The sequence below is a fragment of the Oncorhynchus mykiss genome, chromosome 13 (assembly GCF_013265735.2).
Source record: "Oncorhynchus mykiss isolate Arlee chromosome 13, USDA_OmykA_1.1, whole genome shotgun sequence".
In the NCBI taxonomy this organism is placed as follows: Eukaryota; Metazoa; Chordata; class Actinopteri; order Salmoniformes; family Salmonidae; genus Oncorhynchus; species Oncorhynchus mykiss.
In genome coordinates, this window is record NC_048577.1 from 64322045 (window position 1) to 64394133 (window position 72089).

The window sequence follows — 72089 nt, forward strand, 5'->3', positions numbered from 1 at the left end:
ATTGCTAAAATGTAAAAGTAAAAGTATAAATAATTTAAAATTCCTTATATTAAGCAAACCAGACGGCACAATTTCCTTTTCTTTTTTTTATTGACGGATAGTCAGGGGCACACGCCAACACTCAGACGTAATTTATAAATGATAGAGGTAAGGTAGAACAGACACAGTCACTAGTATGTAATCTACTTCCTGTATGTGTAGAGTCTGATAGAGGTAAGGTAGAACAGACACAGTCACTAGTATGTAATCTACTTCCTGTATGTGTAGAGTCTGATAGAGGTAAGGTAGAACAGACACAGTGACTAGTATGTCGTCTACTTCCTGTATGTGTAGAGTCTGATAGAGGTAAGGTAGAACAGACACAGTCACTAGTATGTAATCTACTTCCTGTATGTGTAGAGTCTGATAGAGGTAAGGCAGACCAGACACAGTCACTAGTATGTCATCTACTTCCTGCATGTGCTTGTAAAGTCTCTTGGATAGAGGTAAGGCAGACCAGACACTGTCACTAGTATGTAATCTACTTCCTGTATGTGTAGAGTCTGATAGAGGTAAGGCAGACCAGACACAGTCACTAGTATGTCATCTACTTCCTGTATATGTAGAGTCTGATAGAGGTAAGGCAGACCAGACACAGTCACTAATATCTACTTCCTGTATGTGCTTGTCGAGTCTCTTATGTAGCACACTTCAAGCAGTATGTTCTATACATCCATTAATATTGAATTATATGGTGTTCTAACAGCTTGTTATCTTCAAGACATGATCAGCCAGTGGTACAGTACAGTACAGTCTACCTTCGGTTTCTGAGGGGTGAATGAACATTCCCATGTCATCTCCAGCAGATAAAAGCCAGACTAAGATCTGCTCCAACCTGACCCAGGTGCTGGACAACTGGAAGTACGCCATCATGAACCAGGTGAAGGACCTACTGATCAACGATCACGCCTCTGTCCTGCCAGAATACGTCAGGTAGGTGACATCATCACCACGTGTCAGAAAGAGAGAGATGAAAGGGAGGTACAGTGATCAGGATACGAACATTCCATTCCAGCTAAACAGTCAACATACAGTGCATTCAGAAAGTATTCGGACGCTTTGACTTTTTCCAAATTTTGTTACGTTACAGCATTATTTTAAAATGGCTTAAAAAAACATTAATCTCATCAATCTACAGACAATACCCCATAATGACATAACGAAAACAGGTTTTTAGACATTTTTGCAAAAAAACTGAAATACCTTGTTTACACAAGTATTCAGGCCCTTTGCTATGAGACTCAAAATTGAACATACATTCTGTTTCCATTGATTATCCTTGAGATGTTTCTACAACTTGATTGGAGTCCAGCTGTGGTAACTTCAATTTATTGGACATGATTTGGAAAGGCACATACTTGTCTACAGTATATAAGGTCCCACAGTTGCATGTCAGGGCAAAAACCAAGCCATGATGTCGAAGGAATTGTCCTTCTTAAATGGAAGAAGTTTGGAACCACCAACACTCTTCCTAGAGCTGGCCGCCCGGCCAAACTGAGCAATCGGGGGAGAAGGTCCTTGGTCAGGGAGGTGACCAAGAACCCGATGGTCACTCTGACAAAGCTCCAGAGTTCCTCTGTGGAGATGGGAAAACCTTCCAGAAGGACAACCATCTCTGCAGCACTCACCCAATCAAAACCTTTATGGTAGAGTGGCCAGACGGAAGCCACTCCTCAGTAAAGGGCACATGACAGCCCGCTTGCAGTTTGCTAAAAGGCACCTAAAGGACTCGTAGACCATTAGAAACAAGATTCTCTGGTCTGATTGAACTATTTGATTGAACTATTTGGCCTGATTGTCAAGCGTCACATCTGGAGGAAACCTGGCAGCATCCCTACGGTGAAGCATGGTGGTGGCAGCATCATGCTGTAGGGATGTTTTTCCTTGGCAGGGACTGGGAAAGATGAATGGAGCAAAGGTTCAGAGAGATCCTTGATGAAAACCTGCTCCAGAGTGCTCAGGACTTCAGACTGGGGGCAAAGGTTCACCTTCCAACAGGACAACGACCCTAAGCACACAGCCAGGACAACGCAGGAGTGGCTTTGGGACAAGTCTCTGAATGTCCTTGAGTGGCCCAGCCAGAGCCTGGACTTGAACCCGATCAAACATCTCTGGAGAGACGTGAAAATAGCTGTGCAGCAACGCTCCCGATCCAAACTAACAGAGCTTGAGTCGATCTGCCGAGAAGAATGGAAGAAACTCCCGAAATACAGGTGTGCCAAGCTTGTAGCATCATACACACAAAGATTCTTGGCTGTAATCGCTGCCAAAGGAGCTTCAACAAAGTACTGAGTAAATGGTCTGAATACTTATATAAATGGTTATTTCCGTTAATTTAAAATATATATATTTTGCCCGCTATTTCTCCCCAATTTCGCCTCCGGGCTCCAGAAACATGACCTGCCAAACCGTGCTACTTAAAACCTGTTATGGCTGGGGGTTCCGCTAGAGGACATGAGGACATCACCCCATCAAACAAACACATGACAATCAGATTTCAACCCGCCAGGCGCGACACAAAATTCAGAAATAACTATATAATTTATGCCTTAGCTTTGAAGAACTTCTAATGTTGGCACTCCAATATGTCCCATAAACATCACAAATGGTCCTTTTGTTCGATTACTTCCGTCGTTATATGTCCAAAATGTCAATTTATTTGGCGCGTTTGATTCAGAAAAACACCAGTTCCAACTCGCACAGCATGAGTACAAAATATCTAATAATTTACCTGTAAACGCTGTCCAAACATTTCAAACAACTTTCCGAATCCAACTTTATGTATTTTAAATCATAAATAATTGATCAAATTTAAGACGGGGTAAACTGTGTTCAATACCGGATAAAAACAACGTGAAGCGCGTGACCTGGAGCGCTCATCAAAACATTAGAGAGCACTAGGCTGGACCATCGTTCTGTGCTTCTTCATTTCTCTAAAGAAAAACATAAACCAATTTCTATAGACTATTGACATCTAGTGGAAGAAATCTAGGTTCCCAGAGAAAACAAATTGAAAACAGAGTAACCTCAACAACAACAAAAATTCCTGGATGGTTTGTCCTCTGGGTTTCGCCTGCCAAATAAGTTAGGTTACACTCACAGACATTAGTTTAACAGTTTTAGAAACTTTAGAGTGCTCTCTATCCAAATCTACCAATTATATGCATATCCTAGCTTCTGGGCCTGAGTAGCAGGCGTGAAAATACCGCTCCCTATCCCAAACAGGTAATACCTGCCTGCTCAACCCGGAAGCCAGCCACACAATTGTGTCAGAGGAAACACTGTTTAACTGACGACTGAGGTCCGCCCTTAGGCGCCCGGCACGCCACAAGGAATCGCTAGAGCGCGATGAGCCAAGTAAAGCCGTCCCGACCAAACCATCCCCTAACCCAGACAACGCTGTGCCATTATAGTGTATTGTGTGTAGAATGAGGGGGGGAAACGACTTAATCATTTTTGAATAAGGCTGTAACCTAACAAAACGTGGAAAAAGTCAAGGGGTCTAAATACTTTTCCAATGCACTGTGTGTGTAATTTTACCTTTATTTAACTAGGAAAGTCAGTTAAGAACAACTTCTTATTTACAATGATGGACTAGGAACAGTGGGTTAACTGCCTTGTTTAGGGGCAGAACGACAAATGTTTACCTTGTCAGCTCAGGGATTAGATCTTGCAACCTTTTGGTAATGACCTCAGTACGGAAAGTTCCAGTCAGAAGATCTGTAACAGCAGCAGCCTCCTGGGCCTGTAAACACAAAGCATCTTAGAGTAGTGAGGAGTGCTGATCTGGGATCAGTTTTAGATCGTAATGAATAATATGATATGGACAGAGAGGACCTGATCCCAGATCAGCACTCTGCTTTGGATGGTGAACTGAGAGTTCTGGCTGAGACATCAAAAACGACTAGCTAGCAGCCATCCAACCAGTCCTGGAGAGACTGAGTGTTCCTACTCTGAGTCCTGCAGGCAGCCAATAACACACATGTGTACCAGCATGCTTACTGTAAGTGCTCACTCTCCAATAACAGGCCTGGACAGGCTGCAGTGCACAGTGTGTGTGTGTGTGTGTGTGTGTGTGTGTGTGTGTGTGTGTGTGTGTGTGTGTGTGTGTGTGTGTGTGTGTGTGTGTGTGTGTGTGTGTGTGTGTGTGTGTGTGTGTGTGTCCGCGCCTGGATAGGCTGTAGTGCACAATAACATAGCTTGACATTAAGCCATAAAACATCTCTCATTGATGAAGAATGTCATTGATGTTTAATGAGGCTCTAGTTTCCCATGTCTTCTGTCCTGATGTTTCCTGCAAACAGACACAATGAGATGTTTTCCATCATATTTTATTGTAATATATTCTATCCTCATAGCAGCGTGGCCCATTAGATTGTAGTAGGGATTTCACAAACGTGTAAAGCAGTGTGTAAAGCAGTGTGTAAAGCAACATGTAAAGCAGTGTGTAAAGCAGTGTGTAAGGCAACGTGTATAGCAGCATGTAAAGCAGTGTGTAAAGCAGTGTGTAAAGCAGTGTGTAAAGCAACGTGTATAGCAGCATGTGAAGCAGTGTGTAAAGCAGTGTGTAAAGCAACGTGTATAGAAGCATGTAAAGCAGTGTGTAAAGCAGTGTGTAAAGCAGTGTGTAAAGCAACGTGTATAGCAGCATGTAAAGCAGTGTGTAAAGCAGTGTGTAAAGCAGTGTGTAAAGCAACGTGTATAGCAGCATGTAAAGCAGTATGTAAAGCAGTGTGTAAAGCAGTGTGTAAATCGATGTGTAAAGCCGTGTGTAAAGCAGTGTGTAAAGCAGTGTGTAAAGCAACGTGTAAAGCAAAGTGTAAAGCAATGTGTAAAGCAGTGTGTAAAGCAGTGTGTAAAGCAACGTGTATAGCAGCATGTAAAGCAGTGTGTAAAGCAGTGTGTAAAGCAACGTGTATAGCAGCATGTAAAGCAGTGTGTAAAGCAGTGTGTAAAGCAGTGTGTAAAGCAACGTGTATAGCAGCATGTAAAGCAGTATGTAAAGCAGTGTGTAAAGCAGTGTGTAAAGCAATGTGTATAGCAGCATGTAAAGCAGTGTGTAAAGCAACGTGTATAGCAGCATGTAAAGCAGTGTGTAAAGCAGTGTGCAAAGCAGTGTGTAAAGCAACGTGTATAGCAGCATGTAAAGCAGTGTGTAAAGCAGTGTGTAAAGCAACGTGTATAGCAGCATGTAAAGCAGTGTGTAAAGCAGTGTGTAAAGCAGTGTGTAAAGCAACGTGTATAGCAGCATGTAAAGCAGTGTGTAAAGCAGTGTGTAAAGCAATGTGTATAGCAGCATGTAAAGCAGCATGTAAAGCAGCATGTAAAGCAGTGTGTAAAGCAGTGTGTAAAGCGATGTGTAAAGCCGTGTGTAAAGCAGTGTGTAAAGCAGTGTGTAAAGCAACGTGTAAAGCAACGTGTAAAGCAATGTGTAAAGCCGTGTGTAAAGCAGTGTGTAAATCAGTGTGTAAAGCAACGTGTAAAGCAACGTGTAAAGAAGTGTGTAAAGCAGTGTGTAAAGCAGTGTGTAAAGCAACGTGTATAGCAGCATGTAAAGCAGTTTGTAAAGCAGTGTGTAAAGCAACGTGTAAAGCAACATGTAAAGCAGTGTGTAAAGCAACATGTAAAGCAGTGTGTAAAGCTAAGTGTAAATCTGTGTGTAAAGCAGTGTGTAAAGCAGTGTGTAAAGTAACGTGTAAAGCAGTATGTAAAGCAGTGTGTAAAGCAACATGTAAAGCAGTGTGTAAAGCAACATGTAAAGCAGAGTGTAAAGCGGCGTGTAAAGCAACATGTAAAGCAGAGTGTAAAGCAGTGTTTAAAGCAGCGTGTAAAGCAACATGTAAAGCAGAGTGTAAAGCAGTGTGTAAAGCAACATGTAAAGCAACGTGTAAATCAGTGTGTAAAGCAACATGTAAAGCAGAGTGTAAAGCAGCGTGTAAAGCAACATGTAAAGCAGAGTGTAAATCAGCGTGTAAAGCAACATGTAAAGCAGAGTGTAAAGCAGTGTGTAAAGCAACATGTAAAGCGGAGTGTAAAGCAGCGTGTAAAGCAACATGTAAAGCAGAGTGTAAAGCAGTGTGTAAAGCAGCGTGTAAAGCGGAGTGTAAAGCAGCGTGTAAAGCGACATGTAAAGCAACGTGTAAATCAGTGTGTAAAGCAGCGTGTAAAGCAACATGTAAAGCTACATGTAAAGCAGAGTGTAAAGCAGCGTGTAAAGCAACATGTAAAGCAGATTGTAAAGCAGCGTGTAAAGCAACATGTAAAGCAGAGTGTAAAGCAGTGTGTAAAGCAACATGTAAAGCAGAGTGTAAAGCAGCGTGTAAAGCAACGTGTAAAGCTACATGTAAAGCAGAGTGTAAAGCAGCGTGTAAAGCAACATGTAAAGCAGAGTGTAAAGCAGCGTGTAAAGCAACATGTAAAGCAGAGTGTAAAGCAGTGTGTAAAGCAACATGTAAAGCAGAGTGTAAAGCAGTGTGCGAAGCAACATGTAAAGCAGAGTGTAAAGCAGCGTGTAAAGCAACATGTAAAGCAGAGTGTAAATCAGCGTGTAAAGCAACATGTAATTCACTGTCCCTGCTCCCTTACTGACCTCCGTAACCAGCACCAATGTGCTGGTAACAGTACAGCTTCCTTCACTGTCCCTGCTCCCTTACTGACCTCTGTAACCAGCACCAATGTACTGCTAACAGCAAATAAAAATCAAATCAGATTGTATTGGTCACATACAAGTGTTTAGCAGATGTTATTGCGGATGTAGAGAAATGCTTGTGCTTCAAGCTCCGACAGTGCAGAAATATCTAACAAGTAATATCTAACGAATTACACAACATAAACCCAATACACACAAATCTAAGGAATGAATTCAGACTATATACATATATGGACGAGCGATGTCAGAGCATGGACTAAGATACACTAGAATAGTCTAGAATACAGTATATACATTTGAGATGGGTAATGCAAGACATGTAAACATTATTAAAGTGACCAGTGTTCCATTTCTTAAAGTGGCCAGTGATTTCTAGTCTATATCTATAGGCAGCAGCCTCTAATGGCTGTTTAACAGTCTGATGGCCTTGAGATAGAGGCTGTTTTTCAGTCTCTCGGTCCCAGGTTTGATGCACCTGTACTGACCTCGCCTTCTGTATGATAACTGGGTGAACAGGCAGTGGCTCTGGTGTTTGATGTCCTTGATGATCTTTTTGGCCTTCCTGTGACACTGGGTGCTGTAGGTGTCCTAGAGGGCGGGTAATTTGCCCCCGTTAATGTGTTGGGCAGATCACACCACACACTGGAGAGCCTTGTGGTTGCGGGCAGTGCAGGTGCCATACTAGGTGGTGATACAGCCTGACAGGATGCTCTCAATTGTGCATCTGTAAAAGTTTGTGAGGGTTTTTCGTGTCAAGCAAAATGTTTTTAGCCTCCTGAGGCTAACAAGGCTCTGTTGCACCTTCTTCACCACATTGTCTGTGTGTGTGGTCCATTTCAGTTTGTTAGTGATGTGTACACCAAGGAACTTGAAGCTTTCCACCTTCTCAACTGTGGTCCCGTCGATGTGGATAGGGGGGTGCACTCTCTGCTGTTTCCTGGCGTCCACAATGATTTTTGACCTTAAGTGAGAGGTTGTGAGCCCTCACCTCTTCCCTGTAGGCCGTCTCGTCATCGTTGGTAATCAAGCCTACTACTGTTGTGTCATCTGAAACTTGATGATTGAGTTGGAGGCGTGCTTAGCCACCCAGTCATGGATGAACAGGGAGTACAGGAGAGGGCTAAGCACGCACCCTTGTGGGGCCCCAGTGTTGAGGATCAGCGAAGTGGAGGTGTTGTTTCCTACCATCACCATCTGGGGGCGGCCCGTCAGGATATCCAGGACCCAGTTGCACAGGGCGGGCTTCAGACCCAGGTCCTCAAACTTAATGATGAGCATGGAGGGTACTATGGTGTTGAATGCTGAGCTATAAAAGAGCGGTAGTCAATGAACAGCATTCTTACATACACTACCGGTCAAACGTTTTAGGACACCTACTAATTCAAGGGTTTTTCTTTATTTTTCTATTTTCTGCATTGTAGAATAATAGTGAAGACATCAAAACTATGAATTAACAAATATGGAATCATGTAGTATTTGAGATTCAAATAGCCACCCTTTGCCATGATGACAGCTTTGCAAACTCTTGGCATTCTCTCAACCAGCTTAATCTGGTATGCTTTTCCAACAGTCTTGAAGGAGTTTCCACATATGCTGAGCACTTGTCGGCTGCTTTTCCTTCACTCTGTGGTCCGACTCATCCCAAAGCATCTCAATTTGGTTGAGTTCGGGGGATTGTGGAGGCTGGGTCATCTGATGCAGCAATCCATCGCTCTCCTTCTTGGTCAAATAGCCCTTACACAGCCTGGAGGTGTGTTGGGTCATTGTCCTGCTGAAAAACAAATTATCGTCCCAATAAGCCCAAACCAGATGGGATGGCGTATATCTGCAGAATGCTGTGGTAGCCATGCTGGTTAAGTGTGCCTTGAATTAATTCTAAATAAATCACAGACAGTGTCACCCACCAAGCACCCCCACACCATAACACCTCCTCCTCCATGCTTCACGGTGGGAAATACACATGCGGAGATCATCTGTTCACCTACTCTGCGTTACCAGACTCACAAAGACACGGCGGGTTAGACCCAAAAATCTCACATTTGGACTCCAGACCAAAACACACATTTCCACTGGTCTACTGCTCGTGTTTCTTGGCCCAAGCAAGTCTCTTCTAATTTTTGGTAGTGGTTTCTTTGCAGCAATTCGACCATGAAGACCTGAGTCACACATTCTCCTATAAACAGTTGATGTTGAGATGTGTCTGTTACTTGGACTCTGTAAAGCATTTATTTGGGCTGCCGTTTCTGAGTCTGGTAACTCTAATGAACGTATCCTCTGCAGCAGTGGAAACTCTGGGTCTTCCATTTCTGTGGAGGTCCTCATGAGAGCCAGTTTCATCACAGCGCTTGATGGTTTTTGCGACTTTGCGTTTAGAAGTTCTTGACATTTTCCGTATTGACTGACCTTCATGTCATAAAGAAATGAATGACTGTCATTTTCTCTTTTCTTTTCTCTCATTTCAGCTGTTCTTTCCATAATATGGACTTGGTCTTTTACCAAATAGGGCTATCTTCTGTAAAGACCCCCTACCTTGTTACAACACAACTGATTGGCTCAAACAAATTAACGTTTAAGTAGGCACACCTGTTAATTGAAATGGGTTCCAGGTGACTACCTCATGAAGCGGATTGAGAGAATGCCAAGAGGGTGCAAAGCTGTCATCAAGGCAACGGGTGGCTATTTGAAGAATCTCAAATATAAAATGCATATGATTTGTTCAACACTGTTTTGGTTATTACATGATTCCATATGTATTATTTCATAGTTTATGTTGTCACTATTATTCGACAACGTAAAGAGAAACCCTTGAATGAGCAGGTGTTCTAAAACCTTTGACCGGTAGTGTAGGTATTCCTCTTGTCCGGATGGGACGGGGCAGTTTGCAGAGTGACTGAGATTGATCCTTGACTAGTCTGTCAAAGCTCCTCGTGAGGACAGAGGTGAGTGATGCAGGGCCATTTATTCATTTAGTTCAGTTACCTTTGCCTTCGTGGGCCAAGCATGGCGTCAGGAAGCCTAGTGGTTAGAGTGTTGAACTAGTAACCGAAAGGTTGGAAGATCGAATCCTTGAGCTGACAAGGTAAAAATCTGTTGTTCTGACCCTGAACAAGGCAGAAAACCCACTGTAGCTAGGCCGTCATTGAAAATAAGAGTTTGTTCTAATAACGTTTTTCTAAACCAATCAGTTCTCCACATTGATTCAACGTCATCACATAGGGTTTTTGGGTTGAAATGACGTGGAAACCACTTTGATTCAACCAGTTTTTGCCTCGTGGGTAACAATTCAGTGACACGACTTCTCTCTCATGCCCTCTCTCTCTCCAGAATTCAGCCCCTGTCTGAGGCCCTGGGGGATCTCTACAAGCAATTCAACTCTCTAAAGGATGAGCTGGGAAGGCTCAGCTCCAAGTTCGACAGGGTGGAGGGCTTCGTAGATGACCTGCAGGCTGGGAAACTCCCCCGGCCCCCTGTGTGGACCCCTCCTCAACGCCCCATACGGAGGGTCACTCCCCGGCCTCCGCTGAGGATGCCACTGAGGGCAGAGATGAGGGAACCGTTAAGAGGAGAGGTGAGGGCACCACCAAGGGCACAGATGAGGGTACAGATGAGGACTCCAGACCGAGAAAACAGCACGGGTTCAGGATCCACAGGGACTAGAGGAAGGAGGATCCCTAGGCCTTAGTCAATGATCTCTGGAGAGGGGTTGGCTCCTGTGGCATCTCTGGCTTGACCCTGCAGAATTAAATTACATGAACATTACTCTCTCTGAAGTGGCTTTAAAAATATGATTTGTTGTTGGAAATATACATCAGATACTATTATGAAAATTACAATTAATACTTTATAATTCATTGTTAAATCACTAATGAATAAAATCTTAGATGTCACATTATCAAAATAAATACAATACCTGTTGTATATTGGTCACCATCTCTGCTGTGAGTTCATTTCTCAGACGAGCAGCAGCATCAGGGACTTGAACCGGGGGTCCAAAGCGCTGCTCTTGTGTGAGAAGTCTTGGACACCAGGGTCAGCATGTCTAGGCTCCGGGTTAACTCTGATAGCAGTCTTCACATCCCTTACTGCGGGTTCATCTTCATCATGCCACCATTGATTCCAGGATCATTGTTGTCATCGGCAGGACCATGGAAACTGATGGGATGCTCTCAGTGCATATCAGTGTTGTGTTTTGAGAGGTTTGCACCTCTGCAAGTCTTATGGCATTTTCAGACAAAGTCACAATATCTTTGACATTCTTCCTCACAGGTTGATCAGTCAGTGTAGAAAACACCGCAGCTTTCTGCTCAAGGTATCTCTCAACCCTCTGCCGCTAGGAATTTTGCTATCGCTGCGTTGATTTCTTTAGCCCTACTGGAGTCAGCTGGATATTGTTGCCCTGGCTCACCAATGCTTGCCATGTTGCTCCTTTGCATTTAGCCAACTGCTAATTCCTTCATAAGCTAATTGCTGCTACGACGACCTCTCAGCTCTGTTCTCGCTGGAGTGAAATAACTAATCAGCTACGAGACGAAACAACTTTTTTTTTTAAGCAAACTTTATTGCTTTATTGGTATTTTCCCCACATTAATTTATACACCATTGGTTTATTTTTTATAATGAAATATATAAATATATATATATATATATTCCTAGCTATAATATATGATGAATGTATTGTTGGGTTCACAGTGCGTACCGGACCCCGTGCACCGGGGACCCTGTACCGAACGGTTCAATACGAATACACGTTTCACCCCTAGTAAATAGTGAAAATACAGAGTAAGGTACTACAGGACTACTTTACAAATATACTGTTGAAATACAACTCTTTCCTCTTTCTGCCTGCTGGCAAATATACTCATGAACAAGCCATGCCTCAATTATCTCAACTTGAAAATCCATCTTTATTCTGTCTCCTCCCCTTCATCTACGCTGATTGAAGTTGATTTAACAGGTGACGTCAATAAGACATCATAGCTTTCACCTGGATTCACCTGGTCAGTCTGTGTCATGGAAAGAGCAGGTGTTCCTAATGATTTATTCCCTCAGTATACACTGTTGAAAAACAGCTGTTTGAGCCACAAGGTGGCAGCATATTACAATATGTTTCTCTCTTCTCTTTCCACATGCTGGCAAAGTATTAATGACTAAAATGGTATTATTGTACATCGTAGTAAGATGCAAGTTTAAAACACCTTTGAATATTGTAACTATATCATATGAATATATTGAATATATCATGTTATTGTACTGTTGTTTTAATTCATCATACAGTGAAATAGTACAAGCAAATATTGTACAGGAAATATTGCGATCCCCAATCACATGATTCTTTACAAATCAGCAGTTTTTTTCAGATAGATATGGATGATAATTAAAGAAGTACTTTCAGAATGGTCTAATAATTACGCAATAAGGTCCTGGGGGGGTATGGTATATGGCCGATATACCACAGCTAAGGGCTATTCTTATTTACGACGCAAAGCAGAGTGCCTGGATACAGCCCTTAGCCGTAGTATATCGGTCATATACCACAAACCCCAGGGGTGCCTTATTGCGATTATAAACTGGTTACCAACGTAATTAAAGCAGTACACATAAATGTTTTGGTATGCGGTCTGATACAGTATATCACGGCTGTCAGCCAATCAGCATTCAGGGCTCAAACAACCCAGTTTATAAAACAATCATGTCATACTAATGAAGGTTCTCAATAATGTGAAGTTTTAATATAAACTAAACTTGTGGTCCATCTCTGGTTATTCATTAACATTAAAGTAAACCTGCCCTACATCCTGGATATCTAGATCAACTATTTCTGGATCTGGACTAAAGTCAGAGAGCATAATGCTCTATTTGAGATCAGTTAAACTCCCCCTCATGTAGAGCTGCTAGCACTGATGTTCATCAACATGCTCTAATACAAACACTTGTTCTTTAGAATGTTCTTTATTGAATATCCACAATACAGCAAAGCTCTAGCTATTCCTCTATTAATCATCTGCAAAACAACCCATTTCAAATATAACAAGTCTACTTATCATATAGCCTATGATATCAGTATGATTAGCTATTTATCTTTTATGGAACATAATGCATATATGCAGGTGAAACTTGTAATGAATTAACAATAACTTGAAAAGTGATGTAGAAAATCAAATAGACATTACAATGGTTCTCAGGCTACTCAGTGCTGCATTCAGACTTCTTGATGTCTTTCTCAGCGAACTTGGATCCCGCGGTGACTTTACACGAGAACACTTTGTCCTGGTTCCATTCTGACGTGTCAACGGTCAGACAGCTGCTGAGTTGAAACGTCTTGTCGGCTTGCGGCACCGGGCCACTCGTAGCGATGCCGCCGGTGACCGGATTCCCTCCAGCTGTCCAGCTGACATCTGCGTAACCCATGGCCATCTGACTGGCCAGACACACCAGGGTGACTTTGCTGGACTTCAACTCATCGCTGGACGGAGGGAGGATGGTCAAGACAGGCGGAGGGAGGGTAGTGTTTGAATGCTAAATGACGAGACAGAGGCATTGATGCGAGTAACCAGTCTTGTTCAGTACATCACAACACATCCGGGTATCTCAAGCACCCCGGTAAAACACAAGAGTTGCAGTAATGAACATTTACCAACAGATGGCATCACTGTGCCATCTTACACCCATAACATCTTCCCTTTAATAAAATAGGACAGGAGGTGTCAATTCACTAACAAAACAAACCTAGTAACAATTTCCAACATGAACAGTTTAGTATTTTTTTTTTTTTTTTTTTTTTCCAGAACAACAACACATTTTGATATTCTCTTCACTTTTATCTCTGTCAACAATCCCTGATGGGAAACCTACAGATTAAGTCTTTTTGGTGGCTGGGACAGACGCCCGCATCGTGAAAAGACAGGGGGCTTGTCTGCGAGGACTGCGGGTTCCCGCACAGGCGTGTCACCTGAATGTCTAAGGGGAGAATTGATGGGTGAGGGAGCGGCCGACCTGTGATCCCCTGGCTCTTCGCCCAGTGCCTCAGGCCCCATGTGACTTGCTGGGGTTCTGTCTTTTGTCATGCGACCCCTTTGACCATCAGGGTTCTGAGTAGGTGCTGTCTCAGCAATCCGAAGGTCAACCCTGTTACGACGGTACAGTGATCCATTCACTTCGACCAAGTAGGAGCGTGGTGCCACTTTCTGTACACAGGATCCGAGTCTCCAGAGGCCTGTCCGGTCCCCTGGTAGTGGCTTCATTCGCACCGTTTCACCCACCCTGAGCTCAGGTAAGTCTTTTGCTGATTTGTCGTAGATGAACTTGGAGACCTGTCTTCTGTGACGTAGCTTCACCAGCACGTCTGTCACCACACATGGCTCCAGGAGAGTGCTGGCTACTGGCAGAGCTGCTTTTAAGCGCCGTGCCATGAGGCGCTGTGCCGGGCTGCTGTCCATGCCTTCTGTCGGGGTATTGCGCCACTGCAGGATTGCTTTCCAAGCATCTTTGCCCTCTCGCAGAGCCTTTTTGCAGAGGTTCTTTGCGATTTTTACTGCGGACTCTGCCTTCCCATTAGCTTTTGGGTGTCGTGGTGATGAAGTGACGTGCTCGAATTCCCATCCTGCAGCAAATTTTCGGAACTCAACTCCGGAGAATTGGGGTCCATTGTCTGAAATTACCCTATCTGGCTGTCCATAGCGGGCAAACTGAGCCTTGCAGCGTTTGATCGTTGTCTCTGCTGAGAGGTCGGGGAGGAGGTCGATCTCCCAAAAGTCTGAGTAATGATCGACTACCAGCAGAAAGTCTTTGCCACTGTGCTGGAAGAGATCTAGACTTACTATCTGCCAGGGGCGCATCGGTAGCTCGTGGGACATCATCGTCTCTCTCTGTTGCTCAATGGCATATTCATTGCAGATTGTGCATTTACTGACATAGTCTTTAATTTCACTCTGCATTCCTGGCCAATACAGTGTGTCACGTGCTTGTCTGTAACAGGCCTCACCTCCTATGTGACTTGAGTGCACGCGTGCCAACATCTCAGGGCGCAGAGACCGGGGAATAACGACTCTCTGACTCTTGAATATCACTCCGTTTTGAACACTGAGCTCCTCTTTGATTGGCCAATATTCTCTGACGGCTAAAGCAGTTTCTTCCCTGCAGTCGGGCCAGCCCATCAGAATCACAGACCTCAATGCCTGGAGTTGCCCGTCCCTGTCTGTGTGCTGTCTGATTTGTATAAAGCGCTGGTCCGTAACATTAAGGTAGTCAGCCTGGTTGATGTGTTCAACATCCACTTGCTCTGTTTGCAAGCTGCACACTGCGTGTTGTTCATGCATGGAGCGTGTGTGAGTGCCTGATGCAGTAGCCCTGCTGAGCGTGTCACTCACATACATCTCTGGCCCTGGCTTATACACCACCTTGAGGTTGTAGTTTTGTAGGGCCAGTAGCATGCTCTGCAGTCGTTTTGGGGCATTCAGGAGAGGCTTGCTGAATATAGCAATAAGGGGCTTGTGATCGGTCTCTGCGGTAATATTGTCGCGCCCGTACAGGTAGTGGTGGAAGCGTTGGCATGCAAACACAATGCTGAGGCACTCCTTCTCTATCTGGGCATAGTTCTGCTCTGTTGGGGTGAGTGCCCTAGAGGCGAATGCCACAGGCTGGCCCTCCTGCATGAGGCAACAGCCAAGTCCATACTGGCTTGAGTCACTCTGAATCGTGACAGGTTTTGACACATTGTAGTATCGCAGTACAGGTGTCTGGGTGACCAGTTGTTTTATTTCCCTCACCGCTGCGTCATGTTTTGGGAGCCAATGCCAGATGGTGTCCTTGTCCATGAGCCTCCTCAGTGGCTCACACACTTCAGAGAGCCGCGGTAGGAATTTGGCCAGGTAGGTGACGAATCCGACGAAGCGCTGCACTCCCTTCACGTCAGATGGGTGGGGCATTTCCAAGACAGCCTTCACTTTTTCAGGATCCGCCTTCAATCCGGTGGAGGACAAGATGTGCCCATGAAAGCGGACCTCTGGCACTTTAAACTGAAGCTTTTTTATGCTTAGCCTTAGCTTGACCTGTCTGCATCTGACCATCAGGGCCAGCAGCTTGGCGTCATGGTCACATTCTGCCTCCTCATCACTGTCCCCACAGCCCACTACGAGAATGTCATCTGCTATGGGTTCCACGCCACTAAGTCCCATCAACAGCTCATGCTGTTTCCGCTGATACACCTCTGGAGCCACGGAGACACCAAACGGAAGCTTCAACCACCTCTTCCTGCCCCAGGGTGTCCAAAAGGTGGTCATGTAGCTGCTGGGCTCGTCGAGCTTGCACTGCAGAAAGGCATCTCTGGCATCCACGAGCGTGAAGACTCTGGCCTTTGGGAGCTTGTAAAGAACATCCTCCAACGTGGGCATAATGTAATGTGAACGTCGCAGAGCCCGGTTGAGGTGTTTAGGATCAATGCATATCCGTAGCTTGTCTGGTTTCTTGACGATAACCATATTACTTATCCAGTCCGTAGGCTCGGTGACGGATATGATGTGGCCATCTGCTTCGTATTTGTCAAGCTGAGCCTTCGTAGCTGCTTTCATGGCCACTGGTACATTGCGGGGTGCACACTGGACAGGCTGGATTTCTGCGTCCAACTCAAAGTGGACTTCCCCAGGAACTGACTCGACCGGTGCGTTGAAGACATCATGGTACTTGCTTAGGAGTGTCTCCTTGCTCAGGGGCCCAGCCTGGACTTTGTCAATAATGTTAAGATCAGCTGGGATGGTGAAGTTAATAAGTCCAAGGCGCTCGCATGTAGAACCTGACAGTAATGGCTGTTGACTAGCCTCAACTATTTCAAACTCAAGGGTGTATTTCTGGCCACGTAAAACACACTCTGTCACAAACAGGCCTAAAGAGGTCATGAACTGGCCTGAATACAGTTTCAGCTTGGTGCTACTCTGTGTGAGTTTGTCTCTGGGCGCAAGCCTCCTTTTGTCTTTAAGGCTCATAACGTTGCATGTGGCCCCTGAATCTAGCTGGCATTGCTGTGGTTTATTATTAAGTAGCAGAGTGACAAACCACTTTTGTCCTTTTGCCCTCACTGCCCCTATGCACTCGCTAGCATATACATCCTCTGTGCTGTCGTTCCCTTCATCTGTGTTTGTTTCCATGGAGTGCACTTTACCCTCCTTTCTCTTGCTTTTCATGCAGACCCTTGCGAAGTGATTAGCTGTACCACAGGATTTGCATATTTTTCCATAGGCTGGGCAGTGTTCTTTTCCTCGTCCATGAGAAATGCCACAATATCGGCATGTATTGGGGTTGTCTACTGCAGAGTTGGCTGTAGTATTAGCATTAGCTGTGGCAAAGGGGAATTTCTTTACTGGCTGCCTGAATGTAGCATTTACATTGTCCGTATGTTGCCTTTCTAGCTCCATGGACCTCATCCGTATATCAGTAAGCTCTGCTGCACGGCATGTCTCCACTGCCAAGGCCAGCGTCAGGTCACGTTCTCTCAGCAAACGTCTGCGGGTGCCCTCATCCGTTATGCCAAGCACAATCGTATCTCTGATCAGTTCATCTCTTAAAGCACCATAGTCACATGTAGCTGCCTTTTCCCTTAACCTAGTGACAAAGCTGTCAATGGACTCCCCGTCCTCCTGTTTGCAACGACCGAAAACATAACGCTCGTAGATGACGTTCTTTGCTGGCGTAAAGTAATGTTCAAGAGCATCAAGAATAGCTATAGCGTTACCTTGCTGTGCTGCTGTTAGGTTCAGGTTGTGTTTGTATACGTGTCGGCATTCAGTTCCCATTATAGTCCTCAAAGTGGCAGCCACTACCTCATCTTCCTTTTCCAGAAGTCCCGTTGCTAGCGCGTAGTCCTCCCATTCACCTCTAAACGTATCCCAGTTCGTGCTCCAATCCCCGCTGAGCTTCATAACGGCGGGAGGGGGAATGTTCGCTGCCATGTCTAACTGATGCTAACAACACTGAAGCTAACTAGCAAACTCACTCTAGCTTAAGGCCAATTCCGGGCGAAATTTTACACAAATAAGCATTTGTTTGTAAACCAGAGCAGGTGACTCTAATTTGCGGAAAGCATGGTTAGTTATCCGACTCTGACACCATGTTTGAATGCTAAATGACGAGACAGAGGCATTGATGCGAGTAACCAGTCTTGTTCAGTACATCACAACACATCCGGGTATCTCAAGCACCCCGGTAAAACACAAGAGTTGCAGTAATGAACATTTACCAACAGATGGCATCACTGTGCCATCTTACACCCATAACAGGTAGAGTCTGGACCAATGGAATGAGCAGAATAAATATTACGCAAAATCATTTGATAAGTTAGTAGAATGAAACGGGGTTGTGTGATTATACTGTAGAATAAAAAATACACAGTTTTCTCAAAGGCTACAAACAATTAACATTCTGGCCTCATAAATTAAAAGGCACTAAAACCACGTCATTCTATCGTTACATGTTACTCACAAATCTCTGTTTGTACCTGGTCTTAGTTTTAAACTTTCTAAGTAACTCTCCATATGTGACTTTTCAGAGGTGAAGCAGATTTCTGTACAAGTGGATAATGAGTTCAGATCTCTACGTTTAAACATAATCAAGTAGTCAGATGTGCTGAATGAGGGATACAATCAAACATATATCCTATCCTACTACTAGTCACCCAGGAAACAGAGTTACCAACTGTAATGTCCTAGCCTGCAATGTAATGAATCATGTAGCAACATTATTTAACTACCATATACATGGTTTTATCATTATTTAATATAACGTGGGACCAATACCTTAAAGGTTGATACAACTTTATGTTGACTTCACATCCAAATCTACCTCTGAGTAAATAGATGATTATTGTATGAGACATTATAAATGAGTATTGTTGTCAAGTGACAGCAGTAACCTACATGGTCAAATAGTCCATCATGTTTTTTAAGTTTAAATGTGAAATCAACAACTACAGATGTACTGTAGTCTATGAAGATGTCACATGGTGTTCATGACTCTTGATAATCAGTCCACAAAGTAGGTTATTTACACTAAATAAATATGAAAGAAGAATATAATGTTAAATATGTAACTCTATTAACTATTACGTATTACAAAAAACCTTGAATACAAAAATATCAGGTTAAATAAAGGGAACTCACCAGTAACAATGAGCTTGGTTCCTTGTCCGAATACCACAGTGATTCAGTTTGTTTACACAGCCGTACAATAACCTCCTCACTCTCTACTGAGAGGACAGGAACTGAACCATCCCATTCAGACAGAGCTTCACTCTCTCTACTGAGAGGACAGGGACTGAACCATCACATTCAGACAGAGCTTCACTCTCTCTCCTGAGAGGACAGGAACTGAACCATCCCATCCAGACAGAGCCTCACTCTCTCTACTGAGAGGACAGGAACTGAAACATCCCATTCAGACAGAGCTTGACTCTCACTACTGAGAGGACAGGAACTGAAACATCCCATTCAGACAGAGCTTCACACAAGCTACTGAGAGGACAGGAACTGAAACATCCCATTCAGACAGAGCTTCACTCTCACTACTGAGAGGACAGGAACTGAAACATCCCATCCAGACAGAGCTTCACTCTCTCTACTGAGAGGACAGGAACTGAAACATCCCATTCAGACAGAGCTTCACTCTCTCTACTGAGAGGACAGGAACTGAAACATCCCATCCAGACAGAGCTTCACTCTCTCTACTGAGAGGACAGGAACTGAAACATCCCATTAAGACAGAGCTTCACTCTCTCTACTGAGAGGACAGGAACTGAACCATCCCATTAAGACAGAGCTTTACTCTCACTACTGAGAGGACAGGAACTGAAACATCCCATTAAGACAGAGCTTAACTCTCTCTACTGAGAGGACAGGAACTGAAACATCCCATTCAGACAGAGCTTCACTCTCTCTACTGAGAGGACAGGAACTGAAACATCCCATTCAGACAGAGCTTCACTCTCACTACTGAGAGGACAGGGACTGAAACATCCCATCCAGACAGAGCTTCACTCTCACTACTGAGAGGACAGGGACTGAAACATCCCATCCAGACAGAGCTTCACTCTCACTACTGAGAGGACAGTAACTGAAACATCCCATTCAGACAGAGCTTCACTCTCTCTACTGAGAGGACAGGGACTGAAACATCCCATTCAGACAGAGCTTCACTCTCTCTACTAAGAGGACAGGAACTGAAACATCCCATTCAGACAGAGCTTCACTCTCTCTACAAACATCTCAGGCTTTTCTAGAGTTCCTCTCTATGAAGTAACAGTATATAGTAAAGCATCATATTCTGCTGTTTGTGTCTGGTCCTTTTGAATCCATCAGTTAAAGCACTATCCATATGATGCAGCATTGACCTGATGATGATGATGATGATGATGATGATGATGATGATCAGGACTTCCTAGGTTTTGGCCTTTCTAGGGAGTTTTTCCTAGCCACCGTGCTTCTACACCTGCATTGCTTGCTGTTTGGGGTTTTAGTCTGGGTTTCTGTACAGCACTTTGAGATATCAGCTGATGTACGAAGGGCTATATGAATACATTTTGATTGATTTTTGATTTTGATTGATGATGATGATGGTGATGATCACAACAAGAGAGACAAAATCAGTTTCCTTTCAGACAATGTCTTCTTATAATCTTGTTGACATGTAGGTATGGATGGTAGTTCTATATTCAGATCTCCCATTGTGACATGTATATATTGTTATAATAATCACTGATCAACTTCAACTACTGTTTCTTAGAGTTCACCCCACTGCCACGCATGAATCAGAAGTGAGTGTATTTGGGGAGAAGGTGTTTGTCATGGTGTATATCACTGTGATACGTATTCCTTAACAGAGCTGTCCCAGGTCTTACAATAATACACTGTTGAGTTTGCCTCCTCCACATTGTTAATAATCAAACGATAATCTGATTTAGACTGATGATTAGATGTGAATTTAGGAGAGGAGAAACCAGAAACATATTCTACAGAACTCCAACCAGTGTGGTACCACCTTAACACGTACTGAGGGACTCCTCCTAGAACATGTTTATATAACCAGCAATATTATCAACAGTCCCCTGGTTATAGTCCATAGTCCACTATCAAAAATATAAATGTTTTAAATTGGACCAACACAAACCAAATGGGATCATTTTGGTTACACTTAAAACAGCAGTATTTAGTTTCATGTGAGTTATGTTGGTAGGTTTACTGAAATCAGTATGTCATAATATCTATAATAATAACATAATGATAATATTATCTGGACCTGATGGTGGGGTTCTGAACTAACAGTACATCACTAAATGCCTGTTGATGTAATATGTCTCTAATGTAAACCAGGGGACTGACTATCATGGAGGTTATCTGATACATGGAGTCTTCTGTTAGGACTGAACCTTCTGGAATATCACTTTATCATTCATGCTTTGTGACAACTAGGTGTAATTGTTAATGACAACATTCTACTAAATGTGTGAAGGGTTTTGTGTTAAACACAAGCATGGAATGTTCTCCTACTGCAGACACACTGGTTCAGGATGACTTGACATTCAGTTAGTGTCTATATTCAGAACATCTGAAAGCAGAAGTGAGTGTGTTTGGTGAGGAGGTTTTTGTCATGGTGTATATCACTGTGATACGTGCACTTTAACAGACTTGTCCCATGTCTGACAGTAATACACTGCTGAGTCTGTCTCCTCCACATTACTGATTATAAACTGATAATCTTTATCAGACGTGGCTTTAGATGTGAAACGATCAGAGGAGAAACCAGAACCATATTCATCAGGAGAGTCGAGTGCATAGTGATACCTTAACACATACTGAGGAGCTCCTCCTGGAACCTGTTTATACCAGTTTACATAGTTGCTTTCATCTTTGGTAATGTCACAGTGAAAAGTAGCAGTCCCCTTTGTACTGACAGTCAGTACTGAAGGTGTCTGTGTCACTGCTTTCTGGCAACTGACATCTGTGGGAATGAAACACACCATTTATTAAGACAATAAATAATACATGAATGTAAAACTTCATTGGCATTGTTTTTGGATTCAGATTGAACAAACAGTAAATTCCTCACATGTTAGAGCAGTGATGAGAGTGCAGAGTGTCCCCAGCATGTTGTCAGTGTGTGGTGTGAACGGCCCTTACTGTACAGCTGAGAGAGGAGCAGGGTTGGAGTGTGAGGAGAGGAGAGGCTGCAGGACCCACCTATAAGGAGACAGCCAGGGAGGATCAGGGGGAGGGGCCTCTATAGTTAACCAATCACCAAGCCATGGATAACTAGAGGGAGGGGCCTCTGCAATCAACCTACCACCAGCTACTCTCATTGTTGATTGTTATTATTATTTTTCACTGTAATTTTTCTGAATGATCAAAGTAACCAGAATATATGATAGACTAGTATGATCATTGTTCTACATGAGATCCTGTCTTCTTCACTGACTCATATTCTACCTCCATCAATCATATCTGTAGTTTAATATCCTATACTAGTTCTGCACAGGACCAACATAATGATGAGGTATCTAATCTCCTACCTCCATCAAACCATATCTGTAGTTTATTATCCTATACTAGTTCTACACAAGACCAACATAATGATGAGGTACTTAGGATGTCTCCCTATTCCCCTTATAGTGCACTACTGTTGACCAGAACCTAATGGGCCTTTGTCAAAAGTAGTGCACTATAAAGGGAATATAGTGCCATTTGGGAAACATTTTCAGTTTCAGTCCACTCCTCTGGTCACCTGCAAACCCCCCTAACTCCCCCCTCCCCTCACACAGTTCTGAGAGGAGATAAAACAACCCCTTCATTTACATGAAGCTATAAATAAGGAGAGGAGGAGGGGAAGCAGGTGTGTTCTGGGGGAGAAAGGGAGCAACACATCACTGCCTGTAACTCAGTGTCAGATCTAGAACACGACCCTGGTGAGTGACTCTGATAACTAGAGATAGTAGACATGAAACCACCAGCTGGTCTTTGGGTGGGACTGAAACCAGTGGTCTATAGACAGCTGTTCCTGTTGTAAAGTACATGTAGATCTTTCCTCAGTCATTATTGGTGGTCCTACGTCTGGTGTACTTTGACCAAACTGCAGAGTCTATTCTGATCACTGAGGCAGGATGGTGTGAATCCTAACTTCTAATTAAGGTGAATCTTTACTTAGTCATGCATTGATACCAATGATGATAATGGGAGACTAAGTGAAAATGTGACTGAACTGCTAGTTAGGATTCTCCCCAATGTGAACAAGACCAGACTTAGAGTGAGGGTACCAACGAGGACAGATGTGAAGAACAAGATGAGGACACACAGAGAGAAAATGGAGCAGGACAAGGGTTCATGAGGACCAGAGGAAGGAGGGTCCCTAAACCTTAGTTAGACTGATTTAGTCTCAACGACATCACTACACTCCCCTCTGAACCAGACCAACACAGAACTGAGGAGAGATTTGTACTGACAACACAGATATTGTACACTAACTTTCAATAACGTCATCATTTGTGATTGATTTGAAACTGCGTGATGGATTTATTCTGGAAATTATTACAATGAAATACAACTATAATGAAATACAACTGTTTGAGCCACAAGGTGGAAGCATATTATAATATTTAATATCTTCTCTTTCCCCCTGCTGGCAAAGATGTACGGAGAGAAAAGAGTCATGAGTCAAATGTTAACGTACTGGACTAAAGTCAGAGAGCAGAATGCTCTATTTGAGATCAGTTAAACTCCCCCTCATGTAGAGCTGCTAACACTGATGTTCATCAACATGCTCTAATACAAACACTTGTTCTTTAGAATGTTCTTTATTGAATATCCACAATACAGCAAAGCTCTAACTATTCCTCTATTAATCATCTGCAAAACAACCCATTTCAAATATAACAAGTCTACTTATCATATAGCCTATGATATCAGTATGATTAGCTATTTATCTTTTATGGAACATAATGTAAATATGCAGGTTAAACATTTTGATGCGTTAACAATAACTTGAAAAGTGATGTAGAATATGAAATGGACATTACAATGGATCTCAGGCTATTCAGTGCTGCATTCAGACTTCTTGATGTCTTTCTCAGCGAACTTGGATCCCACGGTGACTTTACACGAGAACACTTTGTCCTGGTTCCATTCTGACGTGTCAACGGTCAGACAGCTGCTGAGCTGGAACGTCTTGTCGGCTTGCGGCACCGGGCCACTCGTAGCGATGTCGCCGGTGACCGGATTCCCTCCAGCTGTCCAGCTGACATCTGCGTAGCCCATGGCCATCTGACTGGCCAGACACACCAGGGTGACTTTGCTGGACTTCAACTCATCGCTGGACGGAGGGAGGATGGTCAAGACAGGCGGAGGGAGGGTAGAGTCTGGACCAATGGAATGAGCAGAATAAATATTACGCAAAATCATTTGATAAGTTAGTAGAATGAAACGGGGTTGTGTGATTATACTGTAGAATAAAAAATACGTTTTCTCAAAGACTACAAACAATTAACATGTTGGGCTCTTAAATTAAATGGCACTAAAACCACGTAATTCTATCGTTACATGTTACTCACAAATCTCTGTTTGTACCTGGTCTTAGTTTTAAACTTTCTAAGTAACTCTCCATATGTGACTTTTCAGAGGTGAAGCAGATTTCTGTACAAGTGGATAATGAGTTCAGATCTCTACGTTTAAACATAATCAAGTAGTCAGATGTGCTGAATGAGGGATACAATCAAACATATATCCTACTACTAGTCGCCCAGGAAACAGAGTTACCAACTGTAATGTCCTAGCCTGCAATGTAATGAATCATGTAGCAACATTATGTGTAACTACCATATAAATGGTTTTATCATTATTTAATATAACGTGGGACCAATACCTTAAAGGTTGATACAACTTTATGTTGACTTCACATCCAAATCTACCTCTGAGTAAATAGATGATTATTGTATGAGACATTATAAATGAGTATTGTTGTCAAGTGACAGCAGTAACCTACATGGTCAAATAGTCCATCATGTTTTTTAAGTTTAAATGTGAAATCAACAACTACAGATATACTGTAGGTTATGAAGATGTCACATGGTGTTCATGACTCTTGATAATCAGTCCACAAAGTAGGTTATTTACATTAAATAAATATGAAAGAAGAATATAATGTTAAATATGTAACTCTATTAACTATTACGTATTACAAAAAGCCTTGAATACAAAAATATAAGGTTAAATAAAGGGAACTCACCAGTGACAATGAGCTTGGTTCCTTGTCCGAATACCACAGTGATTCAGTTTGTTTACACAGCCGTACAATAACCTCCTAACTCTCTACTGAGAGGACAGGAACTGAACCATCCCATTCAGACAGAGCCTCACTCTCTCTACTGAGAGGACAGGAACTGAAACGTCCCATTCAGACAGAGCTTCACTCTCTCTACTGAGAGGACAGGAACTGAAACATCCCATTCAGACAGAGCCTCACTCTCTCTACTGGGAGGACAGTAACTGAAACATCCCATTCAGACAGAGCTTCACTCTCTCTACTGAGAGGACAGGAACTGAAACATCCCATTCAGACAGAGCTTCACTCTCTCTACTGAGAGGACAGGAACTGAAACATCCCATTCAGACAGAGCTTCACTCTCTCTACAGAGAGGACAGAAACTGAAACATCCCATTCAGACTGAGCTTCACTCTCTCTACTGAGAGAACAGGAACTGAAACATCCCATTCAGACAGAGCTTCACACTCTCTACTGAGAGGACAGGAACTGGAACATCCCATTCATACAGAGCTTCACTCTCTCTACTGAGAGGACAGAAACTGAAACATCCCATTCAGACTGAGCTTCACTCTCTCTACTGAGAGGACAGTAACTGAAACATCCCATTTAGACAGAGCTTCACTCTCTCTACTGAGAGGACAGTAACTGAAACATCCCATTCAGACAGAGCTTCACTCTCTCTATAGAGAGGACAGGAACTGAAACATCCCATTCAGACAGAGCTTCACTCTCTCTACTGAGAGGACAGAAACTGAAACATCCCATTCAGACTGAGCTTCACTCTCTCTACTGAGAGGACAGTAACTGAAACATCCCATTCAGACAGAGCTTCACTCTCTCTACTGAGAGGACAGGAACTGAAACATCCCATTCAGACAGAGCTTCACTCTCTCTACTGAGAGGACAGGAACTGAAACATCCCATTAAGACAGAGCTTCACTCTCACTACTGAGAGGACAGTAACTGAAACATCCCATTCAGACAGAGCTTCACACAAGCTACTGAGAGGACAGGAACTGAAACATCCCAATCAGACAGAGCTTCACTCTCACTACTGAGAGGACAGGAACTGAAACATCCCATTCAGACAGAGCTTCACTCTCTCTACTGAGAGGACAGTAACTGAAACATCCCATTCAGACAGAGCTTCTCTCTCTACTGAGAGGACAGGAACTGAAACATCCCATTCAGACAGAGCTTCACTCTCACTACAAACATCTCAGGCTTTTCTAGAGTTCCTCTCTATGAAGTAACAGTATATAGTAAAGCATCATATTCTACTGTTTGTGTCTGGTCCTTTTGAATCCATCAGTTAGAGCACTATCCATATGATGCAGGATTGACCTGATGATGATGATGATTGTGATGATGATGGTGATGATCACAACAAGAGAGACAACATCAGTTTCTTTTCAGACAATGTCTTCTTATAATCTTTTTGACATGTAGTAATGGATGGTTCCTCCATTCCCAGATCCCCCATTGTGTCTTGTATATATTGTTATAATAATCACTGATCAACTGCTATTTCTTAGAGTTCACCCCTCTGCCACGCATGAAGTAGAAGTGAGTGTATTTGGTGAGGAGGTTTTGTCATGGTGTATATGACTGTGATAGGAGAGTCATTTTGAGTCTGACAGTAATACGCTGATGAGTCTGCCTCCTCCACATTGTTAATAATCAAAAAATAATCTGATTTAGACTGATGATTAGATGTGAATTTAGGAGAGGAGAAACCAGAACCATATTCTACAGAACTCCAACCAGTGTGGTACCATTGTAAAACATACTGAGGGACTCCTCCTGGAACCTGTTAATACCAACCAGTAATATTATCAACAGTCCCCAGGTTACAGTCCATAATGGTGGTCTATATTATCAACAGTCCCCAGGTTACAGTCCAGAGTGGCCGTCTCTATTATCAACAGTCCCCAGGTTACAGTCCATAGTGGCCATCTCTATTATCAACAGTCCCCAGGTTACAGTCCATAGTGGCCATCTCTATTCTCAACAGTCCCCAGGGTACAGTCCAGAGTGGCCGTCTCTCCTTTCCTCACTGTCACAACAGGAGGCTTCTGTGTTACCACAGTCACACCACTGACACCTGGGAAATAAGATGACATTAAGTAAATAGAAACATACAGACTCATTATTAATAAACCAGGAAGTAAAACCTCCAGGAAGTCAGACTCCTTACATGTTAGAGCAGTGATGAGAGTGCAGAGTGTCCCCAGCATGTTGTCAGTGTGTGGTGTGAACGGCCCTTACTGTCCAGCTGAGAGATGAGCAGGGTTGGAGTGTGAGGAGAGGAGAGGCTGCAGGACCCACCTATAAGGAGACAGACAGGGAGGACCAAAGGGAGGGGCCTCCACAGTTAACCAATCACCAAGCCAGGGAGGACCAGAGGGAGGGGCCTCTACAGTTAACCAATCACCAAGCCAGGAAGGACCAGAAAGAAGGGGCCTCTACAGTTAACCAATCACTATCTACTCTCAAACGAACTGTATCTGGGTCTTCACAAGACCAACAGACAGATTTCTAAATAATAACTGGATGTATTCTATATTTTCATAACTGTGACACACATTTCAATTAGAGTCACTATTAAACTATTTAAAAAAAATGGAAATATTTCAGAGAAGACTATTTCATAAACATATTGGATTTGTTTTGTTGCATTGTAAAGATCAGTATTCTGTTTCTTCTCATTTATGTTAGTTAATTTATATCAGCATGTCATAATATAGATAATAACATTATAATAATATAATCTAGACCTGATGGTGGGGTTCTGAACTAACAGTACATCACTAAATGCCTGTTGATGTAATATGTCTCTACTGTAAACCAGGGGACTGACTATCATGGAGGTTATCTGATACATGGAGTCTTCTGTTAGGACTGAACCTTCTGGAATATCACTTTATCATTCATGCTTTGTGACAACTAGGTGTAATTGTTAATGACAACATTCTACTAAATGTGTGAAGGGTTTTGTGTTAAACACAAGCATGGAATGTTCTCCTCCTGCAGACACACTGGTTCAGGATGACTTGACATTCAGTTAGTGTCTATATTCTATCTAATAATATTGAGTTGAATCTTACAAGGTCATAGTTTAATGCTGAAAGACTAAGTGAAGGTCAGACCTATACAGTAGATTGTTACGGTGAGTGAATGAGGACCCAAAAGCGAACTAACTTAAACAGAGCTTCTTTAATAACCAAACTTAGGTAGGCTCAGATAGACCGGCAGATTCCGACAGGACAGGACAAGGTTACAGCAAACATGACGATAGTCTGGCTCAGGCATGAAACACAAACAAACAAGAATCCGACAAGGACAGGAGCAGAAACAGAGAGAGATATAGGGACCTAATCAGAGGGAAACAGGGAACAGGTGGGGAACGGGTAGTTAGAGGAGACAAGGGACAGCTGGGGGAAAGCGGGGGAGAAAAGGTAACATAACAACGACCAGCAGAGGGAGACAGGGTGAAGGGAAAGGACAGAGACAAGACACAACATGACAGTACCCCCCCACTCACCGAGCGCCTCCTGGCGCACTCGAGGAGGAAACCTGGCGGCAACGGAGGAAATCCTCGATCAGCGCACGGTCCAGCACGTCCCGAGAGGGAACCCAACTCCTCTCCTCAGGACCGTACCCCTCCCAATCGACAAGGTACTGGTGACCACGGCCCCGTGGACGCATGTCCAAAATCCTGCGGACCCTGTAGATGGGTGCGCCCTCGACAAGGATGGGGGGGGGGGGGGGGGAAGACGAGCGGGGGCGCGAAGAACGGGCTTAATACAGGAGACATGGAAGACCGGGTGGACGCGACGAAGGTATCGCGGAAGAAGAAGTCGAACTGCGACAGGATTAATGACCCGAGAAATACGGAACGGACCAATGAACCGCGGGGTCAACTTGCGAGAAGCCGTCTTAAGGGGAAGGTTCTGAGTGGAGAGCCAAACTCTCTGACCGCGACAATATCTAGGACTCTTAGTTCTACGCTTATTAGCAGCCCTCACAGTCTGCGTCCTATAACGGCAAAGTGCAGACCTGACCCTCTTCCAGGTGCGCTCGCAACGTTGGACAAAAGCCTGAGCGGAGGGGACGCTGGACTCGGCGAACTGAGATGAGAACAGCGGAGGCTGGTACCCGAGGCTACTCTGAAAAGGAGATAGCCCGGTCGCAGACGAAGGAAGCGAGTTGTGGGCGTATTCTGCCCAGGGGAGCTGTTCTGACCAAGACGCAGGGTTGCGAAAAGAAAGACTGCGTAAGATGCGACCAATAGTCTGATTGGCCCGTTCTGCTTGACCGTTAGACTGGGGGTGAAAGCCGGAAGAGAGACTGACGGAAGCCCCAATCAAACGGCAAAACTCCCTCCAAAATTGAGACGTGAATTGCGGACCTCTGTCCGAAACGACGTCTGACGGAAGGCCATGAATTCTGAAAACATTCTCGATGATGATTTGTGCCGTCTCTTTAGCAGAAGGAAGCTTAGCAAGGGGAATGAAATGGGCCGCCTTAGAGAACCTATCGACAACCGTAAGAATAACAGTCTTCCCCGCTGACGAGGGCAGTCCGGTGACAAAATCTAAGGCGATGTGAGACCACGGTCGAGAGGGAATAGGAAGCGGCCTGAGACGGCCGGCAGGAGGAGAGTTACCGGACTTAGTCTGCGCGCAGACCGAACAAGCAGCCACGAAACGACGCGTGTCATGCTCCCGGGTGGGCCACCAAAAACGCTGGCGAATGGAAGCAAGCGTACCCCGAACGCCAGGGTGGCCGGCTAACTTGGCAGAGTGAGCCCACTGAAGAACGGCCAGACGAGTAGGAACGGGAACGAAAAGAAGGTTCCTAGGACAAGCGCGCGGCGACGGAGTGTGAGTGAGCGCTTGTTTTACCTGCCTCTCAATTCCCCAGACAGTCAACCCGACAACACGCCCCTCAGGGAGAATCCCCTCGGGGTCAGTGGAGGCTACTGAAGAACTGAAGAGACGAGACAAAGCATCAGGCTTGGTGTTCTTAGAGCCCGGACGATAAGAAATCACGAACTCGAAACGAGCGAAAAACAGCGCCCAACGCGCCTGACGCGCATTAAGTCGTTTGGCAGAACGGATGTACTCAAGGTTCCTATGGTCAGTCCAAACGACAAAAGGAACGGTCGCCCCCTCCAACCACTGTCGCCATTCGCCTAGGGCTAACCGGATGGCGAGCAGTTCGCGGTTACCCACATCATAGTTACGTTCCGACGGCGACAGGCGATGAGAAAAATACGCGCATGGGTGGACCTTGTCGTCAGAGAGGGAGCGCTGAGAAAGAATGGCTCCCACGCCCACCTCTGACGCGTCAACCTCGACAACGAACTGTCTAGAGACGTCAGGTGTAACAAGGATAGGAGCGGATGTAAAACGATTCTTGAGGAGATCAAAAGCTCCCTGGGCGGAAACGGACCACTTAAAGCACGTCTTGACAGAAGTAAGGGCTGTGAGAGGAGCTGCCACCTGACCGAAATTACGGATGAAACGACGATAGAAGTTCGCGAAGCCGAGAAAGCGCTGCAGCTCGACGCGTGACTTAGGGACGGGCCAATCAATGACAGCTTGGACTTTAGCGGGATCCATCTTAATGCCTTCAGCGGAAATAACAGAACCGAGAAATGTGACGGAGGAGGCATGAAAAGTGCACTTCTCAGCCTTCACAAAAAGACAATTCTCTAAAAGGCGCTGGAGGACACGTCGAACGTGCTGAACATGAATCTGGAGTGACGGTGAAAAAATCAGGATATCGTCAAGGTAAACGAAAACAAAGATGTTCAGCATGTCTCTCAGGACATCATTGACTAATGCCTGAAAGACAGCTGGAGCGTTAGCGAGGCCGAAAGGAAGAACCCGGTATTCAAAGTGCCCTAACGGAGTGTTAAACGCCGTCTTCCACTCGTCCCCCTCCCTGATGCGCACGAGATGGTAAGCGTTACGAAGGTCCAACTTAGTGAAAAACCTGGCTCCCTGCAGGATCTCGAAGGCTGAAGACATAAGAGGAAGCGGATAACGATTCTTAACTGTTATGTCATTCAGCCCTCGATAATCTATGCAGGGGCGCAGAGACCCGTCCTTCTTCTTGACAAAAAAAAACCCCGCTCCGGCGGGAGAGGAGGAGGGGACTATGGTACCGGCGTCAAGAGCTACAGACAAATAATCCTCGAGAGCCTTACGTTCGGGAGCCGACAGAGAGTATAGTCTACCCCGGGGGGGAGTGGTTCCCGGAAGGAGATCAATACTACAATCATACGACCGGTGTGGAGGAAGAGAGGTGGCCCTGGACCGACTGAACACCGTGCGCAGATCGTGATATTCCTCCGGCACCCCTGTCAAATCACCAGGCTCCTCCTGTGAAGAAGAGACAGAGGAAACAGGAGGGATAGCAGACATTAAACATTTCACATGACAAGAGACGTTCCAGGAGAGGATAGAATTACTAGACCAATTAATGGAAGGATTATGACAAACTAGCCAGGGATGGCCCAAAACAACAGGTGTAAAAGGTGAACGAAAAATCAAAAAAGAAATGGTTTCGCTATGATTACCAGAAACAGTGAGGGTTAAAGGTAGCGTCTCACGCTGAATCCTGGGGAGAGGACTACCATCCAGGGCGAACAAGGCCGTGGACTCCCTTAACTGTCTGAGAGGAATGTCATGTTCCCGAGCCCAGGTCTCGTCCATAAAACAGCCCTCCGCCCCAGAGTCTATTAAGGCACTGCAGGAAGCTGACGAACCGGTCCAGCGTAGATGGACCGACAAGGTAGTGCAGGATCTTGAAGGAGAGACAGGAGTAGTAGCGCTCACCAGTAGCCCTCCGCTTACTGATGAGCTCTGGCTTTTACTGGACATGAAGTGACAAAATGACCAGCAGAACCGCAATAGAGACAGAGGCGGTTGGTGATTCTCCGTTCCCTCTCCTTAGTCGAGATGCGGATACCTCCCAGCTGCATAGGCTCAGCTCCCGAGCCGGCAGAGGAAGATGGTAGTGATGCGGAGAGGGGAGCAACGGAGAACGCGAGCTCCTTTCCACGAGCTCGGTGACGCAGATCAACCCGTCGCTCAATGCGAATAGCGAGTTCAATCAGGGAATCCACGCTGGAAGGGACCTCCCGGGAGAGAATCTCATCCTTTACCTCTGCGCGGAGACCCTCCAGAAAACGAGCGAGCAAAGCCGGCTCGTTCCAGCCACTGGAGGCAGCAAGAGTGCGAAACTCAATAGAGTAGTCTGTTATGGATCGATTACCTTGACATAGGGAAGACAGGGCCCTGGAAGCCTCCTCCCCAAAAACAGATCGATCAAAAACCCGTATCATCTCCTCCTTAAAGTCCTGATACTGGTTAGTACACTCAGCCCTTGCCTCCCAGATTGCCGTGCCCCACTCACGAGCCCGTCCAATAAGGAGAGATATGACGTAGGCGACACGAGCAGTGCTCCTGGAGTAAGTGTTGGGCTGGAGAGAAAACACAATATCACACTGGGTGAGGAACGAGCGGCATTCAGTGGGCTCCCCAGAGTAACACGGCGGGTTATTGATTCTGGGCTCCGGAGATTCGAAAGCCCTGGAAGTGGCCGGTGGATCGAGGCGGAGATGGTGAACCTGTTCTGTGAGGTTGGAGACTTGGGTGGCCAGGGTCTCAACGGCATGTCGAGCAGCAGACACTTCCTGCTCGTGTCTGCCTAGCATCGCTCCCTGGATTCCGACGGCTGAGTGGAGAGGATCCGAAGTCGCTGGGTCCATTCTTGGTCGGATTCTTCTGTTACGGTGAGTGAATGAGGACCCAAAAGCGAACTAACTTAAACAGAGCTTCTTTAATAACCAAACTTAGGTAGGCTCAGATAGACCGGCAGATTCCGACAGGACAGGACAAGGTTACAGCAAACATGACGATAGTCTGGCTCAGGCATGAAACACAAACAAACAAGAATCCGACAAGGACAGGAGCAGAAACAGAGAGAGATATAGGGACCTAATCAGAGGGAAACAGGGAACAGGTGGGGAACGGGTAGTTAGAGGAGACAAGGGACAGCTGGGGGAAAGCGGGGGAGAAAAGGTAACATAACAACGACCAGCAGAGGGAGACAGGGTGAAGGGAAAGGACAGAGACAAGACACAACATGACATAGATATTACTGCTGAAATGATACTGAGTCCAACATGTAATGTTAATACTAGAGAACAGTTTAAACCATGTAATAATGACAGCTCTAACTCTCTCAACATTGGCCTGTCATTCCTGCATCCTAAGGTAAAATAGAGCTCAGCGTTCTAGTCTGAAATACTTCTTTCTCTCTCCGCCTAGCATTCTGGGTCGTTCCACCAATTCGGTGCCTATTGAAAAGTGTAACTTGGTAAAGCATTTCTTCGATTTTGTCACAAATAGCACATATTCACCTTCATAAACAACGTGTTTTACCATCTCAAGAGGTTAAATAAAAATGGACTAGAACAAATGCCTAGTAAGTGTCAAATAAAGTAACAGGGTTGATGATTTCTTCTTAAATAAGCCATGAATCCCCCTGTGACAGCGGGGAGAGTGGAAGCTTGTTGTGTGCAAAAGGGAGTAGGAATTGAATGCAAACTTCAAAATGTTGTATTTATTGTTAAAACATGTATATCTTATCTACATTATACTCAATCTGCTCAGCTTTCCACCACAACATTTCCAAGAAGAGTAGAACCAGCTCACCTGCTTTTACTCTATGATTTGACTATTAGATGTTTAATGTTTCTTTGATAAAACTATTTAAAAAGGAATAGTTTCCCCATATTAATTAGACTCAACAAAATGATGTTGCCACGAGCAGCACCGGAGATATTGAGATGGGCGAGATGCAACACTTCACTCTCACACAGTAACACAAAGTATCTGCGCATGTGCACGGGTACACTTCACACTGTGTACAGCGTGGTGGCCAGGCCATCAAAAGAGCGGAGAGGTTGAGCTTCGCGCTTCAACGCTCTTAGAGGTTGTGAGAATTGACCCACTAAGCTGTTTACTTTCTGTATCTACATCATATCGCTGAGTCTACCTTTAAAACGAGAGTTCAGCTCACTGTAAGGACCGTCGCTGGAGATGAGAAGCAGGTATGGGGAGTTGACATTTAATAAGGAACAGACAGGTAACAACACAGGACCAGCGTCAGCACACGGGTGAACAAGGACATATGACAATTAATGCTGCAGCAGGGAACAGAGAGGGGAACCAGACAGATATAGGGGAGGTAATGACAGAGGTGATTGAGTCCAGATGAGTCCAATAATCACTGATGCGCGTGACGGTGGAAAGGCAGGTGTGTGTAATGAAGGTGGCAGGAGTGCCTAATGCTGGAGAGCCTGGCACCTCCTAGCAACAGGGAGGGGAGCGGGAGCAGGTGTGACAGTACCCTCCCTCCCCTCTCTAGGGGCGCCACTCGTCGTAGCACCTGGGCGATCCTGACGGGCCGGCCGAGGAACGGGCAAGCCGGCTGGGCGTAAATTATGGTGGCAGGAGTGCCTAATGCTGGAGAGCCTGGTACCTTCTAGCACCAGGGAGGGGAGCGGGAGCAGGTTACTGAGTTGACCTTAAAATGGGGGACAGTAAATGAATCACTAATCACATAAATAATTAAGGGAAAGGGAAAGGGGGAAACCTAGTCAGTTGTTTGTCAAAGCAACAAAATAACTAAGGCTTTACCATGATGTTGAAACTTAGAGACATTTGTGGATTAAGTGTTAAAATCTCAGAGGAACATGTCAAAGTGCTGCATTTTGGCAGTTTAGCACGTCTTTATTCCGATAAAAAATCAGATTTATTACATTTTCCATGTGGTCTATATTAAAGGGCACTTCATTTAATATGACAGGCTTTTAAAATTCAATATTGGTGCACAATTTCACCTTAAAATATCAAAGGAAACTCTTTGTGGAACGACTCATCTTTTCCTTTCTGTCCCTGCTTCTTGTCTCCAAGGATTCCTCTTTCCACTCCACATCCCTCCGTCCTCCATCCCCTCTGCAACTTCACTCCATCTTATCTTTACACCACTGGGTTGGGAGGCCATCAGCTCATTATCTTTACACCACCGGGCTGTGAGGCCATCAGCTCATTATCTTTACACCACTGGGTTGGGAGGCCATCAGCTCATTATCTTTCCACCACTGGGTTGGGAGGCCATCAGCTCATTATCTTTACACCACTGGGCTGGGAGGCCATCAGCTCATTATCTTTACACCACTGGGTTGGGAGGCCATCAGCTCATTATCTTTACACCACTGGGCTGGGAGGCCATCAGCTCATTATCTTTCCACCACTGGGCTGGGAGGCCATCAGCTCATTATCTTTACACCACTGGGTTGGGAGGCCATCAGCTCATTATCTTTACACCACTGGGTTGGGAGGCCATCAGCTCATTATCTTTACACCACTGGGTTGGGAGGCCATCAGCTCATTATCTTTACACCACTGGGCTGGGAGGCCATCAGCTCATTATCTTTACACCACTGGGCTGGGAGGCCATCAGCTCATTATCTTTACACCACTGGGCTGGGAAGCCATCAGCTCATTGTCTTTACACCACTGGGCTGGGAGGCCATCAGCTCATTATCTTTACACCACTGGGTTGGGAGGCCATCAGCTCATTGTCTTTACACCACTGGGCTGGGAGGCCATCAGCTCATTATCTTTACACCACTGGGCTGGGAGGCCATCAGCTCATTATCTTTACACCACTGGGCTGGGAGGCCATCAGCTCATTATCTTTACACCACTGGGCTGGGAGGCCATCAGCTCATTATCTTTCCCGTAACGTTTGGCTGTGTTCCCTCGGGAACCTGGGATCCAGATGCTCCTGGAGAAACTTATCAGGGTTGGTGGATTCCATGACAGGGACCTTCTTGGCTGAACTTAGTATCAAAGCTTCATTGAGTCCTGCCACAAGTGTGAGGCACTCTGCTCCTTTGGGATCTGGTCCAAAGCAGTCGACTGGGTTGGGTCAAGATTCACCAATTCATTGCAGAAGAACAGGCATTTCCAGCAGTTGTAATTGACATGATCTCCATGTGGCTGGGAAAGAGTAGAGAATCTACATTAAGGTATTATATGAAGTTAGAAAGCATTGAACAGAAGAGACACACATCAGTTCAAATACATTAAAATGGTACAGCCATAAATAAATATTCCTTTCAGTCCAATTCTACCTGGGATGCTACTGGCTGTGATGTTATTGTCGGTTCAGATTAACACTTATAGAGCAGACTCCCCACGGGCAGATTCAGGTGTCTCAGGCTCCGATTCAATTCCTCCTGTGAGTGGAATGCAGGCGTGGGAAGCAGGGGTGGGAGGCAGGGGTGGGAGGCAGGCGTGGACATTCTGGACGCTTTTCTGCATGTTGGTCACTGGCCTTCTGGTGTGTGAAGTCAATGCTGTTTAACTGCTTTGACTCAAGGTTCCTCTGAGTCCCTGCATTCCATTGTCGCTGCTCATCTGTGCAGGCTACGCCAGTTAGCCCACTGGACACCGCATTCTGCACCTGTGATAGAATGTTAAATACAAAAAGACATTCAGAGAAAATCCCATTATTAACAATTGTGTGACTGAGGACTATGTGATCAACTTAATCAAAACACATGCAGGTTTCATCATAAACTTACCTTGCTATTGTTCCCAATGAGATGAGGCCACTTATACTTACCATACTTTAGGCATTACCCCCAACCACAATGATATTTTACAAACCTTATTCACCCAGAAAAAACAATAACACTAAAGACTAATAACACTCAATGTGATGCTGACATGTTTAAATAAATGTTATCCCCTACTCACCTGGACTCCATAAACCTGCCTTCCCCAACATGAGATTGGACAGGATACTTACCGATTCCCCACATTAACACGGCAGTTCTGTTGATCCACAAATACACGTTACAATAATAATAAATCATGACATTCTCAATTCAGCTTTCATCCAACAAAACGTTGGGTCTAACTGCTATGTTAAGCCTGACTCTTTTATCATTCTGTGTCTAGATAAGGCAGTATTGCGCACTTTCATTTATGAAAGGAACAACGAAAATAGACTATAAGGATCAATTACAAGAGCAAGGAACGCTGAGAATGATCATAGATATAATCTGAGAACTCTGTCATAAAGTTAGCCTATGGATTATAGTAACTGTCACCACAACACATGTAGGCTGAAATGCAAATTACTTATTTACCTGCCTTCCACAAAATGGAGGCTGCATGACTTTCCAAGGCCAGCGATGCAAGGACATCCAGCCGTCTTTACTGATCCGTTGTTGGATACAAGTTCCCAAGCAGGGTGGTAGGAGCTGATTGATTGGCTGGGCTGAACATCGGCCTTCAAAAATACCAATCCTTTTCCCTCCTCCTGGTGAAGAAGAACTCGGCCCACCTTACCACTGTGGAGGTACTGATAGGCCTTTTTCATAGTGGAACCATCCACTCCCAAGGAGAGCACCAAGTAATTAAAATTGTCCCCATACGTTATTTCATCCACCAAATTATTAATCATGGATGGCTGGGGTACGGTGATACCATCCGACCTCCGAAGAGCCATTTGTGTGTGTTCCCAAATGTGAGCCATGTTTGGTTTTTGTTAATTTGTTAAAATGTGTTAATGATGCACGTTTTTTAATTATTAGCTAGCCACCGCTCTGAGGTAATTCACTAGCATTGAATGTAGTTGAGAAACGGAAATACAAACACAATCGCGTTCGAATGGAACTGGGTCAAGTGGGAGGGGCTACATAAGGCGAATAACTTCCTTAATTTTGCCGGACCCCAGGAAGAGCTAATGGGGATCCATAATAAATACAAATGCCTGGAATACAAATACAAATCCATGAGTTAAAGTACTATACATATGATTCAGTCTGAGTTAAAGTACTATACATATGATTCAGTCTGAGTTAAAGTACTATACATATGATTCAGTCTGAGTTAAAGTACTATCCATATGATTCAGTCTGAGTTAAAGTACTATCCATATGATTCAGTCTGAGTTAAAGTACTATCCATATGATTCAGTCTGAGTTAAAGTACTATCCATATGATTCAGTCTGAGTTAAAGTACTATCCATATGATTCAGTCTGAGTTAAAGTACTATCCATATGATTCAGTCTGAGTTAAAGTACTATCCATATGATTCAGTCTGAGTTAAAGTACTATCCATATGATTCAGTCTGAGTTAAAGTACTATCCATATGATTCAGTCTGAGTTAAAGTACTATCCATATGATTCAGTCTGAGTTAAAGTACTATCCATATGATTCAGTCTGAGTTAAAGTACTATCCATATGATTCAGTCTGAGTTAAAGTACTATACATATGATTCAGTCTGAGTTAAAGTACTATCCATATGATTCAGTCTGAGTTAAAGTACTATCCATATGATTCAGTCTGAGTTAAAGTACTATCCATATGATTCAGTCTGAGTTAAAATACTATCCATATGATTCAGTCTTGATATGATGATGATGTTGGTTGTGATGATGATGGTGGTGGTGATGATGATGATGGTGATGATGATGGTTGTGATGCTGGTGATGATGATGATGATCACAACAAGAAAGACAACATTAATTTCCTTTCAGACGATGTCTTCTTATAATCTTGTTGACATGCAGGGATGGATGGTTCCTCCATTACCAGATCTCCCATTGTGACATGTATATAATGTTGTAATAATCACTGACCAACTTCAACTGCTGTTTCTTAGAGTTCACCCCTCTGCCATGCATAAAGCAGAAGTGAGTGTTTTGGTGAGGAGGTTTTTGTCATGGTGTATATCACTGTGATACTTGCGCATAAGGAGAGTCATTCTGAGTCTGACAGTAATACACTGCTGAGTCTGCCTCCTCCACATTACTGATTATAAACTGATAATCCTTATCAGACGTGGCTTTAGATGTGAAACGATCAGAGGAGAAACCAGATCCATATTTGTCAGGAGAGGAAGAGGTAGAGCTACTCCAACTATGGTAATACTTTAACACATACTGAGGAGCTCCTCCTGGAACCTGTTTATACCAGTTTACAACATTGCTTTCATCTTTGGTAATGTCACAGTGAAAATTGGCGGTCCCCTTTGTACTGACAGTCAGTACTGAAGGTGTCTGTGTCACTGCTTTCTGGCAACTGACATCTGTGGGAATGAAACACACCATTTATTAAGACAATAAATAATACATGAATGTAAAACTTCATTGGCATTGTTTTTGGATTCAGATTGAACAAACAGTAAATTCCTCACATGTTAGAGCAGTGATGAGAGTGCAGAGTGTCCCCAGCATGTTGTCAGTGTGTGGTGTGAACGGCCCTTACTGTCCAGCTGAGAGATGAGCAGGGTTGGAGTGTGAGGAGAGGAGAGGTTGCAGGACCCACCTATAAGGAGACAGCCAGGGAGGATCAGGGGGAAGGTTCTCTAGAGTTAACCAATCACCAAGCCAAAGAGGACTAGAGGGAGGGGCCTCTACAGTTAACCAATCACCAAGCCAGGAAGGACCAGAAAGAAGGGGCCTCTACAGTTAACCAATCACTATCTACTCTCAAACGTACTCTATCTGGGTCTTCACAAGACCAACAGACAGATTTCTAAATAATAACTGGATGTATCCTATATTTTCATAACTGTGACACACATTTCAATTAGAGTCACTATTAAACTATAAAAAATAGAAATATTTCAGAGAAGACTATTTCATAAACATATTGGATTTGTTTTGTTGCATTGTAAAGATCAGTATTCTGTTTCTTCTCATTTATGTTAGTTAATTTATATCAGCATGTCATAACATAGATAATAATAACATTATAATAATATAATCTAGACCTGATGGTGGGGTTCTGAACTAACAGTACATCACTAAATGCCTGTTGATGTAATATGTCTCTACTGTAAACCAGGGGACTGACTATCATGGAGGTTATCTGATACATGGAGTCTTCTGTTAGGACTGAACCTTCTGGAATATCACTTCATCATTCATGCTTTGTGACAACTAGGTGTAATTGTTAATGACAACATTCTACTAAATGTGTGAAGGGTTTTGTGTAAAACACAAGCATGGAATGTTCTCCTCCTGCAGACACACTGGTTCAGGATGACTTGACATTCAGTTAGTGTCTATATTCAGAACATCTGAAAGCAGAAGTGAGTGTATTTGGTGAGGAGGTTTTTGTCATGGTGTATATCACTGTGATACGATCTCACTAACAGAGCTGTCCCAAGTCTGACAGTAATACACTGCTGAGTCTGTCTCCTCCACATTACTGATTATAAACTGATAATCTTTATCAGATGTGGCTTTAGATGTGAAACGATCAGAGGAGAAACCAGATCCATATTCATCAGGGAAGGAGTGAGTACGGTAAAACCTTAACACATACTGAGGAGCTCCTCCTGGAACCTGTTTATACCAGTTTACATAATTTCTTTCATCTTTGGTGATGTCACAGTGAAAAGCTGCAGTCCCCTTTGTACTGACAGTCAGTACTGAAGGTGTCTGTGTCACTGCTTTCTGGCAACTGACATCTGTGGGAATGAAACACAACATTTATTAAGACAATTAATCATACATGAATGTAAAACTTAATTGGCATTGTTTTTGGATTCAGATTGAACAAACAGTAAATTCCTCACATGTTAGAGCAGTGATGAGAGTGCAGAGTGTCCCCAGCATGTTGTCAGTGTGTGGTGTGAACGGCCCTTACTGTCCAGCTGAGTGATGAGCAGGGTTGGAGTGTGAGGAGAGGAGAGGCTGCAGGACCCACCTATAGGGAGACAGACAGGGAGGATCAGGGGGAGGGGCCTCTATAGTTAACCTATCACCAAGCCAAAGAGGACTAGAGGGAGGGGCCTCTACAGTTAACCAATCACCAGCTGCTCTCATTTCTCGATATGAGATCCTGTCTTCATCCCTGACTCATATTCTACCTCCATCAAATCATAACTGGAGTTTAATATCCTATACTAGTTCTACACAGGACCAACAAAATTATGAGGTATCTGGACTGACTGGCGCCAAACTGTGCCTGATTTAATGTAGGTATATCCTGAGTCATTATTGGTGGTACTTTGTCCTCCTCTGGTGGACGTTGACAGAACTGCAGCCTCTATTCTGATCACTGATGCAGAATGTGAAACACCGCAGCATGACGCCGCGCTACACTGAGTGCACAAAACATTAAGAACACCATCCTAATATTGAGTTGAATCTTACAAGGTCATAGTTTAATGCTGAAAGACTAAGTGAAGGTCAGACCTATACAGTAGATATTACTGCTGAAATGATACTGAGTCCAACATGTAATGTTAATACCAGAGAACAGTTTAAACCATGTAATAATGACAGCTCTAACTCTCTCAACATTGGCCTGTCATTCCTGCATCCTAAGGTAAAATAGAGCTCAGCGTTCTAGTCTGAAATACTTCTCTCTCTTTCCGCCTAGCATTCTGGGTCGTTCCACCAATTCGGTGCCTATTGAAAAGTGTATCTTGGTAAAGCATTTCTTCGATTTTGTCATAAACAGCACATATTCACCTTCATAAACAACGTGTTTTACCATCTCAAGAGGTTAAATAAAGAATTGACTAGAACAAATGCCTATTAAGTGTCAAATAAAGTAACAGAGTTGATGATTTCTTGTTAAATAAGCCATGAATCCCCCTGTGACAGCGGGGAGAGTGGAAGCTTGTTGTGTGCAGAAAGGAGTAGGAATTGAATGCAAACTTCAAAATGTTGTATTTATTGTAAAAACATTTATATCTTATCTACATTATACTCAATCTGCTCAGCTTTCCACCACAAAATTTCCAAGAAGAGTAGAACCAGCTCACCTGCTTTTGCAATATGATTTGACTATTAGATGTTTAATGTTTCTTTGATAAAACTATTTAAAAAGGAATAGTTTCCCCATATTAATTAGACTCAACAAAATGATGTTGCCACGAGCAGCACCGGAGATATTGAGATGGGCGAGATGCAACACTTCACTCTCACACAGTAACACAAAGTATCTGCGCATGTGCACGGGTACACTTCACACTGTGTACAGCGTGGTGGCCAGGCCATCAAAAGAGCGGAGAGGTTGAGCTTCACGCTTCAACGCTCTTAGAGGTTGTGAGAATTGGCCCACTAAGCTGTTTACTTTCTGTATCTACATCATATCGCTGAGTCTACCTTTAAAACGAGAGTTCAGCTCACTGTAAGGACCGTCACTGGAGATGAGAAGCAGGTACGGGGAGTTGACATTTAATAAGGAACAGACAGGTAACAACACAGGACCAGCGTCAGCACACGGGTGAACAAGGACATATGAACATTAATGCTGCAGCAGGGAATAGAGAGGGGAACCAGACAGATATAGGGGAGGTAATGACAGAGGGGATTGAGTCCAGATGAGTCCAATAATCGCTGATGCACGTGATGGTGGAAAGGCAGGTGTGCGTAATGAAGGTGGCCGGAGTGCCTAATGCTGGAGAGCCTGGCACCTCCTAGCAACAAAGAGGGGAGCGGGAGCAGGTGTGACAGTACCCCCCCTCCCCTCTCTAGGGGCGCCACTCGGCGTAGCTCCTGGGCGATCCTGACGGGCCAGCCGAGGAACGGGCACTGGGCAAGCCGGCTGGGCCTAAATGATGGTGGCAGGAGTGCCTAATGCTGGAGAGCCTGGCACCTTCTAGCACCAGGGAGGGGAGCTGGAGCAGGTCACAGAGTTGACCTTAAAATGGGGGACAGATGTAAATGAATCACTAATCACACAAATAATTAAGGGAAAGAGGGAAACCTAGTCAGTTGTTTGTCAAAGCAACAAAATAACTAAGGCTTTACCATGATGTTGAAACTTAGAGACATTTGTGGATTAAGTGTTAAAATCTCAGAGGAACATGTCAAAGTGCTGCATTTTGGCAGTTTAGCACGTCTTTATTCCGATAAAAAAATCTGATTTATTACATTTCCCATGTGGTCTATATTAAAGGGCACTTCATTTAATATATCAGGCTTTTAAAATTCAATATTGGTGCACAATTTCACCTTAAAATATCAAAGGAAACTCTTCGTGGAACGACTCATCTTTTCCTTTCTGTCCCTGCTTCTTGTCTCCAAGGATTCCTCTTTCCACTCCACATCCCTCCGTCCTCCATCCCCTCTGCAACTTCACTCCATCTTATCTTTACACCACTGGGCTGGGAGGCCATCAGCTCGTTATCTTTACACCACTGGGCTGGGAGGCCATCAGCTCATTATCTTTACACCACTGGGCTGGGAGGCCATCAGCTCATTATCTTTACACCACTGGGCTGGGAGGCCATCAGCTCATTATCTTTACACCACTGGGCTGGGAGGCCATCAGCTCATTATCTTTACACCACTGGGCTGGGAGGCCATCAGCTCATTATCTTTACACCACTGGGCTGGGAGGCCATCAGCTCATTATCTTTACACCACTGGGCTGGGAGGCCATCAACTCATTATCTTTACACCACTGGGCTGGGAGGCCATCAGCTCATTATCTTTCCACTACTGGGCTGGGAGGCCATCAGCTCATTATCTTTACACCACTGGGCTGGGAGGCCATCAGCTCATTATCTTTACACCACTGGGCTGGGAGGCCATCAGCTCATTATCTTTACACTACTGGGCTGGGAGGCCATCAGCTCATTATCTTTACACCACTGGGCTGGGAGGCCATCAGCTCATAATCTTTACACCACTGGGCTGGGAGGCCATCAGCTCATTATCTTTACACCACTGGTTTGGGAGGCCATCAGCTCATTATCTTTACACCACTGGGCTGGGAGGCCATCAGCTCATTATCTTTACACCACTGGGCTGGGAGGCCATCAGCTCATTATCTTTACACCACTGGGCTGGGAGGCCATCAGCTCATTATCTTTACACCACTGGGCTGGGAGGCCATCAGCTCATTATCTTTACACCACTGGGCTGGGAGGCCATCAGCTCATTATCTTTACACCACTGGGCTGGGAGGCCATCAGCTCATTATCTTTCCCGTAACGTTTGGCTGTGTTCCCTCGGGAACCTGGGATCCAGATGCTCCTGGAGAAACTTATCAGGGTTGGTGGATTCCCTGACAGGGACCTTCTTGGCTGAACTTAGTATCAAAGCTTCATTGAGTCCTGCCACAAGTGTGAGGCACTCTGCTCCTTTGGGATCTGGTCCAAAGCAGTCGACTGGGTTGGGTCAAGTTTCACCAATTCATTGCAGAAGAACAGGCATTTCCAGCAGTCGTAATTGACATGATCTCCATGTGGCTGGGAAAGAGTAGAGAATCTATATTAAGGTATTATATGAAGTTAGAAAGCATTGAACAGAAGAGACACACATCAGTTCAAATACATTAAAATGGTACAGCCATAAATAAATATTCCTTTCAGTCCAATTCTACCTGGGATGCTACTGGCTGAGATATTATTGTCGGTTCAGCATTAACACTTATAGAGCAGACTCCCCACGGGCAGATTCAGGTGTCTCAGGCTCCGATTCAATTCCTCCTGTGAGTGGAATGCAGGCGTGGGAAGCAGGGGTGGGAGGCAGGGGTGGGAGGCAGGCGTGGACATTCTGGACGCTTTTCTGCATGTTGGTCACTGGCCTTCTGGTGTGTGAAGTCAATGCTGTTTAACTGCTTTGACTCAACGTTCCTCCGAGTCCCTGCATTCCATTGTCGCTGCTCATCTGTGCAGGCTATGCCAGTTAGCCCACTGGACACCGCATTCTGCACCTGTGATAGAATGTTAAATACAAAAAGACATTCAGAGAAAATCCCATTATTAACAATTGTGTGACTGAGGACTATGTGATCAACTTAATCAAAACACATGCAGGTTTCATCATAAACTTACCTTGCTATTGTTCCCAATGAGATGAGGCCACTTATACTTACCATACTTTAGGCATTACCCCCAACCACAATGATATTTTACAAACCTTATTCACCAAGAAAAAACAATAACACTAAAGACTAATAACACTCAATGTGATGCTGACATGTTTAAATAAATGTTATCCCCTACTCACCTGGACTCCATAAACCTGCCTTCCCCAACATGAGATTGGACAGGATACTTACCGATTCCCCACATTAACACGGCAGTTCTGTTGATCCACAAATACACGTTACAATAATAATAAATCATGACATTCTCAATTCAGCTTTCATCCAACAAAACGTTGGGTCTAACTGCTATGTTAAGCCTGACTCTTTTATCATTCTGTGTCTAGATAAGGCAGTATTGCGCACTTTCATTTATAAAAGGAACAATGAAAATAGGCTATAAGCATCAATTACAAGAGCAAGGAACGCTGAGAATGATCATAGATATCATCTGAGAACTCTGTCATAAAGTTAGCCTATGGATTATAGTAACTGTCACCACAGCACATGTAGGCTGAAATGCAAGTGACTTATTTACCTGCCTTCCACAAAATGGAGGCTGCATGACTTTCCAAGGCCAGCGATGCAAGGACATCCAGCCGTCTCTACTGATCTGTTGTTTGATACAAGTTCCCAAGCAGAGTGGTAGGAGCTGATTGATTGGCTGGGCTGAACATCGGCCTTCAAAAATACCAATCCTTTTCCCTCCTCCTGGTGAAGAAGAACTCGGCCCACCTTACCACTGTGGAGGTACTGATAGGCCTTTTTCATAGTGGAACCATCCACTCCCAAGGAGAGCACCAAGTAATTAAAATTGTCCCCATACGTTATTTCATCCACCAAATTATTAATCATGGATGGCTGGGGTACGGTGATACCATCCGACCTCCGAAGAGCCATTTGTGTGTGTTCCCAAATGTGAGCCATGTTTGGTTTTTGTTAATTTGTTAAAATGTGTTAATGATGCACGTTTTTTTAATTATTAGCTAGCCACCGCTCTGAGGTAATCCGCTAGCATTGAATGTAGCTGAAAAAACGGAAACACAAACACAATCGCGTTCGAATGGAACTGGGTCAAGTGGGAGGGGCTACATAAGGCGAATAACTTCCTTAATTTTGCCGGACCCCAGGAAGAGCTAATGGGGATCCATAATAAATACAAATGCCTGGAATACAAATACAAATCCATGAGTTAAAGTACTATCCATATGATTCAGTCTGAGTTAAAGTACTATCCATATGATTCAGTCTGAGTTAAAGTACTATCCATATGATTCAGTCTGAGTTAAAGTACTATCCATATGATTCAGTCTGAGTTAAAGTACTATCCATATGATTCAGTCTGAGTTAAAGTTCTATCCATATGATTCAGTCTGAGTTAAAGTACTATCCATATGATTCAGTCTTGATATGATGATGATGTTGGTTGTGATGACGATGGTGGTGGTGATGATGATGATGGTGATGATGATGGTTGTGATGCTGGTGATGATGATGATGATCACAACAAGAAAGACAACATTAATTTCCTTTCAGACGATGTCTTCTTAGAATCTTGTTGACATGCAGGGATGGATGGTTCCTCCATTACCAGATCTCCCATTGTGACATGTATATAATGTTGTAATAATCACTGACCAACTTCAACAGCTGTTTCTTAGAGTTCACCCCTCTGCCATGCATAAAGCAGAAGTGAGAGTATTTGGGGAGGAGGTTTTTGTCATGGTGTATATCACTGTGATACTTGCGCAAAAGGAGAGTCATTCTGAGTCTGACAGTAATACACTGCTGAGTCTGTCTCCACCACATTACTGATTGTAAACTGATAATCCTTATCAGACGTGGCTTTAGATGTGAAACGATCAGAGGAGAAACCAGATCCATATTCATCAGGGGAGGCGTCAGTACGGTGAAACCTTAACACATACTGAGGAGCTCCTCCTGGAACCTGTTTATACCAGTTTACATAATTTCCTTCATCTTTGGTAATGTCACAGTGAAAAACTGCAGTCCCCTTTGTACTGACAGTCAGTACTGAAGGTGTCTGTGTCACTGCTTTCTGGCAACTGACATCTGTGGGAATGAAACACACCATTTATTAAGACAGTTAATCATACACGAATGTAAAACTTCATTGGCATTGTTTTTGGATTCAGATTGAACATATAGTAAATTCCTTACATGTTAGAGCAGTGATGAGAGTGCAGAGTGTCCCCAGCATGTCGTCAGTGTGTGGTGTGAACGGCCCTTACTGTCCAGCTGAGAGATGAGCAGGGTTGGAGTGTGAGGAGAGGAGAGGCTGCAGGACCCACCTATAAGGAGACAGCCAGGGAGGATCAGGGGGAGGGGCCTCTATAGTTAACCTATCACCAAGCCAGGGAGGACCAGAGGGAGGGGCCTCTACAGATAATCAATCACCAGCTAATTTTATTGCTGATGGACATTTCTGGGGGTTCACAGACTTCCACATTTGTAGTAATAACAATATTATACTGAACAAAAATATAAATATGACATGCAACTATGTCAAAGATTTGACTGAGTTACAGTTCATAAGGAAATCAGTCAATTTAAATATATTCATTGGGCCCAAATCTATGGGTTTCACATGACTGGGCAGAGGTACAGCCATGGGTGGCCCACAGGGGACCACAGCCCTGGGCCAAACAGAATTAGTTTTCCCCACAACATTACAGACAGAACCACCCATTTCCAGTATGCACACAGGCCTATAAATAACTTTAAATGTGTCCCAACCATTCAAGCAAGGGGGAGGTATGAGAGAATAACTCTGTTATTAGCCCTGCACCGTCCTCTACCCTCATCACAGATCCATTATATAATCCATGATGTTTATATTAATCACCACACATCCTCTACCCTCCTCCATTATATAATCCAAGATGTTTATATTAATCACCACATATCCTCTACCCTCCTCCATTATATAATCCATGATGTTTATATTAATCACCACATATCCTCTACCCTCCTCCATTATATAATCCATGATGTTTATATTAATCACCACATATCCTCTACCCTCCTCCATTATATAATCCATGATGTTTATATTAATCACTACATATCCTCTACCCTCCATTATATAATCCATGATGTTTATATCCTCCATTATATAATCCATGATGTTTATATTAATCACCACATATCCTCTACCCTCCTCCATTATATAATCCATGATGTTTATATTAATCACTACATATCCTCTACCCTCCTCCATTATATAATCCATGATGTTTATATTAATCACTACATATCCTCTACCCTCCTCCATTATATAATCCATGATGTTTATATTAATCACTACATATCCTCTACCCTCCTCCATTATATAATCCATGATGTTTATATTAATCACTACATATCCTCTACCCTCCTCCATTATATAATCCATGATGTTTATATTAATCACCACATATCCTCTACCCTCCTCCATTATATAATCCATGATGTTTATATTAATCACTACATATCCTCTACCCTCCTCCATTATATAATCCATGATGTTTATATTAATCACCACATATCCTCTACCCTCCTCCATTATATAATCCATGATGTTTATATTAATCACTACATATCCTCTACCCTCCTCCATTATATAATCCATGATGTTTATATTAATCACTACATATCCTCTACCCTCCTCCATTATATAATCCATGATGTTTATATTAATCACTACATATCCTCTACCCTCCTCCATTATATAATCCATGATGTTTATATTAATCACTACATATCCTCTACCCTCCTCCATTATATAATCCATGATGTTTATATTAATCACTACATATCCTCTACCCTCCTCCATTATATAATCCATGATGTTTATATTAATCACCACATATCCTCTACCCTCCTCCATTATATAATCCATGATGTTTATATTAATCACCACATATCCTCTACCCTCCTCCATTATATAATCCATGATGTTTATATTAATCACTACATATCCTCTACCCTCCTCCATTATATAATCCATGATGTTTATATTAATCACTACATATCCTCTACCCTCCTCCATTATATAATCCATGATGTTTATATGTAATCGTTCACCACAGAGGTCAGAGATATAGTAGAACAATGAGTAACTCAGTCCCTTGTTGGGGAATAATCAGAATTAGTTGGGTAACATAGATCATGTTTTATTTTCATGATATGCTTATGAGTTATTTCTCATAAGAATGTATTTTGTTGTACTATAGTGGTGGGCATTGGCAGTTATCTGTTCTCTGTCAGGACTAAGTTGTTTGGACCGCAGAGAGGGGAGAGGTCAAGGGGTCATCATGTGTAAACATATATTTTGTCACTCCCTACTTTTCCCATCGGGGAGAGGAGGATGGCAGTGTCTGGAATCATTCTATGCTCCCTCTTTTGTTGTTCCTATCTTGACCTATAGCCCCACTCTCCTCTCCGTGAGTTTGTCCAGGATTGGTTGTATTTAGAATTGGTTGTATCTAAATGACAATTTGATATATATCATAGGGTGGGGGTAATGTCTTGGTACCATTTTGTACCAAGGACGAGATAAGAGCTTTGTTTAGGAGACCAAACTGAACGATAATTTATAGCCAACTCTGTCTGGCTAGGGGATATTCCTCTCTGAAGTAAAGTATTTTCTTTGTGTAAGTTCCTAAGACCTGTGTTTTGTCATGTCGTCTAGGGGGGGGGGGGGGGGGGGGGGGGGGGGGGGGGGGGATCTTTGCTATAAAGGATCCCATTTGCCATTATGTTGGCCACTCTCAACTTTTCAATAGAGATACTGAACTGTTGAAAGTCAAAATGCTATTGCAAAAGCTTAATTATTATTAAAGGTGAAGATTAAGCATAACTCTGACTCGTGTGTGATTTGCTCTCTCATCATTTGGGAATTAGGGAAATTTCCACGACACCCTACTCAGAGCAGGTCTAGAACAATGAGTAACTCAGTCCCCACTCAGAGCAGGTCTAGAACAATGAGTATCTCAGTCCCCCCTTAGAGCAGGTCTAGAACAATGAGTAACTCAGTCCCCACTCAGAGCAGGTCTAGAACAATAAGTATTTCAGTCCCCCCCCCCCCCGCCAGAGCAGGTATATGAAGTGCCTGGGGATGCCAGTATGTCCTTTATAGGGCCCTTGTCAAAAGTAGTGCACTGTAAAGGGAATAAAGTGCCATTTGGGACGTATTCTCAGTTTCAGTTGTCTGGGCACCTGCAGACCCCCCCCCCCCCCCCCCCCCATCTTATTTACATGAAGCTATAAATAAGGAGAGGGGAGGGGAGGAGGAGGGGAAGCAGGTGTGTCCTGGGGGAGAACGCCTTGGTTTCATGCATGTTAACATTAGAAGCCTCCTCCCTAAGTTTGTTTTATTCACTGCCCTAGCACACTCCACCAACCCAGATGTCCTAGCCGTGTCTGAATCCTGGCTCAGGAAGACCACCAAAACCCCTGAAATTTCCATCCCTAAGAATAACATTTTCCGACAAGATAGAATTGCCAAAGGGGGCGGTGTTGCAGTCTACTGCAGAGATCTCTGCAGAGCTCTGTCTTACTATCCAGGTCTGTACCCAAACCATTTGAGCTCCTACTTCTAAAAATTCACCTCTCCAGAAACAAGTCCCTCACCATTGCCGCTTGATATAGACCACCCTCTGCCCCCAGCTGTGCCCTGGACTCCATATGTGAACTGATTGCTTCCCATCTATCTTCAGAGCTCGTGCTTCTAGGTGACCTAAACTGGGACATGTTTAACACCCTGGCCATCCTACAATCTAAGCTTGATGCCCTCAATCTCACACAAATTATCAATGAACCCACCAGGTACCACCCCAAATCTATAAATACGGGCACCCTCATAGATATCATCCTAACCAACTTGCCCTCTAAATACACCTCTGTTGTTTTCAGCCAAGATCTCAGCGATCACTGCCTCATTGCCTGCATCCGTAATGGGTCTGTGGTCAAACGACGACCCCTTATCACTGTCAAACGCTCCCTAAAACACTTCAGCGAGCAGGCCTTTCTAATTTACCTGGCCCGGGTACCCTGGAAGGATGTTGACCTCATCCCGTCATTAGAGGATGCCTGGTCATTCTTTAAAAGTGCCTTCCTCATCATCTTAAATAATTCCCCTTTCAAAACATGTAGAATCAGGAAAATATATAGCCCTTGGTTCACTCCAGACCTGACTGCCCTTGACCAGCGCAAAAACATCCTGTGGCGTTCTGCATTAGCATCGAATATCCCCTGTGATATACAACTTTTCAGGGAAGTTAGGAACCAATATACACAGGCAGTTAGCAAAGCTAAGGCTAGCTTTTTCAAGCAGAAATGTGCATCCTGTAGCACAAACTCAAAAAAGTTCTATGACACTGTAGTCTATGGAGAATAAGAGCACCTCTTCCCAGCTGCCCACTGCACTGAGGCTAGGAAACACTGTCACCACCGATAAATCTAATTTAATTTCAGAGCTGGTCAATTTCAGAGCAGGTCATGGGTGCACCTCAGCCACGCTCAAGGTCCTAAACGATATCATAACCACCATAAGAGACATTACTGTGCAGCCGTATTCATCGACCTGGCCAAGGCGTTCGACTCTGTCAATCACCACATTCTTATTGGCAGACTCAATAGCTTTGTTTTCTCAAATGATTCCCTCGCCTGGTTCACCAACTACTTCTCTGATAGAGTTCAGTGTGTCATATCGGAGGGCCTGTTGTCTGGACCTCTGGCAGTCTCTATGGGGGTACCACAGGGTTCAATTCTCGGGCCGACTCTCTTCATCAATGATGTCGCTCTTGCTGCTGGTGATTCTCTGATTCACCTCTACGCAGACAACACCATTCTGTATACTTCTGGCCCTTCTTTGGACTCTGTGTTAACTAACCTCCAGATGAGCTTCAAAGCCATGCAACTCTCCTTCCGTGGCCTCCAACTGCTCTTAAATGCTGGTAAAACTAAATGCATGCTCTTCAACCGATCACTGCCCGCACCTGCCCGCATGTCCAGCATCACTACTCTGGATGGTTCTGACTTGTGGATACTCTGGATGGTTCTGATATGTGGACAACTGCAAATACCTAGGTGTCTGGTTAGACTGTAAACTCTCCTTCCAAACTCACATCAAGCATCTCCAATCCAAAATTAAATCTAGAATCTGCTTCCTATTTCACAACAAAGCATCCTTCACTCATGCTGCCAAACATCCCCTCGTAAAACTGACCATCCTACCGATCCTTGACTTCGGCGATGTCATTTATAAATTAGCCTCCAACACTCTACTCAACAAATTGGATGCAGTCTATCACAGTGCCATCCGTTTTGTTACCGTTTTGTCATACACTACCCCCCACTGCGACCCGTGCGCTCTCATTGGCTGGCCCTCGCTTCATACTCGTCGACAAATCTTCGCCTTATCGTCGCCTTATCGTCGCCTTATCTCAGCTCGCTGGTCACCATAGCAGCACCCATCCGTAGCACCTGCTCCAGCAAGTATATCTCACTGGTCACCCCCAAAGCCAATTTCTCCTTTGGTCGCCTTTCCTTCCAGTTCTCTGCTGCCAATGACTGGAACGAACTGCAAAAGTCACTGAAGCTGGAGACTCATATCTCCCTCACTAACTTTAAGAACCAGCTGTCAGAGCAGCTCACAGATCACTGCACTTGTACATAGGCCATCTGTAAAAAGCCCATCTATCTACCTTCCTCATCCCCATACTGTATTTATTTATTTGTCTTGCTCCTTTGCACCCCAGTATCTCTACTTGCACATTCATCTTCTGCACATCTACCATTCCAGTGTTTAATTGCTATATTGTAATTACTTTGCCACCATGGCCTATTTATTGCCTTACCTTCCTTAACTTACCTCATTTGCACTCACCGTATATAGACTTTTTGTTTTATTTTTCTACTGTATTATTGACTGTATGTTTAGTTTATTCCATGTGTAACTCTGTGTTGTTGTATGTGTCGAACTCCTGTGCTTTATCTTGGCTAGGTCACAGTTGTAAATGAGAACTTGTTCTCAACTGGCTTACCTGGTTAAATAAAGGTGTTCTCAACTAGCCTACCTGGTTAAATAAAGGTGTTCTCAACTGGCCTACCTGGTTAAATAAAGGTGTTCTCAACTAGCCTACCTGGTTAAATAAAGGTGTTCTCAACTGGCCTACCTGGTTAAATAAAGGTGTTCTCAACTGGCCTACCTGGTTAAATAAAGGTGTTCTCAACTGGCCTACCTGGTTAAATAAAGGTGTTCTCAACTAGCTTACCTGGTTAAATAAAGGTGAAATTAAAAAATAATTTAAAAAAGGGAACAACACATCCCTTCCTGTAACTCCGTGTCAGAGCTAGAACACGCCCCCGGCAAATTTTTTTAATATCTTTATTTAACTAGGCAAGTCAGTTAAGAACACATTCTAATGTTCAATGACGGCCTAGGAACAGTGGGTTAACTGCCTGTTCAGGGACAGAACAACAGATTTGTAACTTGTCAGCCCGGTTGCTAGTCCACCGCTCTAACCACTAGGCTACCCTGCCGCCCCAAGTGACTCTGATAACTAGAAATACTAGATATGAAACCATCAGGTTTTTCTGCGGTGGGACGGAAGGATGGCCCCGCGAGATTAGGTGGGACTGAAACCAGTGGTCTGACAAGCTCCAAACTGTTACTGCTGTAAAGCAGGTATGTCTTGAGTAATTATTAATGGTCCTATGTCCTCCTCTGGTGGACGTTGACAGAACTGCAACCTCTATTCTGATCACTGATGCAGAATGTGAAACATACTGTAGCATGACACTGAGTGTACAAAACATTAAGAACACCTTCCTAATATTGAGTTGAATCTTACAAGGTCATATTTCTCACTTATGCTGAAAATGATGCTGATGCCAACATCTAATGTTATTAACAGAGAACACTTTAAAAAATCTAATGACAGCTTCAAACCCTCAACATTGGCATTCAAATAAAATCCCATGGTTAGCAGATGTTAATGTGAGTGTAGCGAAATGCTTGTGCTTCTAGTTCCGACAGTGCAGTAATATCTAACAAGTAATCTAACAAATTCACAACAACTACCTAATACACACAAATGTAAAGGGATGGAATAAGAATGTGTACATATAAATATATGGATGAGCAATGGCCGTGCAGCATAGGCAAGATGCAGTAGATGGTATAGAATACAGTATATACATATGAGATCAGTAAAGTAGGATATGTAAACATTATAAAAGTGGAATTATTTAAAGTGACTAGTATTATGTATTAAAGTGGCCAATGATTTGGAGTGATTCCTGCATCCTGAGGTAAAATAGAGGCCGGTGTTGTGGTCCAAAACACCTGGATGCTTCCTCAGTTTAGGATCTGGGTCATTCCAACAAACGATGCCTATTAAAAAGTGTAACTTGGTCAAAAATAACTTTGATTTTGTCATAAATAGCACATATTCGCCTTCATAAACAACGTGTTTTCCCATTTCAAGAGGTTAAATATAGAAAGTAATATAACAACTGCCTATTAAGTGTCAAATAAAGTAACAGAGTTGATGATTTCTTGTTAAATAAGCCATGAATCCCCTTGTGACAGCGGGGAGAGTGGAAGCTTGTTGTGTGCAGAAAGGAGGCAATTGAATGCTTCACAAAAAATGTTTTATTGTTACAACATTTCCATCCTATCTATCTACGAGTAACAAGATTGACATAATGCTCCACCTGCTCAGTTTCCCACCAAATAACAGCAGAAAATGGCCAATAACTGCTTTTACTCTATGATTTGACTATTAGATGTTCAATGTTTCTTTGATAAAACTATTTAAAAAGGAATAGTTTCCCCATATTAATTAGACTCAACAAAATTATGTTGCCACGAGCAGCACCGGAGATATTGAGATGGGCGAGATGCAACACTTCACTCTCACACAGTAACACAAAGTATCTGCGCATGTGCACGGGTACACTTCACACTGTGTACAGCGTGGTGGCCAGGCCATCAAAAGAGCGGAGAGGTTGAGCTTCGCGCTTCAACGCTCTTAGTTGTTGTGAGAATTGACTGACTACGCTGTTTACTTTCTGTATCTACATCATATTGCTGGTTTGAATGCCAGAGCCGACAAGGTGGGGGAAATCTGTCGCTGTGCCCTTGAACAAAGCACTTAAAACAAATTGCTCAATGGGCTCAGTGTAATGGCGACCCTGGCCGTGATTCCGCTCCCTGCGGGTGTCTCAGGGGGAGTTGGGATTTGCAAAAAACACATTTCATTACACACTGTGTGTAACAGAACAAATATAAACACCCCCCCCCCCCCCCCTCAACTGAAGCTAGCCAACTAGCCAACTAACTACCAGCTTCAGCAAAACATTGCTAGCGGTCTTCAGCTAACCGGTCAGCTAACCGGTCATCAGCTAACCTTTAGCTCGGAAAGCTCTCGCCAGTTCGAACAACGCGACTCTAACCAGAGCATAACGGACCTATCTATTATTTTATTTTTTATTTTTCACCCCCGGATTCCCATCGCAAACGGAACATTTTGAGCTCCTGGGCTACAATATCCAGACCCACGACCGGTCCATTGATGTCACCGCATGAAGAGGAATAAACAGACTCCCCCCATCGCGACGTCCCCAAAGGCTAACTCTCTAGCCCTTGCTATCTCCTTGCTTGCAAATTCGGCCTGCTAACTGCTAGCTTGTTTAGCCCGGTCCGCTAACTGCTACCGTGTTTAGCACCGTCTACTAACTGTTAGCTTGTTAGCACAGGCCTGCTAACCATCTGAATCGCCGCGTCCCAAACACTCACTGAACCCATATTTACTTTCTATCCCTTTTCGATTTTTAATTTGTTTATACCTTCCGGTAACCTGCCTCACCCAATGTGATACGGAACCGCTATTATCTTTACATTTTTAGAACACACTCAAGAACCTTCAGAAGCTAACCAGCTAACTGGCTACAAGCTATTTAGTCATTGTTAGTTTTCTAACCTGGATAACACTCGCCAGTCCAGCTTCCCTGCCCCATCCACCGCTGCCCCTTGGACACTGATCACTTGGCTACATAGCTGATGCATGCTGGACTGTCCATTAATTCACGGTAATCCATTCTGCTTGTTTATGTTTTATCTGTCGGCCCCAGCCGCACTTAGGCTCTGTGTGTAGTTAATCCGACCCTCTCTGCCTAATCAATCGCCATTCTACCTGCTGTTGTTGTGCTAGCTGATTAGCTGTTGTTGTCTCACTTACTGTTTTAGCTAGCTCTCCCAATTCAACACCTGTGATTACTGTATGCCTTGCTGTATGTCTCTCTCAAATGTCAATATGCCTTGTATACTGTTGTGCAGGTTAGTTATCATTGTTTTAGTTTACAATGGAGCCCCTAGTTCTACTCTTTATACCCCTGATACCTCCTTTGTCCCACCCCCCACACATGCGGTGACCTCACCCATTACAACCAGCATGTCCAGAGATACAACCTCTCTCATCATCACCCAGTGCCTGGGCTTACCTCCGCTGTACCCGCACCCCACCATACCCCTGTTTGCGCATTATGCCCTGAATATATTCTACCATGCCCAGAAACCTGCTCCTCTTATTCTCTGTCCCCAACGCCCTAGGCGACCAGTTTTGATAGCCTTCAGCCGCACCCTCATACTACTCCTTCTCTGTTCCGCGGGTGATGTGGAGGTAAACCCAGGCCCTGCATGTCCCCAGGCACCCTCATTTGTTGACTTCTGTGATCGAAAAAGCCTTGGTTTCATGCATGTCAACATCAGAAGCCTCCTCCCTAAGTGTGTCTTACTCACTGCTCTAGCACACTCTGCTAACCCTGATGTCCTTGCCGTGTCTGAATCCTGGCTCAGGAAGGCCACCAATAATTCTGAGATTTCCATACCCAACTATAACATCTTCCGTCAAGATAGAACTGCCAAAGGGGGAGGAGTTGCAGTCTACTGCAGAGATAGCCTGCAAAGTAATGTCATACTCTCCAGGTCCATACCCAAACAGTTCGAACTACTAATTTTGAAAATTACTCTCTCCAGAAATAAGTCTCTCACTGTTGCCGCCTGCTACCGACCCCCCTCAGCTCCCAGCTGTGCCCTGGACACCATTTGTGAATTGATCGCCCCCCATCTAGCTTCAGAGTTTGTTCTGTTAGGTGACCTAAACTGGGATATGCTTAACACCCCGGCAGTCCTACAATCTAAGCTAGATGCCCTCAATCTCACTCAAATCATCAAGGAACCCACCAGGTACAACCCTAACTCTGTAAACAAGGGCACCCTCATTGACGTCATCCTGACCAACTGGCCCTCCAAATACACCTCCGCTGTCTACAACCAGGATCTCAGCGATCACTGCCTCATTGCCTGTATCCGCTACGGAGCCGCAGTCAAACGACCACCCCTCATCACTGTCAAACGCTCCCTAAAACACTTCTGCGAGCAGGCCTTTCTAATCGACCTGGCCCGGGTATCCTGGAAGGACATTGACCTCATCCCGTCAGTTGAGGATGCCTGGTCTTTCTTTAAAAGTAACTTCCTCACCATTTTAGATAAGCATGCTCCGTTCAAAAAATGCAGAACTAAGAACAGATATAGCCCCTGGTTCACTCCAGACCTGACTGCCCTCGACCAGCACAAAAACATCCTGTGGCGGACTGCGCTAACATCGAATAGTCCCCGCGATATGCAACTGTTCAGGGAAGTCAGGAACCAATACACACAGTCAGTCAGGAAAGCTAAAGCCAACTTCTTCAGGCAGAAGTTTGCATCCTGTAGCTCCAACTCCAAAAAGTTCTGGGACACTGTGAAGTCCATGGAGAACAAGAGCACCTCCTCCCAGCTGCCCACTGCACTGAGACTAGGTAACATGGTCACCACCGATAAATCCATGATTATCGAAAACTTCAACAAGCATTTCTCAACGGCTGGCCATGCCTTCCGCCTGGCTACTCCAACCTCGGACAACAGCTCCCCCCCCCCCCGCAGCTACTCGCCCAAGCCTCTCCAGGTTCTCCTTTACCCAAATCCAGATAGCAGATGTCCTGAAAGAGCTGCAAAACCTGGACCCGTACAAATCAGCTGGGCTGGACAATCTGGACCCTCTATTCCTGAAACTATCCGCCGCCATTGTCGCAACCCCTATTACCAGCCTGTTCAACCTCTCTTTCATATCGTCTGAGATCCCCAAGGATTGGAAAGCTGCCGCAGTCATCCCCCTCTTCAAAGGGGGCGACACCCTGGACCCAAACTGTTACAGACCTATATCCATCCTGCCCTGCCTATCTAAGGTCTTCGAAAGCCAAGTCAACAAACAGGTCACTGACCATCTTGAATCCCACCGTACCTTCTCCGCTGTGCAATCTGGTTTCCGAGCCGGTCACGGGTGTACCTCAGCCACGCTCAAGGTACTAAACGATATCATAACCGCCATCGATAAAAGACAGTACTGTGCAGCCGTCTTCATAGACCTTGCCAAGGCTTTCGACTCTGTCAATCACCGTATTCTTATCGGCAGACTCAGTAGCCTCGGTTTTTCGGATGACTGCCTTGCCTGGTTCACCAATTACTTTGCAGACAGAGTTCAGTGTGTCAAATCGGAGGGCATGCTGTCCGGTCCTCTGGCAGTCTCTATGGGGGTGCCACAGGGTTCAATTCTCGGGCCGACTCTTTTCTCTGTATATATCAATGATGTTTCTCATGCTGCGGGCGATTCCCTGATCCACCTCTACGCAGACGACACCATTCTATATACTTCCGGCCCGTCCTTGGACACTGTGCTATCTAACCTCCAAACGAGCTTCAATGCCATACAGCACTCCTTCCGTGGCCTCCAACTGCTCTTAAACGCTAGTAAAACCAAATGCATGCTTTTCAACCGTTCGCTGCCTGCACCCGCACGCCTGACCAGCATCACCACCCTGGATGGTTCCGACCTTGAATATGTGGACATCTATAAGTACCTAGGTGTCTGGCTAGACTCTAAACTCTCCTTCCAGACCCATATCAAACATCTCCAATCGAAAATCAAATCAAGAGTCGGCTTTCTATTCCGCAACAAAGCCTCCTTCACTCACGCCGCCAAACTTACCCTAGTAAAACTGACTATCCTACCGATCCTCGACTTCGGCGACGTCATCTACAAAATTGCTTCCAACACTCTACTCAGCAAACTGGATGCAGTTTATCACAGTGCCATCCGTTTTGTCACTAAAGCACCTTATACCACCCACCACTGCGACTTGTATGCTCTAGTCGGCTGGCCCTCGCTACATATTCGTCGCCAGACCCACTGGCTCCAGGTCATCTACAAGTCCATGCTAGGTAAAGCTCCGCCTTATCTCAGTTCACTGGTTACGATGGCAACACCCATCCGTAGCACGCGCTCCAGCAGGTGTATCTCACTGATCATCCCTAAAGCCAACACCTCATTTGGCCGCCTTTCGTTCCAGTTCTCTGCTGCCTGTGACTGGAACGAATTGCAAAAATCGCTGAAGTTGGAGACTTTTATCTCCCTCACCAACTTCAAACATCTGCTATCTGAGCAGCTAACCGATCGCTGCAGCTGTACATAGTCTATTGGTAAATAGCCCACCCATTTTCACCTACCTCATCCCCATACTGTTTTTATTTATTTATTTTTATTTTTCTGCTCTTTTGCACACCAATATCTCTACCTGTACATAACCATCTGATCATTTATCACTCCAGTGTTAATCTGCATAATTGTAATTATTTGCCTACCTTCTCATGCCTTTTGCACACAATGTATATATAGACTCCCCTTTTTTCTACTGTGTTATTGACTTGTTAATTGTTTACTCCATGTGTAACTCTGTGTTGTCTGTTCACACTGCTATGCCTTATCTTGGCCAGGTCGCAGTTGTAAATGAGAACTTGTTCTCAACTAGCCTACCTGGTTAAATAAAGGTGAAATAAAAATAAAAAAAATAATAAAAAATTACTGGCTGAGGAGAGACTACACTGAATACAAATGTCATCTAATTTAATGTCCTGAACATTCGATCAATCAATCAAACATATTTTATGAAGCTCTTTTTACATCAGCAGCTGTCACAAAGTGCTTTACAGATACCCAGACTGAAACCACATAGAACAGGCAGAAGCACATTGGGCAGGAAAACTCCCCAGAAGGAAGGAACTTGGGAAAGAACCTAGAGAGGAACCTTGAGAGGAAGCAGACTCAGAGGAAGGAACCTAGAGAGGAACCAGGCTCAGAGGGAGGAACCTTGAGAGGAAGCAGGCTCAGAAGGAGGAACCTAGAGAGGAAGCAGGCTCAGAAGGAGGAACCTAGAGAGGAAGCAGACTCAGAGGAAGGAACCTAGAGAGGAACCAGGCTCAGAGGGAGGTCCCTTGAGAGGAAGCAGGCTCAGAAGGAGGAACCTAGAGAGGAACCAGGCTCAGAGGGAGGAACCTAGATAGAAACCAGGCTCAGAGGGAGGAACCTAGATAGAAACCAGGCTCAGAGGGAGGAACCTAGATAGGAACCAGGCTCAGAAGGAGGAACCATACAGTCTACGTACCATACAGTCTATGTTACCATACAGTCTATGTACCATACAGTCTCGGAGGAAAATAATGTCACTGTAACCTGTGATGATATCTGCAAGCCTATGAATGTGTGTAATACACTCATCTAATCTACTTTATGTTACCTAGTGTCCACCAGAGATTAGACCAGACCATGGTTTTATGTCAAAGGCATATGGAGGTGCCCTTGATTTGCACTGAACATGGTCGTGTTTGCACTTTTGGGACTATTGCATTGATTGATCCCATAGTACCAGGCAAGCTAAATAACGCACAGACATACACCTGTCCTGCACTTGTTACGATAACGTTCTTATTCCAATTCACCACCTGTTCACGTGTTGTATTATTATTCTGAGACACAGACCTCCCTACCCCCTCTTTTCTCGCCTCCTCATCTTTCCCTTCACCACGGTGGATATACCATATTCCTAAACGAGTCAGCGAGATTCCAGTTAGGATAAACTAGGACAGGACAATTTAAGCAAGATGGCGCTTCCCCTGTCGCCAGCTAAAGTGACGCTCCGATAATGCAATGAGTATTGAATATCTCCTAGGGAATATAGCGAGGATTCTGGATAACTCTGTGCAGCCTAATCAATCATGTGGCATTGATCTACTCTAAAGACAGAGGAAGAACATAACTTGACTTGGAGAGTAAGATTGCCACTGGACGAATGTCAAGGTGTTTGTACAGTCAGAGACAAAACCGAAAACGATGTAGCCTAAATAACGGAATCACGTCGACAAAGCAGCGCGATAAAGCAGCGGGGTTCTGTATTCTGGCTCATCATCATCAAACTGGTTGGATGACGGAGAAGAAAAGCGTGGGACGGGAGATGCCTATCTGTCGTTTTTAATCCTCCGTCAGTCAAGTGAATGCCTGCGGTATCAAATTCAAAAACAAATACCGACGGGAATGTTTGTCAACATATGTCTATTGATCCGATGTGAAGGATGCGCGCACTGCGTCTCAAGGGTGTCAATGAGAAATAACCTAAAATGCAGCGTTTAATTTGACTGGCGTACAATCCTTCGGCTAAATGTGCTTCAGTCAACATCTGATCTATTTCCATGTTGTATTTTGATAAACCCTGTCTGCTGTCGTCTCAAGACTGAAGAGGGGGGAGGATGTCCGTGGCTCTCTCCGTGACGGTTATGTCTTCAGCGTTCTTTAATCCCAGTTTTGCCTTCAGTTCCCATTTTGACTCAGGTACGTGTCGATCTCAAACGGACATTTAATGTGTGTGTTGTTTCATGTGTGTTTCATCTAATGTCTTTGTCAGAATGTGTATTGCTAGTATTGAATTTGAAATATAATATTCTTCTTCATCATCATCAGGTCCCTCTATATGTTGAATCATTGTGTGTTTAAACTCTGCTGCTGGTCCTTCAGCTCCATGTGAAGGATATGGATGTTCATCTGTCAACAACAGCAGCTAGATCAATATACAGTAGCCAGTGTGCTGTTGGCAGCCTTTATAGCCTGGTTGTGTGTGTGTGTAGGTCTATGTGTGTTGATATTTGGGCAGTCTTCTTCTCCCTTTCTGTAGTCAGACCTCCAGCAGCACCCCCTTTTTTTTGCCTCTTGGAGCAGTTTCCATGGCAACCCGAGGGGAGGGTGGCACGTTATTATTTTAGAGGAATGCTGAGGAAGTTGGGATGAAGGGCAGTGTGTGTGTGTGTGTGTGTGTGTGTGTGTGTGTGTGTGTGTGTGTGTGTGTGTGTGTGTGTGTGTTGGTGTGTATTGGTGTGTGTGTTTCACTACCACGCTATTGCCTGCCTCTCTCAGCCTGATCCGCAGTGGAGAAAGGCAGCTCAAAGCCAACCTAGCATGCAGACCCCTGCAGGTGTGTGTGTGTGTGCGTTTGTGTGCGTTTGTGTGCATTTGCGTGTGTATGCTTGTGTGTCAGCCCAGTTTAGCCCAGCTCAAACCTACTTCAGTTCACTGGAGACCTCACTCCCTGACTCTGGCTCTACGGCTTGTTGTTGAAAGTACAGTAGTCTGCCTGTCTGCAGTGTTTACCCAGAGCTCAGGGCAACTGGACAGAGCAGAGCCACCATGGACTCTGGCTACTAGAGCCAGCATGATGGGCAGGAGCACTCAGGTGCTGCTGTGTTGGGGGAGGGTTTGAGAGGGGAGGAAGAGACGTGTGAGGGAGTGGGGTGTGAGGAGAGAGAGTTGGAGAGGAGGAGAGAGAGTAGAGGGGGAGAGGGTTGAGGAAGGGAAATTGGGATACCTAGTCAGTGAGTGCGTTCAACTGAAATGTGTCTTCCACATTTAAGGAAGGGGAGTGTGTGCAGACAGCCTCAGTGAAGAGTTGAATTAGAGCAGAATAAATTAATGGGAGGTAGAGTAAACAGGATTGAGGTTGTCGCTGCGGTTTGTGTGTGTGTGTGTGTGTGTGTGTGTGTGTGTGTGTGTGTTTAAAGAGCATTGAGTGTCCCTGCACTAGGCTGTCTGTGCTCAGCATATAAATGAGGTAGCCCTGACGACCAGCCTCCTACAGCTCACTCTGGTCGCTGCATGCAAGATCTCTCTTTTTCTATTTTCCCAGACCTGTCACTAGTGATATGGGGGTTTCAGTACCCCACGCTGTACCTGTCACTAGTGATATGGGGGTTTCAGTACCACATGCTGTACCTGTCACTAGTGATATGGGGGTTTCAGTACCCCACGCTGTACCTGTCACTAGTGATATGGGGGTTTCAGTACCCCACGCTGTACCTGTCACTAGTGATATGGGGGTTTCAGTACCACATGCTGTACCTGTCACTAGTGATATGGGGATTTCAGTACCCCACGCTGTACCTGTCACTAGTGATATGGGGATTTCAGTACCCCACGCTGTACCTGTCACTAGTGATATGGGGGTTTCAGTACCCCATGCTGTACCTGTCACTAGTGATATGGGGATTTCAGTACCACATGCTGTACCTGTCACTAGTGATATGGGGGTTTCAGTACCCCACGCTGTACCTGTCACTAGTGATATGGGGGTTTCAGTACCCTACTCTGTACCTGTCACTAGTGATATGGGGGTTTCAGTACCACATGCTGTACCTGTCACTAGTGATATGGGGATTTCAGTACCACATGCTGTACCTGTCACTAGTGATATGGGGGTTTCAGTACCACATGCTGTACCTGTCACTGGTGATATGGGGGTTTCAGTACCACATGCTGTACCTGTCACTAGTGATATGGGGGTTTCAGTACCACATGCTGTACCTGTCACTAGTGATATGGGGGTTTCAGTACCACATGCTGTACCTGTCACTAGTGATATGGGGGTTTCAGTACCACATGCTGTACCTGTCACTAGTGATATGGGGATTTCAGTACCCCACGCTGTACCTGTCACTAGTGATATGGGGGTTTCAGTACCCTAAGCTGGACCTGTCACTAGTGATATAGGGATTTCAGTACCCCTCGCTGTACCTGTCACTAGTGATATGGGGGTTACAGTACCCTACTCTGTATCTGTCACTAGTGATATGGGGTTTCAGTACCCCACGCTGTACCTGTCACTAGTGATATGGGGGTTTCAGTCCCCTACTCTGTACCTGTCACTAGTGATATGGGGATTTCAGTACCACATGCTGTACCTGTCACTAGTGATATGGGGGTTTCAGTACCACATGCTGTACCTGTCACTGGTGATATGGGGGTTTCAGTACCACATGCTGTACCTGTCACTAGTGATATGGGGATTTCAGTACCCCACGCTGTACCTGTCACTAGTGATATGGGGGTTTTAGTACCCTAAGCTGGACCTGTCACTAGTGATATGGGGGTTCCAGTACCCCACGCTGTACCTGTCACTAGTGATATGGGGGTTCCAGTACCCCACGCTGTACCTGTCACTAGTGATATGGGGATTTCAGTACCACATGCTGTACCTGTCACTAGTGATATAGGGATTTCAGTACCACATGCTGTACCTGTCACTAGTGATATGGGGATTTCAGTACCACAAGCTGTACCTGTCACTAGTGATATGGGGGTTTCAGTACCCCATGTTGTACCGTTCACGAGTGATATTTGGGAGGTAGAGTAACCCCCATATTTATCATGGTGTACAAGACACCTTTCTGATTTGCTCCTGTCTAGGTGGACTAATCCATTGTTTAGGCTGTGGGGGTGGCACAGTCCATCACTCTAAGACATGTTCTACTGAAATTGTATATGGTTATATTGGTCAGAAATAGTTTATTGTAATCTAACAGCACCTGTTTGGCACTTATAATACTCACCCAGCGCTTGTTACTTTAACCCTTCCTTTATCTGGATATCCAGTAGTTTACACCACTAAGTCAAACATCTTTTACAGATGTACACTTCCCCTTTCCCTCCTGAACAACCAGTAAACATTCCCCTGTTTTGGGTTTGTCACGTCCTCTGCGTCCGTTTTGCTGTTATGCTTATCTGAGTTTATGATTATGATATGCTATAAGTCATGCCCTATTGTCATAATAGAGAGAGCAAGGGTTGAGGGAATAGGGAATGAGGGATTTCGGTAAGAGAACTTTTCAGTCAGACATGGCTATAATTATGTTTCAGCTTCAGCAACATGGACAGCGTGATTAACACTGCTGATGCTCTGTGGTGGTCGCTGCAGCAGGGAGGAGAGAGAGAGACAATGGGTGCTAGTCACACAGTCACTCTTTTTTTTAACAAAGCGCAGCCAGTCTGAGTCAGGCCCGGCACAATCAAATCAATTGTGGTCGGAATTCCTCTAGTCATTTGTGTGTCTTAATTATGTAATCAAACAGTGTGCGTAAACCATCAGACAAGCTCAGTGAATGTAGTTGATTTGATTGTTTGTTTTGGAAAAATACACGTTTAAAAATGTAGACCAATCGATTTCGACCAACATTCTTATTTTCGGGGACAGCCCTAATTTCAGCCCAGGTCTGCTGTCCTTCATGCTGTCCAGTGGCTGGCCTCAGCCTGGCCTGGGACTCTGGTTCTGGCCTCATCTTGGCCTGGCCTGGTTCTGGCCTCAGCCTGGCCTGGCTCTGGTTCTGGTTCTGGCCTGAGCCTGGCCTGGGACTCTGGTTCTGGCCTCAGCCTGGCCTGGGACTCTGGTTCTGGTCTCAGCCTGGCCTGGGACTCTGGTTCTGGCCTCAGCTTGGCCTGGCTCTGGTTCTGGTTCTGGCCTCAGCCTGGCCTGGGACTCTGGTTCTGGTCTCAGCCTGTCCTGGCTCTAGTTCTGACCTCAGCCTGGCCTGACTCTGGTTCTGGTTTCAGCTTGGCCTGGCTCTAGTTCTGACCTCAGCCTGGCCTGACTCTGGTTCTGGTCTCAACCTGGCCTGGCTCTGGTTCTGACCTCAGCCTGGCCTGGCTCTGGTTCTGGCCTCATCCTGGCCTGGCCTGGGACTCTGGTTCTGGCCTCAGCCTGGCCTGGCCTGGGACTCTGGTTCTAACCTCAGCCTGGCCTGGCTCTGGTTCTAACCTCAGCCTGGCCTGGGATTCTGGTTCTGGCCTCAGCCTGGCCTGGGACTCTGGTTCTGGCCTCAGTCTGGCCTGTCCTGGGGCTCTGGTTCTGGTTCTGGCCTCAGCCTGGCCTGAGATTATGGTTCTGGTTCTGGCCTCAGCCTGGCCTGGCCTGGCCTGGCCTGGGGCTCTGGTTCTGGCCTCAGCCTCAGCCTAGCCTGGGACTCTTGTTCTGGTTTTGGTTGTTTCCTCAGCCTGGCCTGGGACTCTGGTTGTGTCCTGGTGCTGGACATTATTATGTAACCCCACCACATTAATGTGATTGTGTAATTTGAGGTGAAAAGACACTCCCGTCTCGATCTTGGCTGGGAAATCATGGGTGAAAATACTTGGGTTGCATTCCAAATGGCACCCTATTCCCTAAATAGTGCACTAGTTTTCACTGGAGCATGTAGTGCAGTTTGTAGGGAATAGGGTGCATTTGGGACCCTTGTACTTGTTCACGGTGGTTAACTGAGGATCGCTCTGGGCTTTCCCTCTAATCAAATTGGTCCATTGGCGTTTTATTGCTGTGGAGAGGGTGAGCTTTATAAACCCGTAGGAAGGACTTTTATTGCTGTGGAGAGGGTGAGCTTTATAAACCCTTAGAAAGGACTTTTATTGCTGTGGAAAGGGTGAGCTTCATAAACCCTTAGGAAGGACTTTTATTGCTGTGGAGATGGTGAGCTTTATAAACCCTTAGGAAGGACTTTTATTGCTGTGGAGATGGTGAGCTTTATAAACCCTTAGGAAGGACTTTTATTGCTGTGGAGGGGGTGAGCTTTATAAACCCTTAGGAAGGACTTTTATTGCTGTGGAGAGGGTGAGCTTCATAAACCCTTAGGAAGGACTTTTATTGCTGTGGAGAGGGTGAGCTTTATAAACCCTTAGGAAGGACTTTTATTGCTGTGGAGAGGGTGAGCTTTATAAACCCTTAGGAATGACTTTTATTGCTGTGGAGAGGGTGAGCTTTATAAACCCTTAGGAATGACTTTTATTGCTGTGGAAAGGGTGAGCTTTATAACCCCTTAGGAATGACTTTTATTGCTGTGGAGAGGGTGAGCTTCATAAACCCTTAGGAATGACTTTTATTGCTGTGGAGAGGGTGAGCTTTATAAACCCTTAGGAAGGACTGTTATTGCTGTGGAGGGGGTGAGCTTCATAAACCCTTAGGAAGGACTTTTATTGCTGTGGAGAGGGTGAGCTTCATAAACCCTTAGGATTGACTTTTATTGCTGTGGAGAGGGTGAGCTTTATAAACCTTTAGGAATGACTTTTATTGCTGTGGAGGGGGTGAGCTTTATAAACCCTTAGGAAGGACTGTTATTGCTGTGGAGGGGGTGAGCTTTATAAACCCTTAGGAATGACTTTTATTGCTGTGGAGAGGGTGAGCTTTATAAACTAACTATGTTTTTTAGAATGTTGAGTAGCTTCAGAGGTCAACAGAGGTCAGAAGAGGTCACAGCCAATGTTCCCTCTAATTTGTTTTGACACTGAACAAATTTCAGGTCTGCTGAGTGCAAACTTGAACATTGTGAAAATTCTGTGAAATTTCCAGGGTGCGTTTACTGTGAACACTGAGGCTGTACCCACTTTAAGTTACAGTTGTAATAGTGGCCAAGCTATTTGATCACAATGTAGAGTGGCCTACCATCAACAACAATTGAGAAAAATGCATCCCATAACATTTTAACATGGAAATAGCTGTTCTATCATTCAGACTACAGCAGCAGCCAATGTGTGTTGTTCAATGTAGACCTACATTCCCTGAGACTGAAAAACAACATGCAGGGCTTGACATTAACCTGTTAATCCATTTGTCCTTCAGACAAGGAGGTGCCTGAAAATGTTGTGGTGTTTGATTCAAGAAACCACTTTACAAAATAAAATGTGTTATTATTCCCACACCATTATTACAGAGAATCAGACACATTATGCTACCCTCTGCCGATTGGCTACTTAGCTTATTCACGCCTGCCTCAAAATACAACACTGCCCCTTTAAGACAGAAACAAACTCTTTACCTGACTGGCATTTTAAAGATGTCTAGAAATGTACATGTTTTGTGCTCTTGTAGGAATCACTCCCCTATTGCTGAATACTAATGATCTATAACTGGGCTAATAACTCACTAACAAAGGATATGAACAAAATGAGCGTAAGTGACTACATGCAGCTCTCGCTTTGATCTCAAAACAAGAGCATCTACTCACGACCACAGTTCTAAACACAGTCCATTTCAGAGTAAATTACACAGATCCATATATGGCAATGGTCTATTTGCATTTAGGCCTACTGCAACTCTGATTGGCTGTGCCGCACAGGTCTGTGTAGAGTACCGACTGAGTCGTAGGATTCTATTGCAGTAGCGAATCCTACTCCTATGCTTTCAGCCCACAACAACATCTCTTGCGTAGTTCCGTTTGTTTCAGTATATTGCATTGATTGGAGCACAATTGCCACAGAAAAGGGAAACGGTGATAGTGTTAACTGACAGGGAGAAGTCTAGAAGTTCAGACGGTTAGTACCATCCCCTTTCACTCTGTATAGATCAGGGTGTCAAACATACTGCCCGAGACCCAGCCTCTCTATCCTCCTCCTGTCCTCCTTTCCTCCTCCTCTCTCTCCATCCTCCTGAACCCCTTCTCCTCCTGGGATGGTGTGAGATGCAGGCAAGCAGCCTTCACCCCCCAGCAGGTGTCAGAGCACAGCTGCAATAACAGGAAATAAACCACACTCTGCTGATGTCTTAAATACTGTATGGGCTCTGAGCTGACAGGCACGCACACACACACACACGCACGCACGCACGCACGCACGCACGCACGCACACACACACACACACACACACACACACACACACACACACACACACACACACACACACACACACACACGTGCAAGCCCATGGCCACACGCACACACAGAGGAATCAGTAATCACAGCGTGCCGTGCTGTCTGTCTGTTTGTCTGTCTGTCTGTCATACTTTCACCAAGCCATGTTCACCAAGCCATGTTCACCTCACCCACATCACTGAGAGAGATGGTGATGACTTCATACCTTCACCAAGCCATGTTCACCTCACCCACATCACTGAGAGAGATGGTGATGACCTCATACCTTCACCAAGCCATGTTCACCTCACCCACATCACTGAGAGAGACGGTGATGACCTCATACCTTCACCAAGCCATGTTCACCTCACCCACATCACTGAGAGAGATGGTGATGACCTCATACCTTCACCAAGCCATGTTCACCTCACCCACATCACTGAGAGAGACGGTGATGACTTCATACCTTCACCAAGCCATGTTCACCTCACCCACATCACTGAGAGAGACGGTGATGACTTCATACCTTCACCAAGCCATGTTCACCTCACTCACATCACTGAGAGAGACGGTGATGACCTCATACCTTCACCAAGCCATGTTCACCTCACCCACATCACTGAGAGAGACGGTGATGACCTCATACCTTCACCAAGCCATGTTCACCTCACTCACATCACTGAGAGAGACGGTGATGACCTCATACCTTCACCAAGCCATGTTCACCTCACCCACATCACTGAGAGAGACAGTGATGACCTCATACCTTCACCAAGCCATGTTCACCTCACCCACATCACTGAGAGAGACGGTGATGACCTCATACCTTCCAAAGAGCCTGACACAACAAAAAGACAACACTGATATACAGTACAGGGGAGGAGGAATACAGACTAGCATTGTTGTTGTGTGTGTGTGTGTGTGTGTGTGTGTGTGTGTGTGTGTGTGTGTGTGTGTGTGTGTGTGTGTGTGTGTGTGTGTGTGTGTGTGTGTGTGTGTGTGTGTGTGTGTGTGTGTGTGTGTGTGTGTGTGTGTGTGTGTGTGTGTGTGTGTGTTGTTCTCCATGACTGTCACACTAGTGTCACCTCTTGTTTCCCCTGTCAGCAGGAAGGGCTGAAGGACAGTCCCTCCATGGCTGCATTCCAAATTGAACTCTGTTTGTCTTATAGTGCACTACATTGTACCAGGACCCCAGGGCCTGAAAGTAGTGCACTACATTGTACCAGGACCCCAGGGCCTGAAAGTAGTGCACTACATTGTACCAGGACCCCAGGGCCTGAAAGTAGTGCACTACATTGTGCGCTATAGAAGGCATTTCTGCCTTCTATACTCACTTTCAAATGGCTCTCCTGTGAAGTCGTGACTTGCGACAGACGCCTAGTTTCCTGAATCGAGTCACATATAAGGAATAGGGTTTGGGACCCAGACCAGAGCTACAATCTCTCTCTCTATCACTCTCTCTCCCTGTCTCCCTCTCTACACTGAGCTCAGTGAGAGCTGTCTCTCTGATTGTGTGTGTGTGTGTGTGTGTGTGTGTGTGTGTGTGTGTGTGTGTGTGTGTGTGTGTGTGTGTGTGTGTGTGTGTGTGTGTGTGTGTGTGTGTGTGTGTGTGTGTGTGTGTGTGTGTGGTGTGTGTGTGTGTGTGCGTGTGTGCGTTTGTACTTGTGTGTCCATTTATTTGTACTTGTGTGTCCATTTATTTGTACTTGTGTGTCCATTTATTTGTACTTGTGTGTGGGTGGGTTGCAGGATTAAGAAGTCAAGCTAACAGCTTAGCCTTACTGAGAACACAATTAGCATTGATCTGTTACAGTCAGTCAATGACATGAAGACCTTAACACCAGAGCATTCCAAATATATCCCTTACTCCTTAAGGTCATATGGAATGACCCTGCTATTTATGGTAGCATCCCAAATGAAACCCTATTCCATTTATAGGGCACTACCCAGACTAGATATCACCACAGTCTGAAATAGACTAGATATCACCACAGTCTGAAATAGAGACTAGATATCACCACAGTCTGAAATAGAGACTAGATATCACCACAGTATGAAATAGAGACTAGATATCACCACAATCTGAAATAGAGACTAGATATCACCACAGTATGAAATAGAGACTAGATATCACCACAGTCTGAAATAGACTAGATATCACCACAGTCTGAAATAGACTAGATATCACCACAGTCTGAAATAGACTAGATATCACCACAGTCTGAAATAGACTAGATATCACCACTGTGTGAAATAGACTACATATCACCACAGTATGAAATAGAGACTAGATATCACCACAGTCTGAAATAGACTAGATATCACCACAGTCTAAAATAGACTACATATCACCACAGTCTGAAATAGAGACTAAATATCACCACAGTAGGAAACAGACTAGATATCACCACAGTATGAAATAGACTAGATATCACCACAGTATGAAACAGAGACTAGATTTCACCACAGTACACAGTATGTGTCATAGTGAGTGTGTTACAGTCCATAAGGGTCTATTTTTGTGTTTGTACACGCACACACACACACATACACACACACACACACATACACACACACACACTTCTCTCTTATAAGTGACATACATGTTTCATTGGGAAGGAACAGTTATATAAACAGACCAACTGTCTCAGCTTCCTCCTGAACATGGGGCTGTTCAGCCACAACCACTGTCTCTCTCCTCTCTGTCTCAGCTTCCTCCTAAACATGGGTCTGTTCTGTCACAACCACTGTCTCTCTCCTCTCCTATCTCTCCTCCCCTCCTCTCCTCTGTCTCTACCTCCTCTCCTTTCTCTCCTCCTTTCTCTCCTCTCCTTTTGCTCTCCCCTCCTCTCTGTCTCTCCTTCCTCTCCTCTGTCTCTCCCTCCTCTCGCTCTCCCCTCCTCTCCTCTCTCTCTCCCACCTCTCCTCTCGATCTCCCCTCTCCTCTCCTCTCTGTCTCTCCCACCTCTCCTCTCCTCTCCTCTCCTCTCCTCTCCTCTCCTCTCCTCTCCTCTCCTCTTGCTGGCCCCTCTCCCCTCCCCTCCCCCTCTCTCTCTCTCTCTCTCTCTCTCTCTCTCTCTCTCTCTCTCTCTCTCTCCTCTCCTCTCCTCTCCTCTCCTCTCCTCTCCTCTCCTCTCCTCTCCTCTCCTCTCCTCTCCTCTCCCCTCCCCTCTCTCTCCCCTCCTCCCCGCCTCTCCTCTCCTCTCTGTCTCTCCCTCCTCTCATCTCCTCTCCCTCCTCTCATCTCATCTCCTCTCCCTCCTCTCCTCTGTCTCTGCCTCCTCTCCTCTCTGTCT

At 44.7% G+C, this 72089-nt stretch overlaps 2 protein-coding genes across 8 annotated transcripts in view; one reads left to right on the forward strand and one right to left on the reverse strand.

Annotated features, from left to right (window-relative positions):
- Positions 1-12624: 12624 nt before the first annotated feature.
- LOC110487482 (Ig lambda chain C region) lies at positions 12625-40797 on the reverse strand. Of its 6 annotated transcripts, none has more exons than XM_036941908.1 (4): positions 40671-40797; positions 40234-40562; positions 18835-18868; positions 12625-13197 (listed from the first exon to the last, which is right to left on the reverse strand). In XM_036941908.1, the coding sequence occupies exons 1-4, from the start codon at positions 40708-40710 to the stop codon at positions 12872-12874; spliced, it is 729 nt and encodes a 242-aa protein (XP_036797803.1). In that variant the 5' UTR covers positions 40711-40797; the 3' UTR covers positions 12625-12871. The 6 variants fall into 6 exon arrangements, 4 of the variants coding, with proteins under 4 accessions (XP_036797803.1, XP_036797804.1, XP_036797805.1 ...); XM_036941909.1 differs by lacking the exons at positions 40234-40562; positions 40671-40797 and adding exons at positions 21339-21667; positions 27177-27334; XM_036941910.1 differs by lacking the exons at positions 40234-40562; positions 40671-40797 and adding exons at positions 21339-21667; positions 21776-21916.
- Positions 40798-60913: 20116 nt separating this feature from the next.
- The window catches only part of LOC110485323 (serine/threonine-protein kinase LMTK1), an 89462-nt gene continuing 78286 nt past the window's right edge, over positions 60914-72089 (forward strand). For both annotated transcript variants that reach the window (XM_036941912.1, XM_036941913.1), the window contains exon 1: positions 60914-61692. In XM_036941912.1, the coding sequence (XP_036797807.1) occupies positions 61611-61692 (82 nt within the window). In that variant the 5' untranslated portion in view covers positions 60914-61610. The remainder of the gene's footprint in view (positions 61693-72089) is intronic.

Excerpts from the sequence above, each read along its gene's own strand:
- LOC110487482 (XM_036941908.1), bottom strand. The coding sequence starts at position 40,710 with ATGCTGGGGACACTCTGCACTCTCATCACTGCTCTAACAT. Across the intron at positions 40,563-40,670 it reads TCTCATCACTGCTCTAACAT|ATGTCAGTTGCCAGAAAGCA; the intron begins GTGAGGAATTTA and ends TCATTCCCACAG. Across the intron at positions 18,869-40,233 it reads ACAGCTCTGTTAGTGAGATC|GTATTCGGACAAGGAACCAA; the intron begins GTATCACAGTGA and ends TGAATCACTGTG.